The sequence below is a fragment of the Osmerus eperlanus genome, chromosome 13 (genome assembly GCF_963692335.1).
Source record: "Osmerus eperlanus chromosome 13, fOsmEpe2.1, whole genome shotgun sequence".
Taxonomy (NCBI): Eukaryota; Metazoa; Chordata; class Actinopteri; order Osmeriformes; family Osmeridae; genus Osmerus; species Osmerus eperlanus.
Window position 1 is genome coordinate 5788600 of NC_085030.1, and position 69742 is coordinate 5858341.

General features: G+C 47.9%; 5 protein-coding genes across 7 annotated transcripts in view; 1 reads left to right on the forward strand and 4 right to left on the reverse strand.

The window, feature by feature from the left end:
- Positions 1-1656: 1656 nt before the first annotated feature.
- LOC134032009 (progesterone receptor-like) lies at positions 1657-13038 on the reverse strand. Its single transcript, XM_062475769.1, has 10 exons — positions 12060-13038; positions 8972-9114; positions 8718-8834; positions 8187-8327; positions 7639-7842; positions 7051-7195; positions 5765-5895; positions 5302-5453; positions 2911-4823; positions 1657-2870 (listed from the first exon to the last, which is right to left on the reverse strand). The coding sequence occupies exons 1-9, from the start codon at positions 12908-12910 to the stop codon at positions 4659-4661; spliced, it is 2049 nt and encodes a 682-aa protein (XP_062331753.1). The 5' UTR covers positions 12911-13038; the 3' UTR covers positions 1657-2870; positions 2911-4658.
- A 7943-nt stretch (positions 13039-20981) lies between these two features.
- Positions 20982-23781, forward strand: LOC134032698 (T-cell leukemia homeobox protein 3-like). The gene is made up of 3 exons (XM_062476722.1): positions 20982-21626; positions 22588-22822; positions 23404-23781. Exons 1-3 carry the CDS (start codon positions 21209-21211, stop codon positions 23585-23587), a joined length of 837 nt encoding a protein of 278 aa, XP_062332706.1. The 5' UTR covers positions 20982-21208; the 3' UTR covers positions 23588-23781.
- Positions 23782-25419: 1638 nt separating this feature from the next.
- LOC134032700 (Kv channel-interacting protein 1-like) lies at positions 25420-45574 on the reverse strand. Of its 3 annotated transcripts, none has more exons than XM_062476723.1 (8): positions 45339-45574; positions 27539-27663; positions 26669-26738; positions 26481-26551; positions 26169-26276; positions 25850-25954; positions 25700-25762; positions 25420-25515 (listed from the first exon to the last, which is right to left on the reverse strand). In XM_062476723.1, exons 1-8 carry the CDS (start codon positions 45424-45426, stop codon positions 25468-25470), a joined length of 678 nt encoding a protein of 225 aa, XP_062332707.1. In that variant the 5' UTR covers positions 45427-45574; the 3' UTR covers positions 25420-25467. The 3 variants fall into 3 exon arrangements, with proteins under 3 accessions (XP_062332707.1, XP_062332709.1, XP_062332708.1); XM_062476725.1 differs by lacking the exon at positions 45339-45574 and adding an exon at positions 39889-40229; XM_062476724.1 differs by lacking the exon at positions 45339-45574 and adding an exon at positions 32892-33110.
- Positions 45575-53033: 7459 nt separating this feature from the next.
- Positions 53034-60991, reverse strand: LOC134032850 (rootletin-like). The gene is made up of 13 exons (XM_062476906.1): positions 60834-60991; positions 60211-60355; positions 59671-59945; positions 59010-59478; positions 56466-58541; positions 56117-56287; positions 55840-55998; positions 55509-55625; positions 55267-55389; positions 55113-55169; positions 54342-54884; positions 53942-54220; positions 53034-53804 (listed from the first exon to the last, which is right to left on the reverse strand). The coding sequence occupies exons 1-13, from the start codon at positions 60989-60991 to the stop codon at positions 53496-53498; spliced, it is 4881 nt and encodes a 1626-aa protein (XP_062332890.1). The 3' UTR covers positions 53034-53495.
- Positions 60992-62917: 1926 nt separating this feature from the next.
- The window catches only part of jakmip1 (janus kinase and microtubule interacting protein 1), a 23263-nt gene continuing 16438 nt past the window's right edge, over positions 62918-69742 (reverse strand). Inside the window, 7 exon segments of the mRNA XM_062476464.1 lie at positions 62918-63338; positions 63831-63907; positions 64053-64118; positions 66101-66304; positions 67412-67489; positions 67649-67717; positions 67999-68064. Of these exon segments, the coding sequence (XP_062332448.1) occupies positions 63857-63907; positions 64053-64118; positions 66101-66304; positions 67412-67489; positions 67649-67717; positions 67999-68064 (534 nt within the window). The 3' untranslated portion in view covers positions 62918-63338; positions 63831-63856.

The window sequence follows — 69742 nt, forward strand, 5'->3', positions numbered from 1 at the left end:
TAAAGAACCAGAGCAGTCCTGGCCTGGTTCCAAACCTAAACCTAACCATCCCAAACCCTTGAGTCTCACTAGTGTTTAGATATGCAGACATAAAAAACGACAACCAAAGATGTAAAAAGCAACCAGTAGCGTCAGCAGTTTTACAACAAGTCTGGAAGTCAGTATCAGTGTGCTTGTGTGTGTGTGGGTGTGTGAATGGAGGGGGACGCTCCAACTCCGTTTGGCTCTATCTACATTCAACACTGCAGTCTAGAGGCAGACAGGACTCAGGAGCACTAAGACACCTGACCTCTCATATTACTGAATCCCAAACGGTGAACTGAAATGTTGTTTTGTTTGACATTTTAGTTTAAATCACTTATCAAATCAATTGTTGTAAAGTGACATTTCTTTCCCAATATTTGGTACCTTTTGCTGCAACGGTTGAAGCTTGATTCAGAAAAAATGACAGTAACCTCAATTCCGTCAAGATACTCAGCTATTGACTTGCTCATTTCTTATGATGAAAATAGATTTGATTTTGCCGGAGTGGTTCTGTCCAAGGGGAAAACCCCATGCCTTGGTTACAGTTACAGTTGCATAGCACAAGAACATACAACAACAAGACAGAGAGCATGGGATATAAGTCCCTTGGTGGGCTATCAAGTCAAACTTAATGTAAAATCCCTTTGAACAAGCAAAGTCAAAAGGCTTCACAGAGACCCAGAGCTCAGCCCCCGATATCCAACCTAAACCCTGAGAGAAGACAAGGAGAAACTTCCTCCAACTGGGAAAATGCAGGAAAGTGAGGGAACCCCTGCCTCCAGAGACGGTTGGGCGTGAAGAAAACGCCAATGACTGAGAGACGTGGCTCTTCTCTCAGCCGTCTCTGTGACTCCGGCACCAGAGAGTAGACTGTGAAAAGGTCTTAAAAACCTGGAAAGTAACCTATTACTCTGGTTACCACGTGAACCTTCCCTGTTTTATTTGGTTGATGCAGAATGAGGACTCCCTCTCCCTCCATGCTCTGTGCCCAAGCCTTCGACTGACCATGTGGGTTGCTGCTGCATGTTTGCTGCTGTGGCACTCTTTGCACTGGACATCTGCTTTACTATCTTTTGCTTGGAGGCTGCTTGAAGAGCAGCATCTGAACCACAGTCCATCTTCTTTGAGAGAGGCTTGGCACTCTTTCCAGGTTTTTAAGCTCTGAAGCACCAGTTGAGAGGATGGGCCTTCTTGCGAACACTGACCGTCGACTTCCTGCCTGGTGTCCCTTCTGGGTGTCCATGACTCTTCACTGGGATGACAAAAAAATGACTAAATGTAAATGGATGACAGGCTTCACTGAGGCAACAGTGGGTGAGTAATGTATGCTATTTACGCTTTTACCCAAAGCGACGCACAAATTCAAGTGCATATAGAAATGACAGCAGATCCAAGAACCAGAAGTCATAGTTCTACAGTATTTGGGTGCTCAGAGTCAAGGAACAGTGTACAAATCTAGATAGGTAAATATGTAATAACATAGGTAGGTATTGTTGTGAAAATTGTCCATCTTCGCTAAAATGGTGGCACTATCAGTTCATATTCTGGTTTTACAAGTATTATACAGCCAGCTGATTAGAGAGTTAATAGACACCTCATCAAGAACAAATGACCAGTTCAGACACACAGATGTAGTAGCAAAGTCTCTCTGATGCATGAAGGACAGAGGACAGGATTTATGGTTAAAACAGAATAACAAAAATAACATAACATGTTTGTTATGCAATGGCAGACTACATCAAAGACAAAGATTATCATGATACAATGTGCTTATATAATATGTCATTGTAATTGTATTATCTAATATGTTACTCACAAGCAAAGCTTCTCCAGGACTCAATACGAGCAGATGGAGTGAGATGAATTGGGAAAAGTGCTCTCTATCTTAGTTTATATTATATGCTGTTTGGCTACTGCCAGATGTATATATTGAAGAAATATGTGGTATTTACCATTCATTGCAAACCTAAATATACCCTCCAGTAAGTGGCAGTAACGGTGTAAGGCAGAAGAATAGTGTTGGACTGCGAGTCTGTTGCATGTTGTTCGAGTTTACGGTTGTCAGAGAAGAGAAGTTACACTTTCCTTTTCTCATTCTTTACACTAACAACAACACACATGTTGTTCTTTGGAACATTAAGTTCCAAAGAACATAAAAAATATGTTTATAATACATTGTGTTTATATAAGAACTGTAATTGTATTATTTAATGTGTTACTCACAAGCAAAGCTTCAACACAACCAGATGAAGATAAACAAGAGAAAGACTAATATAGCCCTCTTTGAATGCGTGCTCAGACCATACTTAAAGGTAAGGTAGATAAGATTGTCAGTAAAAAAAAGTTTTGTCTCTTATAAACATATTGCGTAAGATAATGAGGCCCTCTGAGAGTTAGCTCAGTGAGGCTTATTTAAAACACTGTTAATCTAACTCCAAGTTAGGGGAGAGCACGGAAGCTCAGACAATGATTGGGGGCGCTGTCTCTCATTTTTTGAACGTATTTTCTAATATTACCTTCATAAAGTGCAGCTTTAACAAAATGGATGATCACTCTCTGACCTTGTCATGAGACCCGGACATCCAAATAAACGAGGAGGGTCCAGCTATAGCCCCAGCACAAATGTGAAGGAAGTTGCACTTCAAAATGGAGTTTGTGAGTTTGATAACTTGACGTTATCTAACCCTGACCCAGTTGCAAAAATTGCTACCTTTCACAACATTTTCAATTTTTGATTGAAAATGAAATTGTATTTTTGATCTGCTAGGGTCTGCTGCCTTCTGTGGTGTCATGTACATGTGGGCGTGTTTTGGAGGGGGCGGGCTTTGGACTCAGTAGCTGTTTACCTCCTTCACTCAGCAGCCTATGAGAACGGCCGTGCTTTACCTCCTTCACTCAGCAGCCTATGAGAACGGCCGTGGTGCGGAGAAGGAGTTGTTTGTAGGGCGACAGCTGGATGTACTTGAAAGAAACAAGTCATGCTCTGGTATATCAAGATTTATACATTGCAGCTACATGCAGTTGGTGCTAAATACTTACAAACTATAAACAATCGTTACTATGAAGGCTACAAGTCAATTGTATGTGGGATTGATAGAGATTCTTTTCTTTTTATGAAGTAGAAAAAAGAATAGCGATTTGCGCACAAGTGTTTACAGAAAAACCTTCAGTACTGTTGTACTATAGGAGCTCCTGTCGTCAGGGTGACACTTAAGACTGACCAATTGGCTGAAACTCATGGAAGACCGGGGAATTGGGATTGCTCGTCCACGACTGGAGGACTGCTTAAGATGATGCCGGGAAAAAACATGTTGATAATATCTCCAACTCTGAAAACGTGCATATACCATAATTCTAGAGTACAAAACAGTCAATGCCATATCTTGGACATAATTGAGAATAATTTCTTTGCTTGATCACCACACAAATCTCAATGCAAGCACTGAACAACTGTTCAATTAATAATAAGGCAGTGGAGTTAACCACAATCAAAGTGAACACAACTGACCCCAGAGGCTACTCTGACATGCCTGAGCATGTTCATCTCTACTGAAAGTCACTCACTTTTGTCCTAGTGCAAAAGCAACTACCATATCAATCCGACAAGCTCAGTGTAATCTTACCCGAGCATGTAAAAGACATGTACGAGGAAAACCAGTCATTTTAAATGCACACTCATACATTTATATCTAGTCAAATAACCCATTCATAATAAGAATGAAACAAACCAATACAAAATATATCGTTGGTGTAGCCAATTATAAAGGCAGTTGCCGTGACATAAACCTAAATACGTATGGCGCGCATGGGAGCTTGTAAAATAATTTAAACTCAAAAGTTACTGATTTCGCTTTTTGTTAGTTAACAAATTAATTTGTTAATTAATTTTTGTTAATGGACATCACAGGTTTAAATTCAGTGGTTGGAAGAGACCAAATGTGATGTATTTTGAACACAAGAGAGTATGCAAACAGATTTGGTCTCCTCCATGCACAACTGTGTGAAAGCTGTAAAACAGATATCATACAATACTAAAACACTCCCAAAACTTGGCCCCTAAAAGACGAAACAAAAGCATATCAAACGGGACATTAAAAGCAGTTCAAAACCATATTTACAGGAAGACAGCTTTGAATTCCAGAGTCTTCCTCAAGTCTTCCTCTCCAACTATTGTGACCCCCCCCCCCCCCTTAGAGGGTGTGGGTCTGATGGATCGAAGACGATGATCCAAGTTCAATGATTCCAACCGGGGGAAAGGAATCCTCCACTCGCATCGCCTCCTCCTGATCTGAACATTCTACCGTTGCAACTCGGGGGGCCTCTGACTAATGCGACAACCACCCCTAAATACACCGCTCTGGCCAGCTACAGCGTGGAAAAGCAAGCTTTTCAATAACGCAGAATTTCTGCTGAGGAGGGGTTTTAACCAAGTCAACTTGGTTACCTCATTCAGATGCAATGTCATGGAATCCATGTGCCAGTGAATCAGGTACCTCCTAATTCAGCCCTACACCTGCATCAGGTACCTATCTGGAATCAGATGCAAAAACCTAACTCACAAAGCCTTCTTATGTATTGTTAAACCAAGAGGACTCTCTCAGGGTCTAAGGTCTCTGACCAACTCCGGTACATAGTTATAGTGCTTTGTGGAAGAGGATGGGTTTCACCAGGCCTGTGAGGACCTTTGGCACATGCATGCTGACCAGCTCGGCGATCATCTCTGGGAAGCTGACCCGCATGGGCTGAGACTGGACCTGGATGTAAAGGTCATAGGTGAACTGGTGGAGCTTCCTCACAATCTGAGAGAGGAGGAGAGGGGAAGATAGAGAGAAAGAGCAAGGGGGAGAGAGAATGGAGAGCAAGAGGGAGAGAGAATGGAGAGCAAGAGGGAGAGCAAGGGGGGGAAAAGAGAGGGAGAAAAGGCTAGACAGACATTGGTAGTGCTGTTGCTAGTGCCGTGCATGAGTACACAGCATTTACTGAACAACTAGCCCTCTGTAATGGTTTTCCAACAATAACAAGTTGTCTGTTTAAAGTTCAAACAGGAAAATGAGTTTCCTGGAAATGGGTTCAAGTCAGTATAATGTCAGAGTTTAATATTGGAACAGGTATATAGTGTTACAGTGCTTAATATCGTTTTTTGGTGAGGAGTATAGTGTAGCATGAGGTTGTAGGGTGTAGTATAGCATTATAGTGTGTGTGGAGTATGGTGTTGTAGTGTGTAGTATAGTGTATCATGGTGTTATAGTTGGTAGTGTGTAGTGTGCGATGGCGTACCGGCTGCAGGTAGTCCAGTAACTGGGTGAGATGGAACAGTCTCTGGGTGCGTGTGGTCTCTCCTCTCTGGCTGGTCAGACGCTCCAGTTCCTGGATGTAGGAGGTCCGAAGCTGGTCAAAGCCATGCTGGTTCTTCAAACCCTCGACTGGGACTGACACACACCAGGAGGGATTCAGGGGACAAGAAAACAAAAGGCGTTTTAGAAACGACAGAGAAGCAGCATGTTTCCTTTGTACAGTGAGCGTTTGTGTGGCCGCAACCTAGCAGCCCTGGAATAACATTATCGTTTCCTGTTTGGGATTTACCCTGGGAGATTTCCACACTTAAAAGACAGCAACAAGAAAAATGTTTCAAATCAAACAATGACTTGCATGAGTTCATTCTGTTGAGAGTGTGAGTGAGCACGTGCGTCCAGTAGGCTGCAGTGAGAGTGTAAGTCCATGGACAGACCAGGGGACTTACGGACGCTGAAGAGGAGCAGGGCCTTCATGCACAGGAACTCCTCCTTGGTCACCCTCAACACGCCAAACATCTGGGACAGCAGGCACATCTGCACACAGTGGTCATACATGCTGGACGCACGCATCCTCTGGCTGGGGGAGGAGAGAGCAGATAGGAGGAGAGAGAGAAGGAGAGAGCGGGCCGAGAGAAGAGATGGAGGGGGGAGATGAGACGTGTGGAGCGGGAGAGGAGAGCCGGGGGGGGGAGAGATAAAGAAAGTAAGGAGGAGGAAGATACGAGGGGGAAGAGGAGGAGAGAGATTGAACGAGACAGTCGAGAGAGAGATGGGAGAAAGGACAAAGACAGATAGTGGGGAAAGAAAGAGGGGGGGGGGGGAGTGCAGGTTAGAAACAAGGACAGGTACCAATTGCTGATGCAGGACTGAGGACTACCTGAGCCAGTGGGGAGGAGACGGGTGATGATGGAGGTCTAACGCGGCCTGAACCCATAACTACAGCTGCACCAATCACCAGCCAGTGCGCTTAAGCATTCAGAACACGGCAGCCCTCCGCCACAGCACCGAGCAACTCTGGCTCTCCCGCTCCGCAGCAAACGTTTTAAACACCACATGACTCACAAACACACGCTTGGCTCTTTGTCTTTCAGCCATTTCGTTTTTCTGTGGGGTTTTTTCCTTCCAAGTTACAAACGCATTCTTGTGATGTGAGACCAACAACGTGAAAGAAAGGAGATAAAGGGAAAGTCTGAACAAAGTGTGAGAGATGAAGGAGAAAAGGAGAGGATGAAAATGTGTGTAGTTGTGAGGGTTCCGTTTTCACAGAGGCCATAAAGCAGAATAGATCAGGCCTGTGGCGTGAGGTTCCCTGAGCTCTGTGTTCACGGGGACTGAAGACTATCAGGTAAACAAACAGGTTTGTTTACTCCGCAGCCGGGAAAGTAGGAACTTCAGGGAGCCATTGTGAATACTCCCATTTTCAGTCTGTATGTTTTCGTCTGTTGTCACGTTCTACTGGGGATCCAGCCCTCAGCTGAAGCTGAGGATTTTTAGTGTAACCAGATCAGAAGAAGGCTAAAGCTCCTTGCGCAAAAAAGTTTGGGAAATAATTTGAAAAAAAACTTGAAGGACTCGACTCGAGCACAGAACTCTTTGGAGCTCCGACACCCATGAACAATAAAACCACCAGCTGTGCTAACCGAGACAGCTGCAAATGAAGAAATGGCACTTCAAAAGATGTACTGACAGGTGACAGCCTTGTTACATGCTTGGTTTGAGGACGCTCACTTACTCGTTGAAGACCAGATCGGGTGCAAAGTAGAGCATGGAGGCGTCAGTCTGTGTGTAGGAACGCCAGCTCAGGCCCAACACCATCACACTCATCCAGGAGGACTGGATGACACACATCTGGTCCTCCACATGCAGGTCACGGAAACCTGGGCTCACAGACACACAGTTAGCTCAGAGTGGTTTTTGTGAGGATCAAAAGCTAAACACACTGAAGGGGGGAGCTTGGGAGAAAGGCATAGGGAAAGGAAGGGGGAGAGGGAGGGAGGAAAGATGAAGGGAAGATATAATTGAGCTTAAGAAAGGAGATTTTGTCATTTCCTTCAATAAACTCGTGATTTTAAATGACTTTACCTCCCTCTAGTGTTTACAATTTTAGAGCTAATATTAAGACAAAAACATCGAGTTACCTGGTTAATCTCTGGTCCATACTAGTTATCTCTGGTCCAGACTAGTTACCTGGTAAATCTCTGGTCCAGACTAGTTACCTGGTAAATCAAGTTACCTGGTATAGCTCTGCTCCAGACTAGTTACCTGGTATATCTCTGATCCAGACTAGTTCCCTGGTATATCTCTGGTCCAGGCTAGTTACCTGGTATAGCTTTGGCCCAGCGTACCACTGAGACCAACTGTCTTTCTCCCAACTCGTTAAGGCTGCTCAGGAGGGAGGAGGGGCAATCCGGCTGGGCGGGGTCATGACCCGCGTGGATCATGTCTGGCTCGATGGTCAGGAGCACGCTCAGTAGAGGCAGGTGGTACTGCATGTTGGGCAAAGGGCCAAGGACGGAAATGGACGCTGGAACACGCACACTCAGTCAGTCAGTCAGCCCCACAGCTACCATTTAAAACCATTCAATGCATGTCATGCACTGATCATGCTTGGCAATTTTATAGTTCAATCGACACACACCAACCTGAGCCCTCATGTTGGTTGTTCTACTTTTGAACTTGAATTAAGGACATGAATCTGTGTTGTTCATCTAAACGACAGCATAAAGGCTGTGACCTCGGTTCAGTACAGCCTCTATAGAGGCCCATGTCTCGGGCACAACTGAGTGTGCTTACAGTCACACAGTGTTTAAATAACTTAGATCTGCTTCCATCAACAACGGTTATTAAGTATGAATAACATGAACGTACATTGAGCCTGGGTAACTGTAGCATTAGAGTCAGGGACTCCATCCTGCTCTCCGGCCTTTTTCCTTTTCCTTCTCTCTTCTCCAGCACTCTGCTCCCCCTCCAGTTTAATCCTCGGTTGGCTAAGGCCTTTTAGCCTCTGGCCTGAAACCAACCACAAAGATGCATGATGGAGAGACAACAGCGAGTATCAGACAAGGGGGGGAAGGGAGATGTCCTGGGCAGCCGAGAAATGAAGGTAAATGGATCCCTCTTACGGTGTTGGCCCACAGAATGCCTCCAATATGCTTGTTGCTTTCGGCCCCCTGCATTGCATTCTCCCCTTCACCCTTTTGACTCCCCCATCTCACTTACCATCTCCCTCCTTTTCTCCCACTGTTTCTCTCTCTCTATCACACATCATATCCTCCCTCCATCTCAAACTTTCTCCTTGCCTTCCCACCAACCCCCTTCCTTCTCCCTTTCTCCCCCCCCCCCCCCTCTCTCTCTCTTCTCTGCCCATCGATCTTTGTGATGACAAGGAAAGGTTGTGACCTTTGAGACTCATCCCAGCCAGGAAGCACCTCCTCAGCCGACAGGAAGCGCAATTCTTCCGCCTCAGCTTGTCGATGGTGCAGTCGTTGCGGCTGGCGCACAGGTGATTCTGCTTACCTAGGATCCCCACACAAAACACTTCAGGAATTCAACTGAACATCCGAAGTTACGATCAGGCACATCACGAGTTAAAAGAGGGCAGTGCCTTGTGTACGTGATGAGTGCATGTGCGTGGAATCCCACTTCAAGCTCACCTTCGGCGGCTCTCTTGAAGAACACCTTGCAGCTGCCACAGGTAACGGCGCCATAGTGACAGCCCGAGGCAACATCACCACACACCTGGCACACCCTCTTCTCTGAGAGGAACACCCTCATACCAGGAAACACACCCTCAAACCTGGGAATACGCATGCATGCGAACAGACACATTGTGTAAATGCACGCAAACAAATCCTGGATTTGCATTGGATATCTTTTTTATCCTCTGTATTTACAGTTAGTGTGTTTCATCACTCCTATGTCGACTTGTAGCATTCATTCTACAATACTGGTGTCTCTGACAATTAGACTGTGGTTCATTGGAATGCTAGAGTTTAGAAATTGAAATATGGTGACAGACGTAGAGATTTTGAATGAGATAGCGAATTATTACCCCAATAGAAGTGCATACTCTACCTACATTACAGAAAGGTCCCCATTCAGATGATCTGTAATGCATTCATTTTTTTTGTTTTTGCACTCTTGTAAAAACATCTGATCTGTTATGTAATCTGGAAAGATTCATTTGAATGTATTTGAAACATGTGTTTCCGTTTACAGAAATGTCATGGTTAAGAAAGTGTTTCTAATCATTTTTTTGGGACGACTTCCAATTCACGATTTGACAGTCAACTACAGTTAGAGGTCTCAAGTTCCAAGGTATTAGCTGGTGTCTGTCAGTTTGCCATCCACAGTTTGCAGATTATCATTACAAATAAGACATCATTACATCGACTAACTGTAAAACCCCTGATGGGGTTTATTGGTTCTGATTAATGCATTTTTATCTTATCAAATCTCCTAAAAAACATATTTATGTGCTGGTAAAAAAAGGTTTCCATGCATTTTTATAAAATAACAAAAATACATTCAAACCACTTTTCTTTTCTTTATATTGCAAAAGGTAAAGTGTTGAAGAAGTCACTCATTATAATAACACATGAATACTGATCATTTTCCTGCAAAGTAGGCTTGTTAAGTCATGTTTTTCTAATTGAGTTTTGGGGGAGTGATGGGGGTTGAGTTTGTTAAGCATATTTGGTTTCGTTTCATTGTTATTTTGTTTATGGGTGGTTGCCTGACCGAAACTAAGATGTGTGTTTGTTTATTGTAAAGTTACTATTATGGTGGTTGCTTATTATATTAAACTAATTATTAATAGCCACTGCTATTAACACATGTATCGCTGCTGCTAGACAATTAACAATGGAAATCTATTATCTTGGAATACATGCATGATAGAAATAAAACAATGTGTGATAGAAAGTAAACAATGTAGCCTAAATGATTCACAACACCGTTGTCTGCCGTGAAACGTTCTGTTTGGTCTTGGGGAAGTTTGATATTTATCCATCCAGCTAGACATAGGAAAATACATTTCAGACACGGTATGGGATGTTGGTATCTCACAAATGCACACTTCTCTTTGCATTTGGCATGGGCTAATACAGTTTCAAGTTGTGCATTGTTTGAATCATTCCATTGATAAATTGTCCAAAAGATATCCTAAACTTGAACCTAACAAGATACATTTTCGTTAGCAAGCTTAAGCCAACAACCGCAATCACGCATAGGTGTCACAACGGTGGTGACCGACTCCTATAGTCAACCCACAGACTTGTTATTAAGTAGACCAAGTATCAAAGTCGTTTAAAGATGGTGTCCCATTAATTTCTAAGGACTAAAACAGTACATGGCCATAATAGATTACATCAAACAAGTCCAGGACAACACAAGAACGTGGTTCGCTGTGCTCCTAGCTTGATTATTGGTCTATGGTTTGACTTGAAGTTGGTGTTACGATTCGGTTGATAAAACATAAATGCAATATCACCGAGGGGGTCTTTGTTTCAAGCTGAGGAGCTAGGGGTGGGGACTTGGGTTAACACATAATGTCCCAATTGAGCTATGAGTGTGTTCATGTGAAAAGGGCGGTGTTGACGACCGAATGAGTGAGTTGATAGGCTCATCAGTATAACTGTCCCATCATTAAGGCACGATTAGATCTGACTATAATTAAAATTGTGTATTCCATAAACTTAATGTGTACCTTAGATGTAATTTTATGGCATGTAAGACAATTGTAGCCTTACTCATTTATCTTCACAGCAGTGTTACATGGTCTTGGGAATAAATAAGCATAATTCAAATTGGTAAATAGATTTACTTGCAAGTACAAGGCTTTAGTGCTTTAATCACTCTATTTTAGGATCAAATCCAATTTAATTTGTATAGCTCTTTTTACAAGCTATGTCACAGAGGGCTTCACATACGGCCATAGAAGTGTACCTAGGATATCGATATACAAATACACTTTGTAGGTCTCTAAACTTTTGCCCTCCTAAGAGACCCTCTCACTATCAGTGCACCGAGATCATATGATGTAGGATTCTAGGTGATTACATTTTCAAGAGGATTGATTGGTTAGTAGGCGGTGCTGGAATACTTGTTGATCTGTTATTTAACATAACCTCTAAAGTAGGTCAGATGTGCAGAATAAGTTACCATGGCGATTGTACCCCAGAAAAACGTGAACCAGTCTTGACACTGAAAACCCAGGGTTGAACAAGTTCCCTTGATAATCTCCAAATCCAATTAAGTGGTATAGGCCTCTGGTTTACTACAAATCTGTGTACAGCTTTGTGATGCAAGTTATCAATTGTAAAGTTTGAGCAGATATCTAAAATGGAAGATAGTAGGTAGCTAAAATAGTGACACAGGTCAGGGTTGGTTGCACCAAATTGTGAAAAAATGTGACAATGACATTTAAATGGGAATATTTGAAGGGAATCTTCATAAGCCTTCATGACATCTTAGTGCATGAACATACTCATAAGGCTAAAAGCAATGGTTTTCTAACTACTACTAAGCACTGTAAAAATGCAAACTAAGACAGCCAAGAACAAGGATCAACAAAAGTGTCCGTCCTAATAAAAAAGCCAACGTTAAATGTTTTTTGGCATACCGCGTCACCTTTGATGTCACGGCAGCAAAAAGTTATTAGTGTTAGTATGGCATGATTTTGCACTTTCCAATTTTGTTACCCGTACTGCAGTTTATTTAGGCCAATTTATAAAACATTACCTTAGATTGGAATTTGTTACATCCACCCAAGCTTGCTGCTCGGTCTTGATAGAGCACGGTTTTGTATACATGCTCCGGGGATGCATCATTGCACTAGAACTTTCCATATGCTCATTATCAGCGTCCGCTGTCCCGCGCGCCTCAGTAATTCCGCTGCCGTCAGCGTCTGAGAGAGGCTTGCAGTGTCCTAGAGACGAACTCTGGATGTAATCACAAAATGCAGCGTACCAGGGTCCATTGGATCCTTCTGGCCCTGGTTCGGTGATCTGGCTGCTATTTCGTAGATCATTAAAGCACAATGTATTGTCGCAAAGTAAAGGGTTTGTGGAGTTTCTGTAGTTTGAAGGTTTGTAAGCCAAGTCCGGTTGAAAGGGGGCCGTTGATTTATCAACCAAGGCGTTCATTGGCACATACGACTCCTCGCAGACATTTCGGGATTGCTCTCGGCCGTACGTCATTTTACGGTTGCTATCCCTTGCATTGAATTTAAGGCGATCCACGCAACTTGATTGTTCCAAGTCCCGGCATTCCTCGATCAATGTCCCAAAATAATCGAACGACGGTTGGCTAGTTAGTTCTAATGTCATTTTTGCTTTGCCTCCGAACTCTGACAGTGACGTCCCGAAGAAACTGTTTCCGTGACTCAGTGAGCCTACTTCCGAGGGCGCAGTGGATCCGTATAGTTGATGATTTCTGTCTTGCTCCGAACCCAAACCTAAGGACAGGGACACCGCGTCACACATCTCCGAGGCTGTCTGGGCCACTCGACTGGCGTCGGCAAGATCTGAAATGACCGCCGAGCTGTTCAAAGTTGAGTCAAGTCCAAGGACGCTCTTTGGACATGAAAACATGTTTCACTGCCAGTCACGTGGATCACCGGAGGAAACTTAGACTATTATGTCATACGATTAACTTACTGTTTCGTTTTAACTGGATAGGTTGTCAACGACCCGTTCCCTCGCGTTAATAGATTTGAACAGGGAGGAGCTCAATTGCCTTCTCTTTTTTGCACCACATGTGGGATCAGCCTATAGGTTAGAACACCATGGGGATAGTCTGAATTTATTAACGTTAAAATGGAAGTGCTGATGCAGTTTAATGGCATAGCAAATTGCAGCCTGGCGCATAGAAACGCTCAATATTTTAAAATAGATTTATTGTCCACCTCACTTTCATCTGGCACACTTAAATTTCTCCCTTAAGTTATTCTGTGTGTCCACTAGATGGGGTTATGTCCTTAGAAAAATCTTGAAAGTCATTCTGCGCGACAATTTAGGAGCGGTAGAGCTTGGTCACAAACAGAGGGCAGTGTTTTACAACCAATTGGCATTATGACGACGCACAGTGTAAACACCCCGCTGTCCCTGCAACCCTCAGTTTAACAATGGCATAACAACAGTTGTTGCAACATGTTCATTATGTAAGTGAGAGAAGACAATGAAACACTCAGTTCCTTACGGGGGTCAGATGGCTGAGCGGTTAGGGAATCGGGCTGTTAATCATAAGGTTACCGGTTTGAATCCCGGAAGTGTCAAATGACGTTGTGTCCTTGGGCAAGGCTTTTCACCCTACTTGCCTTGGGGAGAATGTCCCTGTTTACTGTAAGTCGCTCTGGATAAGAGCGTCTGCTAAAGGTAAATGTTATCTGCCCTTTGATTCGCAGTTGCTGCAGTGTTCGGTCACCTGTGTTGCTTTTAACCTATGCTTCTAACACACACACATCATGCACACACGTTTCACTTGCTTGCATAGGTTATGCATCAGTTAAGTCTGTCACTGACAGGTAAAGACAGAATGTGTATGTGCATGAGTGTGTATATATGTGTGTGTGTGTGTGTTAGATGCATATATATAACCATCAATCATAAATGCTGTGAATGCTATCAACAGGCTATTCAGTGTCCAGACTAATGTGTATGATGGAGAGACGGTGGCGAAAGAGAGGGAGCTTGGACAGAGGAGTAGACTGGAGGTCAGGAGGACTGATGAGGGGATTGGAGGGGAAAAGGGAGAAAAGCTGGTGAAGAGAGGCTGGTGAACTCATTCTTATAAAAATCATTTAAAATGGTTAATGGTCCAGAAAGATCTGGAGAGAGAGAGAAAATAAAGAGGGTAGAGAAGAAAGAAAGAAAAGGTTGATCAACACTTCCCTTTACTATTTAATTGACTTTTAGTTTCATTAATATATAGAGGGCCCTGATTTAGAGGTGTGTGTGAGTGTGTGTGTGTGTGGGGGGGGGGGGGGGGGAGTTAATACACTTTTCTGGTAACCCATGTCCCTGAGCCAACCTTCTAATTGTAGGTAGTTAACAACCAATTAACAGTGATGAACAAAATGAGCAGAGTAATATCTGCCTGTGACCAAGGGTCTGAAATCACCACAGTTTTAGAACCAAGCTATAATCTGAACAATCCTCAATGGTCCCTGTTTTTGCACGCAGGCAAATGACGGATTAATTACTATTAAAACAGCCATGTCTTAATGAGCAAGAGAACGATTAGAGAGAGAGAGGTCGTTAACATGAAGGAAACAGCTGATAACAGACACACACACACACGGTCACATGGACAAAATCATTTAATCCAACAGCAAGCTTTATTACATTTACAAAGATGGGTCATTGTTATTTTCCTTTAATCTCTGTGGTGTGTGTCTTTCTTTCCCTCTTCCTCTCATTATTCTCCTGTCTATCTCCTTTCCCACTCTCAACCTCAACAGTTTCTTGCTCCCCCTTCACGTTAGCACTTCCGTACCTACCTTTTTTTCTCATCTTCCCACTGCTATCTCTCTCTTCTCTTTCTCTCTCTTCTCTCTCTCTCTCTTCTCTCTTTCCCTTTCTCTCAGAAACATGCTTGCAGGGCACAGTTCTGTGAAGGAATTTAATATGCAACTTTTATATGAGAAACCAATCAAGTGTCTGGGTCCATTCTGACTCCAATCTGTCGGTTAGGCCTGCTAATGTAATAGAGACAGCCTGGACTATCTATCACACTCCAGCCAGGCCTCGCTCCCTCTCTCTCTATATATATATCTCCCTCTCTCTGTCTCTCCATCCCACACCTCTTCCCCCTTTCTCCCTCTGTCTCTCTGTTTTCTCGCTCATTCTTTTTCTGTAGCCCCCCCCCCCCCCCCCCCCCCCATGCATTCCTCTGAGCCACTGAATCACCTGAAATATGAGGCCTGGCTGCCCCGAGGGAGGTCTGTGTCTCTATAGGGGAGGGTTTGTGTTATCAGTTTGGAGAGGCCTTCTCCACTATGTTAAAGACACGGATGCTGATGACAAAAGCCGTATACGTCCGGTTAAAGTAATGCTATCTAAAAAGCACTCTTCCCCTTAAATACAAAATCATTACGTTTCTCTCTCCTGTTTGTCCAATATATATTCACAAATGGAAACAGTAACAAGTACCAATATGCATGTTGAATTTGATTACTTTTCCCCACGTAAATATACACATATGCAATTTACACATTGTACAGCCCTCATGTACACCCTCATACATTCACACAAACACACACACACCCACACACACCATCCCATAAAAATGGAACATCTGCATGAAGACTGATGAGCAAATGGTGGGTCCCCACCCGCAGCAAGAAAAAAACCATCACAGCTAAATTCATTTAAACAAATCAGCTGCATCAATGCCATTGTGTTATAGCTGATGGCAATTAATAACAAATTAGTCATAATCAGCCCTGTGTTAATGTCTTCACCCTGAAGCCACTGCTGGAAATTAATAACTAGAGATTTATCCTCACGCACACACACTCACACAATTTATCACACTGACACACCTCCTGTACATTTTTTAATGAAATCTCTCTTACACACAAACTCTATCTCTCTCTCCCATCTTTTGCTCTTTCTCTCTCTCTTTCCTCTTTCCTCTCTCTCTCACACTCACACGCACACACACTGTTTGCAGTGTGCAATCTGCTGATGTTGGTCAGCCAACTTCCTTTTGGATGGGGGTGTGAAGAAAGCAATAGAGACACAGTGTGCGTGGTGTCTGAATGTGTATGTGTGTGTGTCGTCAGGAGTGTGTGGGGTGTTGGGGGGATGGGAAAGGGGCAGGTGTAGACTGCCCCCGCCCCTAGGGGTCCTCACACCAATCAGCAGAGCGTACTGAGAATCAATTAACACCAGTGGGATGGGGCATAGGGTAGGGGACACACTCAAACCCTCAGCACACATACATGTACACACACACAGACACACACATGCACGCTGCCCACACACATGGTCCTGTCTAAAGAGATATCCATCAGGATTTCCATCAGGTTCACACACAAAGTGGTATGCCCGCATACGCTGTGTGTGTAGATGTGTGTGTAGATGTGTGTGTGTGTGTGTTTGTGTGTCTGTCTCCAGGAGTGCCCCGGTCTCTGGCGGTGATAGGTTTGGGAACAGATTGGGGGTCAGCAGGGGGGTCAGGCCTGGGTCAACCCCATCCGAGGTATGTGTGTGTGTGTGTATGTGTGTGTTTGTCCCACCATGGGAAACCTAACATAATGATGACAATGTCTCCTGTAATCCTACACTACATCCCTAACAATGACTACATCATGGGAATCCAGAGAGTTAACATAATCCTCCTTCTGCCTCCCTCCCTAATTCCCTAATCAGGTGTGTATCAAAGAATAAAGGGCTGGGTCCAAATGAAATCAGTTGTGCCCGACACTACTACTCCCTATGACCCAGTCCCATCTGTTAACCCCTTCCACACCTCCATACTGCCTGCTGCCCTGGTGAAAAGGATGCTGACAGATCTGCGCTGGTGGTTTGTGTGCATGTGTGTGATTGTGTGGGTGTTTTTTGTGTGTGTGTGTGTCCCTAGTGAATCCCTGAGCTGGTGTAATTGACACTAGTATTAGTCTCTCTCCCTGTCTGATCCTCTCTAATCACCCCACTGGGAGATCCTCAAATAATGGAGAATCAATAGAGTAATGGAGCTTTGGAGTGTCACTTATGTCTCGCTCTTTCACGCCTCACCACAAAGCACATGTGTGTCTGTGTGACAGGGCCAAGCCTGGGGCAGGACAGGTGGGGCTGGTGGCAGGGCAGTCAGCTTCCACCCTGAGGGGCCAGAAGGCCCAGCGAAGCAGGGGGCTGGAGTAGCTCCTCTGCCAGGGGCGAGAGCTCTATGGCTGGTGGCAGCTGGTCCCCTCTTCCCCACCCCTCCTCCAGCACCCTGCAGGCAGGCAACAGGAGGGGTGAGGAGGTCAAAAGGCAGGAGAATGGGCGGAACGGCGACACGCAGGATAATCGGCTTTTATTAACTGGAGAGAATGGAGGTGGCTGGGTAACGCAGCTTTGACAGAATGATACTGATACAAGCACTAATGAATTAACACATTAGCGCTGACAATCAGGGGCGTGCAGGGAAGCTCAGCTGCTCCACACACACACACACACATAAATTATACATCAACATGCCCATAAATATGTAAAGCAATAAACAAATGCTAGAATAATTAACAAATAAATACTTAAAGGTAAAACAACAAACTGGCAGGCCGCAGGCACACAAGCAGACAGAATGGCAGGCAGGAAGACAGACAGACAAAATGTACTGTAATTTCCTCACACTAACCACATCCATATTCCCTAACATCCCTGTTAATGCTTAAGCACTGACTCCTCCATACCTCAGTGTCATTCAGCCTGTCTCTGTCTATCTCTAGAATTGTGTGGTCTCTTACAAACTCTATCAACTCTCTCTCTCTCTCCCCCTTTCTAACCAGCAGGAAGAGGCAACCATGCATTAAACCATCACACTGACTAATACAGTGTGTGTGTGTGTGTGTGTGTGTACATGCATATACACAAACAAACCCACATGCATGAGATCCATCCATTCATGTCTTCCCAAAAACAAATATTCACCATCTGTCAAAAGTTTTAAAAGAGAGCCTCCTTTTCTAACAATAGAAGAATCCCTCTCACTAAGGTTTCAGATATGACCATTAGGGTTCCAAACAGAACCTTGCATTGCTGAAACCTATTTTCAATTAGTATAAATAGTTCTACTTATAGAATACCATAGTCTTTCTTGGAATTAAGTCTATGTCCTACACAAGGTATTATACCAGTCTTGTAAACACTGCAGTACTGTTTACGCCACACCACCACAGTTGACTGCAGCCAGTGAGGATGCAGGCCGCAGATACAGCAGTGTCCCTAAAGGAAGATCTATTTCATCTCCTCTCCTCCAAACGACCCAGCGGGCATGTCTGGATGAAACGCAACACCCATTTAAGAGAGCGTTCTAACGTTTTTGCTCCTATAAAGGACCTGCTTTGCTCGACGCTCCTCCGGCTATGTCGAATAGCATCTTAAATACGCCACGATTAGCACAACACACTAAATAAATCGTAATTGAACCACGCCAAATATCAATAACCCTATTTTTTTGACGTGTACTAAAATGCTCCTGTAGCAATGTATTTTATCCTAATACCAACTATTAGATCGTCTAAATGTTTGATAAGGGCGGGCTGAGCGCATGGGAGGAAATAATCGTTATAAGCAGTAGGCCTATAGTTTCATTAAAGGCTGCACTTGGCCGAGAGGCGATCTCGCCGCTTCTGAAATAAAACACATCTCTCTCGTTTCTTTCCCCTTTTCCTAAATTGTCCTGCGCTGTCTCCCTCTCTTTAACAGCATATCAAACACTGCACATTCCTCTTTAAATGCACTATTACTTACGACTGCCTTATCATTTTGTAAGAGCACCGACACTTTGAAGACCATATACAACCATGTCTTTCATTATTCAAAAGCAACGGAGGCCCCCTTGTTTAAAGCCATGCAGGCTCACTCGTGAAATTGATAACTGTGGAGACACGCGCAATAAAAACGGAGCCCGCGGGTGCCACGAGCCAGGACCCCGATTATGCAGATCAAGTGGTAATTTCTCAAACAAATCGCGAGCTTCAGTCTTTTGTTGCTGCTTCTTTGTAAGCACGGGCAGCCTTTTGGAGTGCTGGTCCCGGTTTAATATAGCCTTGGACAAGAAAGGGATTGGCTCGCTTGTTTTATTGCCCAAGCAGTTGATCCGAGTGCCAGTGGTAGGAATACCACATTGAATGGTGTAAACTATCTTAGTTTGATTTTTACAATAGCAATAGGAAAGGTGAATAGTCCTTGGATTATCAATAGCCTATCATTATTGTTGTTATGGTTATTTTTCATTATAAGGCTATTTTTCATAATTAGGCTATTATTTTGCATTGCTAATTTAATAATAATACATAGCCTATTTCTGATGGGTTTTTGCATTATTGTCTCCAATAGGCTGACCTCAAGTAGGCCTGAACGCAGTGAATGTATTTGACAGTGCCCTCGGTCGGTGCAACCTACACAAGGTTAATGTGCCACAATCACTCACAATCACGGGATTAGGGGATCAGTTACAACCGCGACCCGGGGCGCCCAGAGTCAGTCCGTTCATTCAATAGCCTACTTAGACGGAGTGATGACGATTCCAAATACAAAACGTCAATATGACCAAATGTATCACAATTAAACCCAATATCGAACTGACAGAACATGGAAATAACTGGACTCACAAAGGCCGATGCAGTCGATATATTGCCTAAATGTAGCCTCTGATCTCAGATTAATAAAATATAACCTACTGTTTTATGTCATATACCTAATAATTATGATGGTTAATAGCAACACCAAAACGTCATACAGAGGGCTGACAGCTTTAACAGACCAATTCCCAGTCATATAGTCACCGGTGCGCTCGCATATGGTGCGGGACCATGCCAACCACGTCTCACGTCGCCAAATAACCAATGTCAATGTCCTCTTATCTCAACTCGCCAAATAACTGCCGTGCCACAGTAATGTTGACAGAACAGCAAATAAAATGTCAACAGAAATATCAATGTGACAGTGATTTATAGTTACAACGAAGTATTAGGCAATAGCCTATATTTAAACTCACAGCTGTTTACGTTGTCTATTAGAGTTGAGGTCTCTTTTTGGAGGTGATTCGATCAATTTAATGTGTATTTTTGTTGGGGAAAAGTTATTTCTCGTGTCATAAAAAGCAAACATCTATCCCTATTTTTAAAAAGAAAGAAGTAAAAAAAAAAAAAAGGTTTATTTTTAGATTATTAAAAGTCGATCTGATTCTAAATCTGTTGCATCTGTTTATATAAAGTTGATGGTGTGAAGATTATGCATAATGAGCGCAATGTGAGGCCTTGAGTATTGGCCCTGCTCATCTAGCCGTATGGCGCACAGGAACGGGTTTGTTACAATGTCAAAACTGTGATAAAATACATGATAAACTGTATTGTTTTTTTAGGCCTATTAGCCACGTGTCTTGTAGGTCTATACAGGTTTACGCAACAAAGTGTAGCCTACTAGTGAAATGAGAAGAGAGCATCACGCAGCAAACAAACCTTTCCCAAACCACAAATCAATGGCGTAGATCATGGAACGAACAAATGGTATCTTTCTTGAAGATAATCAATACGCTAACACACCAATGTATCTACACATAGCCTATAGGTCCTGGAAAAATATGCACGTCATACAATAATTGAAGAGAAAAACTATAGGCTGAAACTGTTTATAGCAGGCTAACCGTTTTTTTTAATGAATTTACGTACTTTCTAAAACAGGCTATACTTTAATTGCATAATAGTTGGCATAACAATTGTAGGCCTATGTGTTGTCGTCGCTTAAGGTTGGTGATATCCTAATTATTAGACGTAGGCCTATTATCTTAATAAGCGATCAAAATCTTATCAATTTAAACTGATAGACACAAGCATTTGGAAAAGTGGTTGGGTTACTAGGAAATGTCCATTTCAATGCGCGTTCAATCAATCATAAAAATGCTAGCCAATGAAAGACAGGATGTAGACAGTAGAAACCAATAGAAGCTTTGCCATGCGACTTTTGGGGAGACTGTATGTTTGGATGCATAAAGGGGAAGAACGTCACACATCTCCAAACGTAGTAGCCTACAAACTTCGAGTAGGGGTGGAGGAGGAACATTTGATTGCGGTATATTCTGAACTTCTTCATTGTTTCTGAACGGAGGGCAACAATGGAACCAGTAATTAGAGTAGTTTTATTTTAAATATATTGGTTCGGTTGACTGCGTGAACGGTGAGGATGGAGCAGGCATCTAGTGCGCCCAGCCCTCATCTTCCTAAAGCTTCCCCGCAAGAGCCCATCAGTTTTGGCATTGATCAAATCCTCGCCAGCGGTACCGACACACAGAAAGATCGGTCTGGTGGACATTACGGTTCGGATACAAGCAGCAGAGACGGTTACCATTTGGGGATCTCTACCGGAGAGACTTCCGCGTCATACACTGCGCTATCAATTTCCCTTTCTGGTATTGTGCCACCTTTTGAGGATTTAGGCTCATACGGAGTGAGTAGAACTCGTGGTCGAGGAGTGATCCGTGTCCCTGCGCACAGACCGGTGACAACCGCGGGTACTCCACCGGTGCCGGCCACCGTGTCGGGGTTCGGGGGACTGTGTTTTCCCTGGGTTGGTAATAGATTCACTAAGGACAGCATATCAGGTAGGTCTACAACTTAGGTCGGCCTTATCTACAACTTTTACTTTTCGGATTTGTTGTGAAAGATGAACAACACAGTGGCCAGATCACGTTTCTCAAGTTGAGATTTTCTTGAGAATTATTGCCTCATTGAAAATATACTTGGACCAACACTATTTTATTTATACATAGCAGTATATGTACCATCGGCCTAGCATAAAAATGATCTTAAATAATTCCCATCAAGGTATATTAAAGAAGAAATGCGAAAACTAAATTATTTGCAAAGTAGGCTATTATGAAAAAGAAAGTGCATTAAAATTGTATATAAGTTCATTGCAAAATGACAACACAATGATAGCCTGCAGTGCACTATAATAACTGCATTGCTAAACATTGTTAAGCACTGTTCACATTATAAATAGAGTAAAAAGTAATTCCACATGTAACTTTGATTTGCAAAATAATTAGTGTTATCAGTCGCATTAATAATTTACATAAACGGGGGTGTATGCATTGATTCTAGTTTGTTTTCAATTGTAAATGTATATTGTAAATGTATATTTAAACGGTAAAACATTTTCGAGTTAAAATTATATGGCTTGCCTAAATGGTATGTAAGAACGGTAACAGGGACCAGATAGGCCTATATTCTTAAAACCTGAGGTTGTATTAACCAGGAATCCCATTTGATAGCCTGACTTTCTGACATAAAAAATTTAAACAAAAAATAACTCCATAGACTTATTTGATATAAATCTTTCTGATATTCTCTAATATCCTATTATATTAATCCTATTACCCAATCTAATTCCATTAAGTCCAGTGTCCAAGAGTCATACCTTTCCACCTTTTGAAATGTGGCTGACAGACATGGTTATTTTTAATGATTGAACATCAAGGATGAACTTTGAATTAAAATAGAATGAAAATAGTAGTCACGCAATTGTCTACTCTGTTATAAACACTAATGCTCTTTCTATAGACCTCATGCCCTTCACTGTGACACGGAGGATAGGGCACCCGTACCAGAACCGTACGCCACCCAAACGGAAAAAGCCTCGGACGTCCTTCTCCCGTGTACAGATCTGTGAGCTGGAGAAGCGCTTTCACCGCCAAAAGTACCTGGCGAGCGCTGAGCGTGCGTCCATGGCGAAGCTTCTCAAGATGACAGACGCCCAGGTCAAAACGTGGTTCCAGAACCGCAGGACCAAGTGGCGGTGAGTTACTGAGGCCTTCTATCTGTCTGCTATCATGTTCCCAACACTAATGTTGTAGGTGCACATGCCAGTTGAAAAGGCATGAACATATAGGCAGAACATGTGCACATTAAAGCTCATTAGTACATTTGGGTTCCTATACCCGTTTTACCATTCCTGTTATTGAACTGTCTGGCAAATAATTATTAATCCGTTGAAAACTAGGGTTAATATTACTTACTGCATGGTGGTTCAAGGCTGAAGTGCAGAAATATCTGGGCTGTTTTCAAGCTAATTTAATAAAATGTCCTAATGGTCCTTGACAAAACATTAGGGAGAGCTTTAGGGAGGCAATGGGTGTAAAATGCCATGTCTCAAACGCTGGACATGATTCAATATCTTTTGCTCCGACTCACATTCTCTTATGTACACCAATTTACTCATCCTACGCCCTAAAAATACGAGTGGAGAGATGGAGAGATATTGGACTCTTCTTCTTTTTGTGACAGATAATTATGAGCTGCTGGTTCTCTCAATGGAAAACGGCCTCAAATGTGTCTGTCTTCACCCCGGCCCTCTCTGCCCTCTGTTGCTCCCACCAGGAGACAGACGGCGGAGGAGAGGGAAGCAGAGCGTCAGCAGGCCAATCGGCTGATCCTGCAGCTTCAACAAAACGCCCTCCACAAGTCCCTTGGCGAATCAGCCGCCTCCGACCCGTTGTGCGCCCACAACTCCTCCCTCTACGCCCTGCAGAACCTGCAGCCCTGGGCGGAAGACAGGGAATAGGTTGGAGAGGAGGAGGAGGGATGGAATAGGATGGAGAGAAGGAGGAGAGAAAACCTTTCAGACGTTGGAGCGAGCAGTTGTGCTTTGGGCTTGTTGTCTCCAATACCAAGCAACCCCCGAGTCTGGAATCGAATGCTCACACAAAACTTCCCTTAATCCATCCAGACTGAACCCTTAGAGAAAGAATATGGACAGGTGGAGGTGTGTGTGGGGGGAGGGGGGGTGGATGGAGAAAAAGAAGGATATGAAGGATGCATGCAGAGCAGGTCACTGTAACATACACACACATCCACACATTTTCATGTTTCTGAGCTGTCCTTATGGAAATAGTATGGGTGCCAATGTATCATGTTTTGTACTTTGAGTACTGTATAATTGTAAATAATCTGTATCTGCTGTCCTTGTTGAGATTGATGTAGAGAAAGAAGTTGGTGGACAAATGCAACGTTACAAGTGTCCAGGATGCAATGTGAGACTCATTGAAGGCTTCAACACTGATTGCAACATTCTTTGAAAAGTTTATTGTTAAATATAATTGTATACAACATTTCAATACACATGTATATGCTTGATTTCTTGTCTGTCTGTCCGTCCTTCACCTGCAGTCACCGCAGTCACAGTGAAGTTGAAAGTATAGTTTATTGAAAACACAAGGGTCATAAGGTTATAGCAGTAAGACTAAAATGAAAGATGTTGTTTGTGTCATTCCAGTCAGTTAGTATTCACAACAGGTATTATCCTTTAGACTCAGGGCTTCCATTCCTTTGAACTCAGTGAAGAGGTATCTCTCTGTGTCTATGTCAGTTTTTCTGTTTTCACTATGTCTCTTTCTCTATCGCCGTACCTTGCTTTATCTCATTTTTTACTCTCCATTTCTCTTCCTCCCTCACAGTCACAGTGAATAGTTGGTTCAGTAACAGTATTCTTACCTTGTGACTGTATTATGTCCTAACGAAACAATGTTACACAACCGACACAGCACACACATCCACCTTCCTACTAAACAGATAGTAGGTTGCGTGATGTCATTAAAAAGGGACATGGAAAATCTGTCTGGTGTAGCCACATGCAGAAAAGAAAGCCAGTAGGTGGACCGACAATGAGATCAAAGAGTAAACAGACAGACATACAGCATGGACAGACAGACAGCACACTGTTAGAAAGTGTCTACAAACACTAGAAACATAGCAGACTCATCACAACAGGAATTCCACAGACCAACATGGCTGGTAGGGCAACATAAATGGAGGGGGTGGGTGGGGTAAGAGGGGGGGGGGGCAACTGCTGAGCTAGAAGACCGAAGCAAGCAGACATGAGGAGACATTTTTCAATATATTTCGATGTTGTATGTAATGGCTACTACTATCTACTACTGTAAATAGCTAAGCGTATGAATTTCACAATAACGTCTGGTCATGGACGAAATGAGTGGCCTTGAGTCGTACAAAACGCTGTGGCACAGGATCGGTATGCACACCAAGATCTACCAGACATGCCCTCTGAGAGAACAGTTACCATGACAACATCGGCCCGACAGAGAGGTGGGGCCAGGGGTCAGATTTCACAGGGTCAGAAAGGTCAAAGCCAGGTGAGAAGTCAAGGGGTGCTATTCTGAGGGGCGAAGATCGCAACCCAAACCAACCCCCAGAAGGGTCACTGCCATGACAACGTCATGGTTACACACTGTTGACGATAGTTCCAGTGACCAGCGTCCCAAGAGCCTCTCGTTACCATGGGGATGTGTCCTTTTCTGCACTGGGACGGATCGCTCATCCCTCTCTCTTTCAGGACCGTGCCGTCTCCCTCATTCTCTCTTCTTTCTTGTTCACTCCTCTCTTCCTCTCGCTCCGATTGTCTGTTTTTCTCTTCCTCCCCATGGTCTAGATGACGTTCTCAAAGAGCTGAAGGGACTTCATGATGTTCTCATCCTGGGTGAAAGACAGAATCGTGAGACAACTAAGAGGGGCATTGAAACACAAAGTCTGACGTGTAGAATGTCCGACTTTGACCATTTCTTAAACCAACCACTAGAGGGCAGTGGAAAGCCAATGTTGAAACTTATATGATATTATATTTGTGGGCAGCAGAGAGGAGTAGAGTAAAACAGCATACCTCCTGGCAGGACAGAATGAACTCATCAAGAGTGACCACCCCATCTCTGTTTTTGTCCATTTTCTGTGGGAGAGAGACATGGAGATCATGCTTCACCTGATCCCTACTGAAATGTGTGGAATCTGTGCGTGTAAGTGTGTGTATATGCACCTGGAAGAAGGCTTCCACATGAAGTTTAGGAGCGTCCGTCTTCAGAGCAGGGTAGGTGTACTTCCCCATCATGTCGTAGATCGCTCTGACAATGTCTGTCATTTCCTGGAGCGTGCAAACACACACACACACACACACACACACGCACACACACACACACACACACACACACATAGAAACAAACACAATAAAACACAAGGGGTTTGAGAACATACAAGCATTCGAAAATCACACATTACACATATGTAAGCACATGTAGTTCACACAGACATGAACTTGGCAAACACACAGACACCAACGCACACACACACACACACACCTCCTTATTGATGTAGCCATCTTTGTTGATGTCGTACAGATTAAAGGTCCATTGCAGCTTCTCCCTCACAGACCCTCTCAGCAGGATGGACAGAGCCGTGACAAAGTCCTGACAGAGAGAGAGAGAGAGAGAGAGAGAGAGAGAGAGAGAGAGAGAGAGAGAGAGAGAGACCAACCACCCAGATAAAGACACAGTCAAACGGTGTGACAAAGACAAAGAGGAAATTCCGAGAGAGGAGCGAATGGGACTTGGAGGGAGAAAGAAAGAAAGAAAGAGAGGGAAATGGAAACCGGATGCAGTGACAGAGTTTACCTCGAACTTGATTGATCCACTGTGAGCCGAGTCAAAGGCGTTGAAGAGATAGTGAGCGTAGGTGCTAGCATCTGGAGGGGAGACAGGGGGATTACCCTGATGGTACTGCAGGTCTCAGACACGCACGCACGCACGCTCACACACACACACACACACACTCACACACACACACACACTCCACACCTTACCTCCATGTGGAAAGAACTGGGAGTATATTTGTTTGAAGGTATCCTCATTCACCACGCCACTAGGACACTCCTACCAAAGAGAGAGATAGAGAGAGAGAGAGAGAGAGAGAGAGAGAGAGAGAGAGAGAGAGAGAGAGAGAGAGAGAGAGAGAGAGAGAGAGAGAGAGATGAGGGGACAGGCATGGAAGGTCAGTCACGGGCGAGGCATGCAGAGCAAGACAGCAGGAGGTGGAGAGGTAGAGGGGGGTGTGTGGAGAGGTAGAGAGGTGGAGAGGTGGAGAGGTGGAGAGGTGGAGAGAGGGTGTGTGGAGAGGTAGAGAGGGAGAGAGGCCGTGTGTGGAGAGAGGGTGTGTGGAGAGGTAGAGAGGGAGAGAGGGAGAGAGGGAGAGAGGCCGTGTGTGGAGAGGGGGTGTGTGGAGAGGTGGAGAAGTTTAGAGGTGGAAAGGTGGAGAGAGGGTGTGTGGAGAGGTAGAGAGGGAGAGAGGGAGAGAGGGTGTGTGGAGAGAGGGTGTGTGGAGAGGTAGAGAGGGTGTGTGTGTAGAGGGGGTGTGTGGAGAGGTAGAGAGGGTGTGTATGTAGAGGGGGTGTGTGGAGAGGCGGAGAGGTAGAGAGGGTGTGTGTGGAGAGGGGGTGTGTGGAGAGGTAGAGAGGGTGTGTGTGGAGAGGGGGCGCGTGGAGAGGCGGAGAGGTAGAGAGGGTGTGTGTGGAGAGGGGGCGTGTGGAGAGGCGGAGAGGTAGAGAGGGTGTGTGTGGAGAGGGGGCGTGTGGAGAGGCGGAGAGGTAGAGAGGGTGTGTGTGGAGAGGGGGCGTGTGGAGAGGCGGAGAAGTAGAGAGGGTGTGTGTGGAGAGGGGGCGTGTGTGCGTACTTACATTTTTGAAGCCCCGATAGAGCACCTGCAGCTCCCTCTTGCTGAAGTTAGTCTGAGCCTCCAGCTTGTCCAGCCCCTCTGGACGATGGCACACCATGGTCATCTCCAGGTCATCGTCTACCTTGTCTACACACACACACACACCAAGTTATTGCCATCATGAGAATGAAATTCAAGACTTGTGAGCGAGTGCAAAAGAAGAGGAGAAAGAGTGCTGAGGGAGACAGACAGAGAGACAGAGAGAGAGAGACAGAAATATATAGAGAGATAGGCAGAGACAGACACAGAGGGGGACATAGATATATATAGAGACAGAGAGAGAGAGAGAGAGAGAGAGAGACAGAGACAGACATAGATAAAGAGAGAGGGGGACAGAGATAAAGAGAGAGGGGGACAGAGATAAAGAGAGAGGGGGACAGAGAGGTCAGAGCAGACTCCCCAGGTATCTCCACCTCCCACACCTGATCATTAACAACTCATTGCTTTTTCTGCCAGAGGGGAGGTAAAGAGAGGACACACACACGCACACACACACATGCACACACACACATGCACACGTACACACACGTACACACACACGTACACACACACACATTCAAACACACAGCGCCAGGCCATTCGTTTTATCACTCTGGCAGTTGTGCTTCTGTCAGTGTCGCATTAGATGCAGGAAGGGAGAACTGACTCTAGCCCAAGGTGAGGTAATTCAGCCGGAACTCTCTGGGGTCCCCCAGGGGCACGCAACCTCACACACACGCACACACATTTCACAGTGACCACTCAATTATGTAGGACATGCCTGTAATAACCCACCACACACACACGCTCACACCTACATGCACAGAAGCACACATACTCCTCTCACACACCACATAGACCGTTGATCAGCTAATAGTGCTGTGCCCACTGGCACAAGATCCCCTTTACACACATCAATACACCCAGAGGACATCCCATATCTCGCTACACACACAATACTACATCAACACTTGAAACGAAACCTAACTGCTTCCACAACCATATCATCCGTGTTTCACTCCACCGCACCCGTTTAAGTACGAAAATACTGATGAACAAAAACACTGACCAAAGTTCATTTTCAAGTTTTTATTGTAGATTTTGAGTAGTGTGTGTGTGTTAAAGTGTGTGTGCAGTAGAAGTGTTTGTGTAGTGGGTGTGTAGTAATGTTTGTAGGAGTTTGTGAAGCAGTGTGTAGTATAGTAGTAACTATGTATGTCTGGGGAAGTGTGTATAAAAGTAACAGTGTGTGTGTACTAATGTTTGTAGCAATGTGTGTGTAGTAGTAACAATGTACTTGCAATGTCTGTGTAGTAGCGTGTGTAGTGCAGTAGTAACAGTGTGTGTATTAGTGTGTGTAGTAGTAACAGTCTGTGCAGTACTCTGTAGAAATGTGTATAGCAGTGTGTGTTTAGTAGTAACAGTTTCTGTAGCAGTGTGTGTCGTAACTCACCCTCCACAGTGATCAGTGTAGTAACTCACCTAACACAGTGATCAGTGTAGTAAATCACCTAACACAGTGATCAGTGTAGTAACTCACCTAACACAGTGATCAGTGTAGTAAATCACCTAACACAGTGATCAGTGTAGTAAATCACCTAACACAGTAATTAGTCAGTGTAGTAACTCACCTAACGCAGTGATCAGTGTAGTAACTCACCTAACACAGTGATCAGTGTAGTAACTCACCCTCCACAGTGATCAGTGTAGTAACTCACCTAACACAGTGATCAGTGTAGTAAATCACCTAACACAGTAATTAGTCAGTGTAGTAACTCACCTAACACAGTGATCAGTGTAGTGACTCACCTATCACAGTGATCAGTATAGTAACTCACCTAACAAAGTGATCAGTGTAGTAACTCACCTAACAAAGTGATCAGTGTAGTAACTCACCTAACACAGTGATCAGTGTAGTAACTCACCTAACACAGTGATCAGTGTAGTAACTCACCGAACGCAGTGATCAGTGTAGTAACTCACCTAACACAGTGATCAGTGTAGTAACTCACCTAACACAGTGATCAGTGTAGTAACTCACCCTCCACAGTTATCAGTCCCAGTAGGTGCAGCAGCTTGACGGCTCCGCAGCACAACAGCACTATAATGATGGTTTGAAGCCCATCTCCCTCCTCCTCCTTCTCCATCCCTCCTTCCTCTCCTCTCCCCTCGCTTCTAGAGCCTGGCTCTGTTCTGTCGTTACTACTTTGTTTTCTAGTCTTGCCACTACAGACTCATGTGGGTATTTCTATTGATGAAAAAAAAAATCTTGCTTTTAACTGTAATTACATCAAACGAGTACAATTCATCTTGTGTCTTACATGTCTGGATTACTGGAACCTTCTATGGCTAGTGTTTCCCCAAGTCTCCTCTCCGTCATGTCTCTCTTCACTAACTATCACTGTCTCTCCCAACTCTCTCACAGTCTCTCTCCTTTTATACCCCTCTCTCTGCCTCTCCCATTTTCCCTCCCTCCCTCCTCTCTCACTCTCCCCTCACCCTCACCCCTTCTCTTCTCCTCCCCCTCTCTCCCTCGCTCCCTCACTCCCAGTATCCCTGGTTCCCTCTGCACCTCTCCCCAGTGCTCTCTTTCACCCTCCCTCCCTCCCTCTGAACTTTGATTCCCTCGCTCCCTCACTCTTCTGGTGTCCTTCACTCTTAGGATGGTGACCCCCCCCCCCCCCCACACACACACACACCCCAGGGTTCAAACTGGCCCTGGAACAATGATACACTCACCTTCTACATGCCCGGAGTGAGTGTGTGCGTGTGTGTGTGTGCGTGTAACAATGGGTGTGTGTGCTTGTGTGTACGTGCGTATGTGTGTGTATAATTAGGCTCATTAGGATGAGTATTGTTCATCTCAGTACGAGGCCTGGTCTCCTTCAAAGTAATGTTGTTACAGTAAAATAGCTACAATATCCAACTTTCCTCCTCACACAACACATGAAAACTCAAACTATAATCAGAGACTTAACATAATAACTGAAGCCAACCGTTCCTCATCAGTTTACTGTGAAGTCAATTAACGGCAGACTGTTAATCATGTATTGAACGGTGGGCACCAGTAGAGGGCAGCACAGAGCTGTGAGGAGTTTACAACTGTAGTCCACTTCATCCCACCTCTTAGGTCTAAAATCATCTCTTTCAGGGGAAATCATCAGTTCTACAATAAGCAGAGGGGTGCAGACTGCTACAGGACTGAGTTAACTCCCAGAGCAGACTAAGCTAATCATTTCTGTTTCAGTTAACTTCAAATGGAAATTGTTATCAATTATTATCATGTTTATGTTCTCTTTAATATCCCTTCTTACTCTGACTCTTTGTACCAATCTACCTATCTCCTTCTCTATCTTACCCTCTCTCTCTCCCTTTCTCCCTTTCTCCCTTTCTCCCTTTCTCCCTTTCTCCCTTTCTCCCCTCCCTCCCTCCCTCCCTCCCTCTGAATCATTCTAGTTGTGCTGATCCATGTAATCCTCACAGTGAGTGAGACGCTCATTTTCATAATCTGAAGTAGCCTAATCTCTGCTTCCCCTATTAGCTTCCTATGGGTGGAAAGTGCTCCACAAGAAGTAAAAGAATCAGGTGATAGAGAACACGTGCACGCGCGCACACACGCACAGACACACTCACACGCATGCGCTCACACACACACAAACAAGTATGCACACAAAACACACGCACACAGACACCTAGCGGATACCAATTTGAGTATGTCATGGCAAGATGACTTAATAAGTACTTTCACACCCATTATAGGAACACAAACTCCCGATTAGAGTGGGTGAAAGAGAGAGAAAAGAAGGAGGGATGCACCAGGGAGAAACAGAGGGGGTGAAAGAGAGAGAAAAGAAGGAGGGATGCACAAGGGAGAAACAGAGGGGAGGAAAGAGGTTGTGAAAAGATAAGGGTGGGGGGGTGGTTCCTGATAAGAAAGCCAGAGTGTGTGGGAGAGGGAGAAGAATGAGAGATGAAAAGGAGAGAGAGTGTGAAAAGGAGTGGGAGTGATGGAGGAGAGGAACAATGACAGGCATCCGGGAGAGGAAACGATGAGGGCAGGACCGAGAAGAACGGAGAGTGGAAAGAGACGACAAGAAGAGAGGGATGAACGAGGGGCTGACGGCGTGGAAAGACAGGATGTGTGAGTGGACGAGAGAATGAGAGAGGGGGGGGGGGTGAGATAGAGGATTAAGACAACATAGCTCCCGGGGAAGAGAGAATGAAAGAAATGAAAGGAAGGAAGGGGGTGTACAAGAAATGAAATATTCACCAGAATGAAAAAAGCCATCAGAAAGCTTTGATTTGATGTGATAGTACACAAACACACACACATACGCACATACACTGCTTGTCTGAATGATCATAGGATTCATTCCATCCATTAATATTATCACACATGCTTCACATATGACTTAAATGTCAATTCTCACTTCATCTCCACAATACACCTCTAAAATACATGTATATATGACATCTGAGATGATAAGCCCTCTATGACAGTCATGGTTTACATTTAGTCATTTAGCAGACGCTCTTATCCGGGTGCAGACTTTGCTATGGAAAATGTGTCTGTGGTCAGATATCAACATGCAGTGAAGTTGAGAAAAGCTTTCGTGAGTAATAGTAAACATTTGTAGTGGGTGAAACCCAAGCAACAGGTCTCCCTGTGTGTCTGTTTCTCTCTCTGCTTCTTCCCTTCTGTCTTTGTCTTTCCCGTTCTGTCCTTTTTCTTGTCAGTTTGCTGTGTGGCCTTGGTTAACTTTGGAGGCCGACACTCACAACATCACTGACCCCCCTCCCCCCCAAAACTGACATATTTTGTTGCCATAACAACCTTGCTTCCAAGGTAACAGCAAGACGGAAAAGAGTGTGTGAGCGGCGTGACAAATACCTTGTGCGAGTGTGTGTGTTTTCCTGGCAGCACTGCAGGCACACATTTATACACACAACATTTGCAGTAGTAACAAACAAACACACACACACACACACGCATATTGTGTTAATAAACAAATCTGTCTCAGACAGAACAAAGCCTTCCAGGCAAAAGCACAGAATACATAAGAGGGAATTACTCCAAAACAATGCAAACAGTACAATATGTGGGACACAGACACACACACACACACACACACCCACACTTGATAATTGAAAACGTCAACCCAGTGTTAAATGTGTGAACTGTTCCTGCACTCTCTCTGTGAACACCTGTTGTGTGACGTCCTCTGCTTCCTTTTACACAGCACCTCCACTATGACTAAGGACGTCCATGTGTTCATCCCATCCTAATGAATGACACAGACTGTAGATTGTGTGTGTGTGAGTGTGTGAGTTCTCACCTCTGGACGGCCTCCTCTCCTTAGTCTGCATGGTTAATGTTCCCACCACGGCACCCATGTTGTTGTCGTGGGAACAAGCGTGTCGACTCTAGGTCTACACGGGTCTGTCACGTGTCGGATGCTCAGGGCTCACGCTCCCTGTCTTTCTTTCTCTCTCTCTCTCTCTCTCTCTCTCTCTCTCTCTCTCTCTCTCTCTCTCTCTCTCTCCTCTCTCTCTCTCCTCTCTCTCTCTCTCTCTCTCTCTCTCTCTCTCTCTCTCCTCTCTCTCTCTCTCTCCTCTCTCTCTCTCTCTGTTCCCTCTCTGTTCCCTCTCTCTCTTTCTCTCTCTCTTTGTCTCTCTCTGTTCTCTCTCTCTCTTTCTCTCTGCTTCCCTCTGTCTTCCTTTGTCCTTTTAGCTCTCTCTCATCCTCATCTCACCGATTCCTTCCTTACTCTTCGCCAGCGATACTTCTGCTCTCCTCCTGTCTCTGTCTCACTCTCTCTCTCTCTCCCCCCCCCCACCCCTTCCCCTCCCTCACTCCCTCCCACTCAGCATTCATGCTTGTTACTAAGCACCCCCCACCCCTCACAACAGTCTGCATTCAGACCCATGAATCACTGAATTACAAACATGTTGATTCAGTGACTTATGTATATGATTTGAGATGACTTGTAAGTAAATATCCCATGCAAAGTCAGAATCAGAATCAGAATTCGGTTTATTCGCCATGTATGTTATAACAAACACGGAATTTACTGTGGCAGGAAGGTGCAAACACTAAACATATACGAATCGTGATGTGTTTGATGGTAAACCACACAGTCTCGCACACAAATGTCACACACACATACACAAACACACACACACACACACACATCCCCTTACAAACAAATACACACGTGAACCCCCTCCACCCCCCCCTCAACCCCACAACCCCATCCCCCCTCGGTCCTTGAGGCGTGTTTATAAAAGTCCAGAACAATCCAATCTATCAACACACACGCTTCACATCCCTCACAGCCATGATTGAACACGTACACGAGGTAGAGAGAGGGTGGGAGGGGGGGGGGAGGGAGGGAGGGAGGGAGGGAGGGAGGGAGGGAGGGAGAAGGGAAAGGAAGGGAAACTAGACAGGAGAGAGGAAGAGCATGTGAAGGGGGGAGAGAGGAGAGGGAAAGGGGGAATAAGGGCAGAGAAGAGAGATGGGGGTCGACAGAAAGGGAGAAAGAACAGGCGGAGAGTGGATGAAGGAATTCTCAGAGTGAGAGGGGCAGAGAACAGGACTGTTATGATTATGTCACTAAACACACACATACACACACACACACACACACACACAATCGGGTATGTTGGATAGAGAGAATGCCTCATGGACAACCACCTCTCTGTGGACAGCGCTTGCTTGCTTTTTGTAAACATATAGTGTGACTAGCAACACACACATTTACCACACTTTGGAAACACGCTTCATGACCAGAACACAGATAACACCAATGTATGGATCTATTATAGATCCACATCAACTATCCCACCACACTACTGTGGACTACTCTATTACGTATTTGAATTCCTCAGGACAGTATGCATTGTGAATTGCAACCTTCCAATATGCACTACACACTGTAAAAAGATAGACTATGTCTCCCACAGGGAAATTCACGGTAACACCAGCCCACTGTCTGTTCTACACCACAGCATATCAAGGATTGCACTCCTCCTCTCCACCCCTCTCCATGTTTCAAGTAATTCCATCCCTTCCTAATCCTCAGCTTTGGATCTTTCCAGGAAAGCCTGCAGCATCTGGAGGGGCTTCTTCCATCTCCGTAGCTCTCTTCAAAGCCATCCCCCCTTCCCCCGCTCTCACCTCACTCCCTCCCTCTTCCCTTTTTCCCCTCTCTCCTCCTCTCTCTCTCTCTCCTCTCTCTCTCTCTCTCTCTCCTCCTCTCTCTCTCTCTCTCTCTCTCTCTCTCTCTCTCTCTCTCTCTCTCTCTCCTCTCTCTCTCTCTCTCTCTCTCCCTCCCTCCTCCTCGCTCCAGGGTGTGAGGAGGGTGCTCCTCAAACCATGTCCTGTCTGTTTCCGGGGCCTGGATTTTCTCTCTTTCTAGTAGCCGTCAACGAGTGGAGGAAAGCCTTGGACGGAATACGTTAGTGTGTGTGTATTTGGATGTGTAAGCGTGTGTGGTTTGTGTGCGTGTGTGTGTGTGCATATGCGTTTGTGTGTGTGCGTGTATGTGTCATTGAGCAGCACCGTGTTTCCCTGCAGGCGTCCTGAGGAATTGCTCCAGACTGTTCTACAAGGTCCCTGTCAAGATGACAACGAAAGAGGCTGGGAGAGAAGGACGTGGGGGAGAAGGAGGTGGGGGAGGTGGGGGAGGGGGAGGTTGGGGGAGGGGGGGTTCGAGCTAGGAGACGAGGAAGAGAGCGAGGGGAAGGAGGGAACGCCGACGTGAATAGATTATGGAGATGGAGAAGGGAGAGCTAAAGAGAGATTCAAACGTGTTCTGTGAGAGGAGAGAGAGAGACAGAGAGAGAGAGAGAGAGAGAGAGAGAGAGAGAGAGAGAGAGAGAGAGAGAGAGAGAGAGAGAGAGAGAGAGAGAGAGAGGAGAGGAGAGAGAGAGAGAGAGAGAGAGAGAGAGACAGAGAGATAAGAGGGGGGCCCATATCCCTCATTAAGATTAACTGGGCAGTTGAGCCATGGAGTTTAGGCCTTATAATATACCTCCTTTGGGAGGCCCATCATCGCCACTAGACATATGGATTTTTAGCGGCAGAACCTATATGCTTTCCGACGCACACATCCTCTCTTTACTGTCGGTTACTCATCTCTGCTTGGTTGCGGCAGATAGCAGACGTCAGACATGCTTCTTGATTAGTGGCATGAGATTCTGACTCACTGCTCATTCAGGAAAACCGAATTATGAAACAGTCTGGGTGCTATTGCTCTGTCATACGCATCCCCAGGAAGAGAGGAAGGAGGAGAGGTAGAGAGACAAACAGCAGGAGGAAGAGAGGAAGGAGGGAGAGGTAGAGAGACAAACAGCAGGAGGAAGAGAGGAAGGAGAGGTATGAGAGACAAACAGCAGGAGGAAGAGAGGAAGGAGGAGAGTTAGAGAGACAAACAGCAGGAGGAAGAGAGGAAGGAGGAGAGGTAGAGAGACAAACAGCAGGAGGAAGAGAGGAAGGAGGAGAGGTAGAGAGACAAACAGCAGGAGGAAGAGAGGAAGGAGGAGAGGTAGAGAGACAAACAGCAGGAGGAAGAGAGGAAGGAGGAGAGGTAGAGAGACAAACAGCAGGAGGAAAGAGAGGAAGGAGGAGAGGTAGAGAGACAAACAGCAGGAGGAAGAGAGGAAGGAGGAGAGGTAGAGAGACAAACAGCAGGAGAAGAGAGGAAGGAGGAGAGGTAGAGAGACAAACAGCAGGAGGAAGAGAGGAAGGAGGAGAGGTAGAGAGACAACAGCAGGAGGAAGAGAGGAAGGAGGAGAGGTAGAGAGACAAACAGCAGGAGGAAGAGAGGAAGGAGGAGAGGTAGAGAGACAAACAGCAGGAGGAAGAGAGGAAGGAGGAGAGGTAGAGAGACAAACAGCAGGAGGAAGAGAGGAAGGAGGAGAGGTAGAGAGACAAACAGCAGGAGGAAGAGAGGAAGGAGGAGAGGTAGAGAGACAAACAGCAGGAGGAAGAGAGGAAGGAGGAGAGGTAGAGAGACAAACAGCAGGAGGAAGAGAGGAAGGAGGAGAGGTAGAGAGACAAACAGCAGGAGGAAGAGAGGAAGGAGGAGAGGTAGAGAGACAAACAGCAGGAGGAAGAGAGGAAGGAGGAGAGGTAGAGAGACAAAACAGCAGGAGGAAGAGAGGAAGGAGGAGAGGTAGAGAGACAAACAGCAGGAGGACTAGAGACGCCGTCCACTCTTTCCTCTTCAATCTTTCTCCTCTGTACAGAAAAACTGTATTTGTTTCTGCTTGGTCCATGCAGGGATGCCGGGGCCTTAGCCCGGGAAGCATCTCTGATTGACAGACGGTCTTTCTCTATCGGGGAGAGACGTGATTACCTCTGCACACGCGTGTGCAAACACACGAGCACGCACAGAGAAGCACACCGGTGCTAGACACACGCACGAATCGAACGCGGGTGGCGAGAGACCGTCGTGCTCTGTCGCTCACTTGCACCCGCCCGCACGCACACGCACGCACACACACACACACTCCCCCACGGACCCAAGATTGATATTCCTGTTATGTTTCCGACTTCCTAAGCTTACCCTCAGCCCACACATGAACATCATGTGGCCCCTCTGGTCATGGGACTCCAGACCCGCACCAACTCTGACCCGACCTGTGAGGCCTGCACTGTGGAGGGGGGGTTGGGGAGGGGGGGGGGGTGCTGACCGTTGTGCAGTGAGAAATCTGTTATGTGACCACAGAATCCTAACGAGCAGCAGGCCTGTGAGTCACAGCCCACTGATGGAGAACTGAGTCCATCCACTGACGCACTAAGTTACATAGCATGGGTGCATGTGTGCCTGTGTGTGTGTGTGTGTGTGTGTGTGTGTGTGTGTGTGTGTGTGTGTGTGTGTGTGTGGGTGGGTGTGTGGGTGTGTGTGTGGGTGTGGGTGTGGGTGTGAGAGAGAGAAAGAGAGAAACAGAGAGAGAAAGAAAGAGACGAAAAAAGACAGGAAAAGAAAGAGAGAAAATGGCACAAAGAGAGACACAAAAAGACAGAGAGAGAGAGAGGCATGGACAAAGGTAACGGCATTGTATAAAGACTTCATCATGTTCACATTCAGGAAATGGGGAGAAGAGAGAAACCATACCAGCTACAAGCACTCCCAAACACATCCACACAGCCATCCACACAGTTTGCTCTGGGCTGCAGATAAGAACGTTGCCACCCCTTTATAGAGCAACATGATTAATAAAGCTCTTTGGCTGTCCTCATTTGGGTATTTGGTGTGTGTGTGTGAGAGAGAGGGAGAGAGAGAGAGAGAGAGAGGGAGACAGAGAGAGAGAGAGAGAGAGAGAGAGAGAAAGAGGGTCAGAGAGGGGAGCTGATGAAGCTGTAAAAAGATAGGTTCCTCTTTAGCCTCATGCCAGACCTAAATACCATCCGAGATCATAGTCATTATCAGCCTGCACGCACACACACACACACAAACTGTCGCACACACACACTGCCACACACACTCACACAAGTTCAGACATCCCATCCCCTCGCTCTAAACTCAGTCATTTACTCAACATGAATAGGCCACTTCAAACGCTTCAAAGTGGAGATCAGCTTAGACTGCCGCACAGCACGGCAGAACCCCCCCCCCCCTCCTCAGACCTGATCATGAGAAATAGAGGCATGAGGGGAGGGAGGAGAGAAGGGGAGAGATGAGGGGAGGGAGGAGAGGTGGAGAGAAGGAGAGATGAGGGATGAGAGATGGCGAGATGTGACTGAGAGGTGAGGGATGGAAAGAGAGCAAAGGAAGGGGGGAGGGGATTATGCCGGGGGGGGGGGGGAAGAGAGAATAGAACCAAGGAGAAGGAGTAGATGTGTACAATATATGATGCACACATGGAGAAAAACCAAGAGAGAGAGAGAGAGAGAGACAGTGGATCAAGGGTTGTGTGGAATGACGGCGCAGGAGTAAAAACAGGACTGGAAGATGTCTTTGATGGAGAGAAAGAGGAAGTGAGAAGGCAAAGGAAGAGAAGAGGGGAGGAGACAAAGAGATGGATGGAGCAGGTCGGGGGGGGCTTGTAGTTTATGACTTCCCCAGGGCTGGTATTTCACAAGTGCTGCGTAGTTTCTGTAAGGTGTCAGGAGATAAGTGTGTCATCATCCCCCAGGGTGTGTGCGTGTGTGCGTGTGTGTACATTGTGTGTACGTGCTACTTGATGGTGAAAACATAACCCATCTGTTATCATGAACAGTGCAGTGACCTGTTGTTCCCCCTGTTGTTAATATATCTGTTCCACCTTTATCTCTCTTTGTACCTTTCTTCTTCTCTTCCACCCCCAACCACCATCACCCCTCCCCTGGATAAGAAAACGTCCATGCCTGAATGGCAAATTAAATGTCTGAATATTTGAAGTCTGCCTGAATGTTTTGCTGTCTAGATTCAGGTATGTGTGTGTGTGTGTTCTATGAGTTGGTTCTGTGTAACGTTGTGTGACAGTCTGGAGGTCAGCAGACAGTCAAGGCTGATGGGCTGACGGATTGCTGTGATTTATTGCACACACACACACACACACACTGAACTGCACACACCGTCATGCATATAGATCAATACATTCAGGGATGTGCCAGGAATACCATAGCAACCATATCAACATCAATCTTTGTACCTTTGGAGTAGCCTTAGGTCTGGAATAACGACCCAAACATTACACACACGCACACTTGTGGACGCATACAATAAATGCAGGCACACAAACACTTACTCGCACACGTTGACAACACACATTTAAATACACATGAACACACACACACATACATTGACAAAAGCAGCCACAGAAAAACACTGTTTCCTCTTGTCAAGCAGCAGATCTGCAGACAGAAGGCAGGTGCTAGTTTACTGAGGAGACATGGCCAGTGGACCAGTGAATAACATCCCCTTTTATAGACATCCTCCCTCTTTATTTACCTTACACACACACACCACATAAGAAACACTATACACAGAAGCAAGCATACACGTACTTGAGCGAATCACGCACACACACACACGCACGCACACTCTCCCCAATTCCACAATAAGAAACAACTGTATTAAAAATGTCATGAACTAATAGTTAATTATTGGTTGGCTAATATAATTCTCCAACTTTTCTCTGTAGAGATGTAGGTGACATCAACACATGCCTGAGACTTAGACATGAGACACACAAGGTCTTACAGCAAGACATACAAACATTCATCAGTCCCTTCTCCCACTCTCATTCACATGCTCTGAGCTTACGTCCCTATCTCTCTCTCACACACACACACACACACACACACACACACACACTCCAGACAACAAGTGCGGCTCTTACCTTTCCGATAGTTCACCTGCTTGGTTTGCATCGAAAACGTTCCTACCACGATCCCCATGTTTTCGGAACAAGTGTGTTGTGAGTCTGCTCTTGTGTGTGCGTGTGCGTTTGTACGTGCTCTGTGTGCTGTTTCCTGTGTCTGTAACTTACTACATCAGCATTCTGTCCGTGCGAGCCTGGAGATCGTTACTCTCTCTAACTGGGGAACCTACGCAGTTCTATTGGCTGGCTGTGTTTGGGAGTGTGTGGTGCGTATGTGTTAGAGAGAGAGAGAAAGAGAGAGCGTGTGTGTGTGAGAGAGAGAGAGAGAGAGAGAGAGAGAGAGAGAGAGAGAGAGAGAGAGAGAGAGAGAGAGAGAGAGAGAGAGAGAGAGAGAGAGAGAGCGAGCGAGAGCGTGTGTGTGTGTGTGTGTGGGTAAGTGAGAAAGAGCACATGCCATGCGAAGCATCCCTTGTCTGTGACACTGCTTTGAATCCTAATTTCACACCCCTATCTTCCCCTCCCTCTCTCTCACTCTCTGTCCCTCCCTCCTTCTTCTCCCCCTCCGCCCATCTCACTCTTTTCCAGACACTCTCAATCTCTGGCTGTCATCAATTGCTGGCTGTCATCAATTGCTTTCACGTTCTCTCTCTCTCTCTCTCTCTCTCTCTCTCTCTCTCTCTCTCTCTCTCTCTCTCTCTCTCTATCATGCACGCTTGTGTTTCCTCCCTCTCTTTATTCCTCTGCTCCTCTTCCTCCGCTCCGTCTCTTGGTCCCCGGGGGAGAGAGGGATCGCACACTGTTGCTTTCAGGGGAGGAAGCCGAGCGTCTCCCCTCGCAGCCAACAGAGAGCCTCGGGGAGGAGAAGAAGAGAGGGATGAGGAAAAGAGGAGGGAGGAGATGGATGTAGGGCGTCGGAGAGAAAATGTAGACCAAGTAGAGGGAGGAAGGTTGAGTGGAGAGAGACAGGGGCAGAGAGAGGAATTAGTGAGGGAAAAGAGAGGCTGTTTCAGCCATGTTCCAGACACGTCATCTGACAATGGTGAGTGGTTTTGAGTGCCTGCATTTGTCTCTGTCTACGTGTGTGTGGGCACTCGTGCATGTGTGTGTGCACATGTGTGTACGTGACCAGACATCCTCCAGGTCTGCTGCGACGGCTGTTGTTCGCGTCGACACTAGGAAGCTATCGCCCAGCGATCGCCTCTCGTCGCAAACATAAACACAGACATGTCAACACACGCTTTCTACACGCATGGGGCACACATGACCACATCCGCCAGAAACCACAGCCACGCCACGGCATCATGGGACTGGTCCTGGTGCGGGCCGTTCAGACCGACTCTGCTCCCCCGGCCCCCTCCGTGGACCCTGTCCAGCCTGGCCACTCCCACCCCCAGCCCCCCAGGTGGTGGGAGAGTGGCGGGGTCTGGCTCCCCGTATCGACAGGAGCCCCATTAGGATTCCCAACATGGCTTCTCCCAAGAAAAACAATTTAAGTTTGGACGTAAAGGCCAATCTAGCAGTCATTAGGCCAACACATTCATTACACTGCAGCTCTCCACTCTGGGAAAGGGATCCACTCTGGGGAGAGGGCGGGGCGTGGAGAGAGGGAAGGGAAGGGAGGTGTGAGAGAGGGAGGAAGGGAGGGAGGTGTATGTGGAGGGAGGGAGGTGAGGAACAGCATTAGAAGGGTGGGGGGTAGGATACAGATATGGGTATAAGTGAAAGTATCATTTTGGTTATGCAGTCAGCCATGCAGTCAGCCATGCAGTCAGCCATGCAGTCAGCCATGCAGTCATCCCTCTCCATTTCTTCCTGTGTTCCACCTCTCTCTGTTTCTCCCTCTCACCCTCTCTCCCCAGCACAGTGAATTGGTATGACAGCAATTTACTGGTGAGCTAACCTTTGAGGAATGACACATTCATGCTTGCACACACACACACACACACAGCTCACACACACATACACACGCACACACACACAACCTGGCAGAAATACACAAATCCCTTTCTCTCTGTGTGGACTGCACAGGAGGGGAAGGTGTTTGGGAAAACATTGTCTGATGAAACACACCAGGGGACCGAGTGAGTTCAAACAAGGTCTGGAAAAGCTTCTTACAAAACAGCCAGATCGACTGGAACAGCCCGTAAAACAGCTGAGCCAGAAGCAAGCTATAAAATACGTTCAAAAGACATTCAGTTGGCCGGCTCGTAAGATGTGATATCAGTCTGTAGATGTCTCCCTGTCTGACTGTGAAGGCGATGACAGAGAGGGTTGCTGCCTCAGTCGGATACATCTCCCATGTCCAGTCTGAGGAGATCTGCATTCCACCTCCATTCAGGCTCTTCGTCTTTTTTTGAGAGCTACTCAATAGTCGTTTGAATACGGTGGAGGGGTGGATGAGGGGGGGGGGTGGTGGTGTTGAAAGAGATAGTCAGAAAGAGAGGGGGAGAGAGAGTAATAAAAGGAGACAGACGGAGGAGGGAGATAGAGAGAAAGAGACAGAGTGTGTGTGTGGCTGTGTTTATGTCTCATGTCTTTAGACACAGGTATGTGTGTTTGTGCATTCCTGATCACACCCATATCTTCTCAACAGCTGATTGCACTGTGTAAGCTCAATAACCTAAAGCCTGGGTACAGTTCCTGCTGCCGACCTCTCCAGGATTCTAACCATCGCTACTTCCTTAAAAACATCTCCCTCAGATCCCAGCCCTCCTAAATCCACAATGAAAGACCTTGGTTGCCTGTTCTCATTCAGGGAGATGAATGAATGAATTTATAATCAAGAGGCCTGAAGATAATAGATGCTAATGGAATGCAGGCTACAGATTGATTACTGTGTTACAGTGAGTGACCTCTCTGCTGGGAAGGCTTTCCATATGAGTCACTATGCATTCGTTTTCATATCCAACATTCGGAAGCTCCCCTCTGGCACAGTGAGAGGGATATGGCAGCGTTTTGGAGCCGGCCTGCAGCCAATCGAGCGCAGGTTTGCTGTGTGCACACACACTCACACATATACTGTACATATACATATACACACACAGACACACACCCACAGACACAGATATAGACACGCAGACACGTGGACACACACACTCTCTCTCTCTATTTCCCCTTCCCCACTCTCTCTCTCTCTCTCTCTCTCTCTCTCTCTCTCTCTCTCTCTCTCTCTCTCTCTCTCTCTCTCCATCTCTCTCTCTCTATATATTTCCCCTTCCCCACTCTCTCTCTCTCTCTCTCTCTCTCTCTCTCTCTCTCTCTCTCTCCTTCTCCATAGAAACCAGCCTAAATACTAAAAATTGTCTCCAGGGAAGGCAGAAGGCAAAGGCACGACGGAACAACTAGTTCAATATTTCATCTGGCATTTATGAAGGACACCCATATTGATCAGATAAAGAGGGTGGACTTCCTAGTCAGGGTCTGTAAATCACTATGAGGATTCAAACCCAGTTTTGACCTTTATCTTCCCCTGCTGGGGGAAGACACACACACAAACAAACCACCATGGAGAGAAAGCCTGGATTTCATAAAGATCACATCCAGGTATGAGTTAACTGATGAGAGTTGGTATGACAACTGGCTATGTGTTGTTAGTACTGGAGAGCAGTAGGAGTGCTCTTGGGGATGGCAAGCCAAGTGGGACCCCTGGTGCTAGAACGTTATAATTACGTGTAGATACGGATGAGGTTACGATTATGATATTAACATTTGTATGCATGTTTGGATGCATAAAAATATCTGGATTGTCTGGATTGTTCGAGAGTTGGTATAGTTCATTTTCTTTCTATTGTACTGTTGATGTTACAACAAAAAAACATACTGAAAAATACTATTTCCAGCGGCTACAATGTTTCCATTCCACCACTAGAGGTCTGTAGTTCCATTAGCATTCACCGAAAACGAGAGCAGACTTCCTCAAAACTGGAACAGTATAATAAGTACTTTGCTCACTGCTCAAATCAATAACACGAAAAAACTGCTCACTAAAGAAACCATGAAGAAAAAACATTTGGGGGAAACTAGCTGTTTTTGATCGATGTACTTTGTATTTAAATTTGACACTGACTTTGCAATCAATGAACAAGTAGGAGGAGAGAGAGAGAGAGAGAGAGTGTATGTGTTTATGTCTGACTTTATGTTACCAATCCTTTCCTTTTTGTTGTGCTTGTATTTAGTATTACTGCGTTTGTGTATGGCTGTATTTGTTTTTTAATATGCAGAGGGTTTTCTGTGTTCCGGTGCAGTGTGTATTAGGTCATCATGCACGTGTCTGTGTTCAGCTTTTAGGGAGCCATTTAGGCCAACATAACCTCTGCAGCAGCACTATAATGACCTCATCTCTATGTGACCTGGAGGTCAGCTCTCTGAGTACCAAGACGGCTCTGTGTGTGTGTGTGTGTGTGTGTGTGTGTGTGTGTGTGCGCTTTTATGCATGCAAAATCCTCCAGCCACGAAGGCAATTGCTATGTGTATGCGTGTGTACTGTCTACGTACTGAATGTGAACGTGTACAGCTGTACCGCTGTGTGTGTGTGTGTGTGTGTGTACAGCAGCACATCCTGCAGGCTCTTACTGTACTGTATGTGAGCCTCCTGCTTCCTCTCTCCCAACAACAGAGGCACTGGAATGAGATAAGTAATCACATAACATAAACCCATAAACACACACACACACAAGCCCCCACTCACACATGACACACACACACACTCAAACACAAACACATGCACACACGCACTCTCTCACTCACTCACACAGCCGTATACTATAATGAATCACAACAATAAATGCCTCCTTATTGGGAATGGGCATGTCTGCATTTCTCCTCCTCCGCAGCGTTGCCACGGCGACACGTTATATTGCACACATTCATCACATGACACTCGGTTCTTTATCAACTTTATCGCTCCTCTCTGTTAGGGAGCGCTCCCTCTGTCTCTGTCTCCTTCCTCCCTCTGGAGGACCGGAGAGAAGCAGACACCACCCGGGAACAGAGAGCAGGGAACCAGAGAGCAGGGAACCAGAGAGCAGGGAACCAGAGAGCAGAGAGCAGGGAACAGAGAGCAGGGGAAGTCTGGGAGCGAGAGAGTGCAGAAAAGACAGGAGGGTGAAACGGAACGAGAGAGGACAGTAGAGTAGATTGCGTAGATTTTGTGTAGAATCTTACTGTCATGACTCCATGCTTGCCTACGTACCACAGCAAAAGTTAGCCACATGAACTGTCCATCCAGATACAAACCAGATGAGAAAAATGACCTGACTGACTGTCTCACACACCCTGTACACCAATGTACCTGGATGTTTACGAAGCACACACGCACACTAGCACAAAAATAACTCTCATGATGCTGAAGCACTCACAGGCATGTACACACACAGGCATGTACACACACAAACACATCTGCCTGTCAGTGACAGACTTGACATGATGGATAGCCTCTACACTCACACACCAAGCGGTCAGTGACTCACCTTTGTTAAGGGTCCCGGTGACAAATTTGTGCAGGGACCGAGCAAACTTTACCAGGCCCCGTTTGGATCGACGAGCACAGCCCGGCATCCTGACTCCAAACCCGGGCTGAAGGGGGCCAAGCAGGGTTGGAAAGTGTTCTGAAGAGTTCGGGAGAGTTCTGCAACTGGAGCGAAGATGGGAAGTGAACGTGGAGTCAGGAGAGACCCAACCTGCAGGGAGACAAGCCTGTCCTAAATCTCTCTCCCCTCTCTCATCTGAGAAGAAAAAAACGCCAAAAAAAACATGATCTCATTCTGCGTTTCACCTCCTCCTCCGCTCCTCTTTTCTCATCCTAAATCTGTCAGTCCTCTTGTGTGTTAGAGAGAGAGAGGAGAGAGAGAGAGGAGAGAGAGAGACAGTTAATCTAATCTTTGCTAAAATGTACTATTGTAAAGGAAATCCACTTCAAAAAAATTCAAATCTGTAAATGACTAGAGAAAAGGACCCTGTGCCTCAGACTACTCCTCCTTATCTCTTCCCTCTATCCTTTCTTGTCATTTTCATCCTCTTTTTTATTAAGTACCAGAGAAGTAGTCCTCTTTCAGCACCACAACCGGTGGACAGTTCCCAACGTTGCAGACCAGAGCATACCGCTCTCTCACACATGCTTGCTGCCTCCCTCTCTCTATTTTGCCCCCTCCCTCTCTCTCTCTCTCTCTCTCTCTCTTGCTGCCTCCCTTTCTCTATTTTGCCCTCTCCCTCTCTCTCTTTTGCTGCCTCCCTCTCTCTATTTTGCCCCCTCCCTCTTTCGCTACATCGCTGCCTACCTCTCTCTCTCTTTCTCAACTCCCTCCATCTAACTCTACGCCATAAACAAATTCAGAAGCAATCAATGTTTGCATGTGTGAACTAACAAATGTCACGCAACCGCTGAGCAAAATATGGAATCTCGACTGTCAGTCAAAGAAGAAATCAATTCTTCGATAACTGTTGGTGATACCAAGATTACTTTGATCTTTGCTACTTACTCAGAGTAAGTAGCAAAGCACACACACACACACACAGTGCTCCCCATCATCTCACTCCACTGGTGGACAGGCAGACAACACAGAGGGAGAGAAGACAACACAACAATGAGGATGAAACTGTCATCTTATAAGTTTCTACCAGCTATATTTAGTCCAAAATCAAATAGAGGAATTTGACCAAAGGCAAGAATGAGAAGTGGAGAGGATGGATAATAGTGAGGAAATGGAGAGAGGGAGGGAGGAGGAATGGAGAAGGGAGCGAACAATACTCAGGGAAAGACTAGAACGATGAGCAAAAACAGGAAGGAAAAAAAGCTAAGGATAAGGAGCAAGAAAGAGGCAGGAACAGAAATGGGTCGGCCGAGAGATAGAGGAATTAGGGAGGGAGGGGTAGGGGAGCACACTCATAAACACTATGGTTTATATGCAGTCAGACTTGGCAGGAGTTGGCAATGCTGCTGGATCAATACTAAAGGATCTACTGAGTCTCATATCTGAGACACATCATGGCTTATCCTACTAACTACCCAGGAGAGGAGAGGGAAGGGGAGGATGAGAGAAAAGAGGAGAGGATAAGAGAGAAGAGGACAGAAGAGGAGATGAGAGGGAAGGGGAGGATGAGAGAAAAGAGGAGAGGATAAGAGAGAAGAGGACAGAAGAGGAGAGGAGAGGGATGGGGTGGAGAGGAGAAGAGAAGAGAGGAGAGAACTTATATTTTATTGTATAGTTTATTTTAATTTAATTCCACTTAGTATTGCTAGTTATGTACCCTTAGTATAGTTAGTCCTCATATTTAAATTTTAGATTCCTATATGTTTAATGTTTGCACCTTCCTGCCAAAGCAAATTCCTTGTCTGTGCAAACTTTCATGGCGAATAAAAAATAAATTTAAAAAATAAAAAAAAAAGAGAAGAAAGAGGAGAGAAGAGAAAAGAAGAGGAGCCAATTATGTTAGTTTAGAAAAGTCGTAAAAGAGGAAATTAAATGGGGTGCCTTGAGAAGTAGGGCATATCTGGTGAAAAGGATAAGTGCAGAACTGTTTCCACGGGACCCCTCTGTTTGGTTATTAACCACAGAGAGATTGCCGACAGAGACTTTACATAAACATGGTTCTCTATCACCTCCTCTATTGTAGTTCATTAATAAGATTACAGCTTCGTTTACAGACCAAACTAAGGGTGTAATACTGGCTAATAGTCTCTTGTCTCTTCCCAAATTAGAAGGCTGTTTGATGTTTGTTTACGCATGGATTAACTGAAGACATTCTCTCTGGGGCCTTGCAGGAGGGGGAGGCTTACCTGATAGGCTCCACGGATGATTAAAATGGAGAGAACTGGAGGGGAGGTGGGGTAAACATTGGAGAGGAGAGGAGCGGAGCGGAGTGGAGAGCAAGAGATGGAGTTTCTTCAGTTCGCATCGTCAATAAAGCTTTTGAAATTGAATTAAATGAGGAAACAGAGACAAGATAGAGAGAAGGAGAGGCACAACTTACAAAGAGTGGTGGAGAGGAAGGGAAACGGTGATCTGGGCAGATGGAAGAGATCAAAGAAAGACTAAATGAGTGGGGCGAGAGAGAGAAAGAGAGGGAGGGAACGAGAGGCAAGCTGAGAGAGAGAGGAGTAGGGAAATGAACACATGGATCGTGTGGAAGAAGGTTAGTGAGATATCTGGACTCGCAGGCGGGTGTAGAGGTTGAGGAAAAGATACGGAGGGAGAGAAGAAGGGGAACGAGAAAAGAAAAGGAGTTCTCTGAACACATACAGATACTATTTTGCCTCCAAATATACCAGCTTTGAGATGGCCAGATAAGGCCAGAACACAAAGAGAGAGAGAGAAAAGGGAGAGGATGGAGGGAGGGGGAGGAAGAGAAAGAGGGAGGGGGAGATAGGGAGACAAAGACTGGCAAATCTGTCCGAACACAAAGAAATGCAAAAGACGATGATCACCTTTCCCCTTGTTGTTCACACATTCCACAACCCCCCCCCCCCCCGCCCCCGAACACACCCAAACACTGCATGCATGAATTATCAAGGAAAGGTAATCGTCCAAGAGCTGATGACAGTAATCACCCCACAAGGCTGCAGGGAGAAGCCCAGTTTGGAAGCTCCATTCTGGGTGTGAGCCTTCAACTCTGTCCCCTGAGTGGAGGAGGAGGTCTGGAAGTCAAAGACAGACTCTAACTCTGGCTCCCTCAGAAGCACAGGACTGTGAAGACGATGAAGGGATGATGTCCCCAAAAGAAGGAGTCCTTTATTTACTCTACTCTCATGTTTCCTTCCTCTTCATCCCCCTCTCCTTCCTCTTCATCCCCCTCTCCTTCCTCTTCATCCCCCTATCCTTCATCTTCATCCCTCTCCTTCCTCTTCATCCCCCTCTCCTTCCTCTTCATCCCCCTCTCCTTCCTCTTCATCCCCCTCTCCTTCTTCTTCATCCCCCTCTCCTTCCTCTTCATCCCTCTCCTTCCTCTTCATCCCCCTCTCCTTCCTCTTCATGCCCCTCTCCTTCCTCTACCAGCCCCCCCACCCCATCTCCTAGAGGCACCCAGGAGACAGCTGTGTGTCTGCAAACAATAGACATTGGACAGACACACAGACACACAACACAGCACATTGAGTGATATGCTTTCAGTATGAACATACGCACATGTTTGCAAGAAACACACACTTTGAGGAAAGTTCCAGAGGTGTCTGTTAGCGTCAAACCAAATGTCCCAGAACTCCATGTGGGGCCTGGGCCCAGCTGTCAGAGACACTGTACTGTGTCTGTTAAGCACACACACAAACACACCCCAATACACAAACAAACATACACACAGAAGGTGTTCTGAAAGACTAGTGAAGCGGCGTAGATGTAACAATTCATCTATACTTATTTGCTTCTCCCTTGTGTCTCAAATCAGCATGTCTCTCTCTCTCCTCCTCTCTCTCTCTCTCTCTCTCTCTCTCTCTCTCTCTCTCTCTCTCTCTCTCTCTCTCTCTCTCTCTCCTCCTCTCTCTCTCTCTCCCACTCTCTCTCTCTCTCTCTCCTCCTCTCTCTCTCTCTCTCTCTCTCTCTCTCTCTCTCTCTCTCTCTCTCTCTCTCCCACTCTCTCTCTCTCTCTCTCTCTATGTAAACTGTGCAATCAGCTGACCTACATGATGGCTGGGTGTCCTTACATCATCCTGATCTTCATTAGTGGGAGGTCATTAGCTTCAGCAATCAAGACCCTCAACAGCACACATCCACACACACAAGAGGAGTGAGTGTGTGTGAGTGTGTGTGAGTGCTGTGTGAGTGTGTGTGAACAGGTTGATGGAGATCTCCTATATCAGAAGGTAGCTGTGCAGGCAGCTGCAGCCTCAGTGTTTATGATCGCTTCATGACCTGATTCATCTTTCTGAGGCAAGAAGTGTGCTGCGTTCGTTTGCACAGCTCAGCAGTGTTTTTGAGCGTGTGTGTGTGTGTGTGTGATACGTGAGGAAAGGTGTGCGACAGTACGTTTGAGGAGGAAGTCAGTGCTTATCTCATCACCTGGCACTGCGTTTCTCTGCTTTATAACACACACACAGCATTTCTGCTGAGCAGGAGGGTTTCCAGTCCCGCAGAGGCTCCCACAGAAGCCGAGCACAGCAGGCGATTATTAAGATACTCTGGCATCCAATGCTGCGGCTGTGTGTGTGTGGTGGGGGTGTCTGAGAGAGAGAGAGAGAGAGAGAGAGAGAGAGAGAGAGAGAGAGAGAGAGAGAGAGAGAGAGAGAGAGAGAGAGAGAGAGAGAGAGAGAGAGAGAGAGAGAGAGAGAGAGAGAGGGAGAGAGGGGGGGAACAGAGGGAGCAAAAGAAGGCTGGCGCATTTGCGCTGTAGGAACGTGAAACCTGTGTAATACCCAGACTAATGCAACACAGTCGTGAACACAAGTAAGCCTGAGTCTCAGAGCAGTGAGGACTGCCCTCTGGGAGGAAGGCAACATGAGGTGACAGTGAAAGATGAACCAGACGAGGGAGTCATAGAAACATTTATTCTCTTCTATACAGGTCCAATGGATATCATTTGACAATTTAATCCATGGATCATATCGAACAATATAAAAATACATTTGCTGGCAACCACATCACAGTTTACCACAGTGGACCACACACCAGCTGTGTCACCCTCATCCTTCATTGTGAAAAGATATCCATCACACTCGGCACATTTCAGAATGGAGAAGGTTAATAGTACCAGAAACAGTGGAGTAAGACACAGGCAGATAGGCCTCAGACACACACCATTGGCATTTCTCTTTAATAATCTCTACAAATACATTGTGATCACATACAGTAGCTTTCTAGTGGGGGACAGGAAAGCATGTGCAATCTTCGAAAATGACATCTCAACTCGGGAGCTAACACTTGGATTGGCTTTCATCGTGAGCAGAATGTGAAACTGGATTGAGAAAGTCTTTGGAATGACCCCTCCCACCCCTTCTGCCTCACTGCCCTGCCCTGCCCTGCCCACCACCCCCCCACCCCTCAATTCTCACTCACTACTTTTCCTATTGGCTGCATATCTCTTCAATCGAGTCAAATTGTCCGCCCCGGAAAAAAACGTTCTCCGTTACCGTGGAAACCTCCCCTTTTGGGCGCTTCCCTCCACGACAGTGTCTCAGGGCTCGTGGCTGGCTTGTTGTAGCACATTTTGGAGAAAAAAAATGTATCCAAGAGGGACATTGCTTGGGCCTTGTGTTCCTTTGACACTTTCCACACATTGCTGGGACGGATGTTAGGATGCTTAGGATAATAGCACAGCATGTTAAACACCATGTTTGTCATCCCATACATCTGGGGTTTTGTGAATGTTTGGAGTATAATGATGTTGTATAATGATGTTGTTCATCTTGGCCGTCACTCTGGCCTGTTTGTGGCTCGTTTCTCTGATTGGTCGTCACAGTGATCAGCTGATCCCCTCCAGGAGTGGAGGGTGGAGGGGTGGGGTTTCCAGGTCTCACTGGAACAGAAACTTCCTCCAGGAAGGCAATAGGTGCCAGCCCTCTTCTGCCGTTGAGCTGGAACACACACTACACAATTACATACCTAAATGCCATTCCCGTAGAACACACACACACACAGAGCTTGGTCCTGATTGGTTCACCTCTGCTTCACAGAAGCCGTCGTGGGCGTGGGGTTGCCTAGCAGCGTGACGGTGTCTCCTTCATGCAGAGCCAGCTCTCGGCTGGGGTGGAGGTTGGGCTGTCCCCTCAGAGGGCTGTAGCTGTAGACAGACCACGAACTGAAGGACACACACACACACAGGATAGCAAAGGACATAAAGACACCTGGTCTCAGGAACTAGAGGCGCTGAGGGTGCTGCAGCACCCCCTGCTGACAGCACGGGAATATAAAATGACATGACTTGAAAATCCACCACCGCGGCGCCGCCCCGGAACATGAAGCCCCCCCCCCCCCCAGCACCCCCCCTGATAAAATATGTTCCTGCGTTATGTAAAGAGGAATTAAACATTTGAAACATTCGACCGCCAAGATACACTGTCAAGATGTGTTTCAGCTCTTCAGTGACTGACTGTCCTTTGAATTCTAAAAAAACACACACCAATACCATTTTAGCCTCCTGGCATGACGAGGGACTTTTCGACTGAGAGAACCGCTGAGGAGGCAGTGAGTCAGATCGATAGCCAGTTAACGGACTTGTTGACACGGGGTGTGATTTGGCGCTAGTGGCCCGTGTCTCTCTAAAAGCTCACCGGTCGGTTCGATCCACTCTCCTCATGTGTGATAGGAGTTCTCTGGCCAGAGGAGGCGGGGTCTGTGTGGAGCAGGCTGTGGTCAGTTCCTGTGTGGGTGGGGTCTATCCGGAAGGGGGTGTGGTTTCCCCTGTGGACGGTGGAGACCTTGGCAGCGTGAAGGCCGTTAGTACCAAGCGTCTGGACAGCGATGTGGACCGGACCACACAGGTCCACGTTCTCCAGAATACACTGGCAGGAGGGACACACACAGCCTTATCTCAGCTACACACACATCACACATCTTATTTATGTGGTGACGTCGACAAATTCGATACAGATTGGAATTCAATTGTCTTTATTTCTTAAGGCTGGTCGAAATATGTCTGTGTACTGTACATCTTTCTTCATTGATTTGTTACCTTGGTGCATGCTGAGCTCATGACAGACTTGTGGAACTCCCCGTTGACATGAATCTGAGGGAGAGAGCACACACACACACGCACACAAATGCACACACACACACACATGCACACAAAATGCACAGCCACGCACACACCCACACATCAGTCTCTACTGTACAGAGAGTGTAGGGTTACTGAGTGAACATGTATCCAGGTATTTTTGGTTCCTCTGTGGTGCCTACCCTGTATCCATACACAAAGGTGCCGTTGCTGCAGCCAAGCTCATCAAGTGGCGGCCTCTCCCAGCCAATCATAAGGCTGCTCTGTCCCACCGTCTTGATGACATCAACGGAACCCACCTCAGCAGGTGCTCTGGGGAGAGGGCGGGACAAAGATGGCAGAAATGCAGTTATCGGTTACTTAATAAACAGGACATTCTTGAATTTGTATTCATAGGTTTCTAGAAAATCTTTAATACAACAAGTAACATCGTAAATTGCCAACACACAAACACAGCCAACCAGTGTATGTATGTATGTAAGTATGGTGTATGACCTTCATCTGATGCATTGCCAACCTACCTTGTTTGGCTCTGTTTGATCTGGCGGAGGAAGGTGTGACTAACACCCCTCTGTCTCTCAGGATGTGCTGTTCTTCCCCACGGAGGGGGGAGTGGCGGGGGTGGAGTGGAGCCCTCTGGAGGGGGGGGCAGGGGTACGGCTGTCAGACAAGGTGGAATAAGGGGCCGGTGTGTCAGGGGCAGATTGGCAGCGTGCGACAGGCTTGGGTACTTGGGAGTTAGGAGTGGGGTTGCTTGTCGGGGGCAGTTCTTCTCGGGGCAGTTTTGAACAAAGCTGTGGCAGTCCGTTTCCTAACAGTCTGGGCCATGAGAGTGGGGGCCAAAAGCCCAAGAGGGGTAAAACTCAGAGGGGCAGTTGACCTGGTTGGGGTAGAACTGAGGGGGGTAACTGAGGTAGTGGTGGCAGTAGCTGCCTTTTCAGTGCTGGGTGCTGGTCTGGACAGGGACCCAAGGTCGGAGGGGGTTATCGTCATGGTGACAACGGAGGGGGTATTTCTTGTGGGCTGCTTTCTTCAGCACTGCTGGTGGCAGTTGGGGTACTGGAGAAGACATGTTTGGGTCTGCTAGTGACAGAAGCCTTGTTAAGAGTAGGTATTGAGGAGATGTGTTTGGGTCGGTTAGGTGCTACAGTGCTGATTTGGACATTCACTGTGGTCCTGGGGGCCAGAGTCATCTCTCTTGTAGCTGGCACAGAGAGGCCTATCCTGGGCTGCTGGCCTGAGGCTCTGCCCCTGGTGTGGTTCTCCACCTCCCCTGCCTCCACTCTCCTCACTGAGGCCTTAGGGGAGAACAAACCAGGGTTATGTCCTGTGTTTGGTGTTCTCAGGCTCACTTCAGGCTAACATTGTGGCGTTGCTACACTGAATGTTCTACTGTCCAGCTGCAGAGGAGAATAGAATAGAATGTGGTGTTTACCTGGTAGCTCTGGAACAGGGTGTTCTGCAGCTGCAGCTGGAGGTTCATGATCTTCTCAGGGCTGCTCAGCCTCCTGCCCACACCTAGCCATCTCTCAGGGGCCTCCCCTTTCTCCCCCTCTTGGTACAGTCCGTGTCTGTCTGCGGATGCTGTGACCTGGACTGGACCAACTTTGGAAGTTTGCGTCAGAGGGGTGTTGAGTGGACTTTGATCTGCTGAGGTCAGACACAGGCTCGTGTCGTCACCGCTGTCATTCTGGGGCGCAGGTGAACTCAAGCTCTACAGACAGAACAAAATAGTGGGGTAAGCCCCTTGGAGATAGACATGGAAAGCCCTTACATCTGGACTGAGAACCCCCATCCCCACATCCCCTTACAGTTTCAGATGGTACAGTCCATACCTGTGTTGAGCTGAACACATGTGAGGTGTTGGGTGTCTCAGACAAAGCGGGAACAGCAGTTAACTGAGGCTGGAGGAGTTGGTCTTGCAGCGCTGTGCTGGAGACTGGAGCGTATTCTCCGATTGGGTCTTTAAGTGCTTTACCAGTTGCAGGAATGTGTGCTGTGGTGTACTCTGGTAGGGTTGTCTTGTGTCCTGGTGAGAAGGTTGTGGTGTACTCTGGTAGGGTTGTCTTGTGTCCTGGTGAGAAGGTTGTGGTGTACTCTGGTAGGGTTGTCTTGTGTCCTGGTGAGAAGGTTGTGGTGTACTCTGGTAGGGTTGTCTTGTGTCCTGGTGAGAAGGTTGTGGTGTACTCTGGTAGGGTTGTCTTGTGTCCTGGTGAGAAGGTTGTGGTGTAGTCCTGCAGTGCTGTGTCATTGAGAAGGTCCTCAGCCTCCAGAATGAGGGGGAGGTCCAGACAGCCAGACCGACGCAGGGCCCGCATCATCTGGGCCAACACACGGTTCCTCTGCTGACACTTCACCACCAGGCATGACAGCTTGGCCTGCCGTTGGACAGAACAGGTGTCAGTCAAGGCTAAAACATGACAGAGTGACACGCCATTGGACAAAGCAAATGTCAGTCATGACTGTGGGGAATCCCATTCTTTCACTCAAAATTAAAATCAGGCAGCCAGGCCTGCCATTGGACAGAACAGAGGTCACTCAAGGTAAAAACAAGACAGTCTTGCCAGCCATTGGACAGATAAGGACCGTGCTTCTGCCATTCTGACCTTGAGAGGAGCCATATCCAGATCAGTCTGGCTCTTCTTCCTGAGGAGAACGTCGTACTGGAAACACACACAAACACATATCATAAAAAAGAAATACCAGTGGATGTAATGTAGGGTGCTTCAGTGCTTGTGGTGCTCACACATAATCGTTTACCTTAGCTCTGATGTCATCATACCTCGCCCTGAGCGAGGTGAATGTGTCTTTCTGTTCCTCCCTGCTCTCTTTCTCTCTCCTCAGGGCTGTGTACTCTAAGTTCAACTCCTGCAGAGCCACCGTCTGTGAGATTAAACACACACACAGTCACACATTGCACAGTGCGTTCTCAGTGAAAACCCATTAGGGTAGATGTAGGGAAGTCCACAACAGCATCACAAGATGACAAGTAACATACACACCTTGGCATTGAGTTGAGCCTGTAGCATGGTGAGATGTTCCTCTGCCTGTGCCTTCAGGGAGAGAGCATCGCTCTTCTCCCTCTGCAGTCTAGTCACCCTGTCATGCATCTCTCTCACCTACACCCAACACACAGTTAGTTCACAAACATCCATTGATGAGCCTGAGTTAGCCTATTTTGGTATAATTTAGTTTAGATTAGTGTAGATTAGATTTAGTTTATCTTAGCCCAGCCTATTACTGTTACTTCACATCCATAATCAGATTATTGGTTAGCAAAACACAGATAGCATTGGCCTGATAGGGGAAGAGGTTTGCTCTCTCCATCCGTACCTCTGTCCTTAGCTTGTCGTGTTCCCGATTGGTCTCCTCCTCCTCCTCCTTCGCTCCCTCTCTCATCCTCCTCACGTCATTGGCTGCCTGCTGTGCTCTTTTCTCTGCCTCCACGCTTCTGGCCTCAGACACACCCAGCTCATGGTAGCACCTCTGGACCTGTACACACACACACACACACACATGCAGATTTACCAAAACCCAACCCAGATTCGGATCCGAGACGAAAGGCTCTGACCTATGGGACTGATCAAACCAAGAGGAAACATTTCCATACCTCTGATTGGCTCCTCTGCAGCTCCTCTTGCGACCTCCTGAGTTCTGCACCCGTCGCTTCAACCTCCCTCATCAGCTGACTGTGTCCCTCCTTCCTCCTCCCTGACTCCCCCTCTTCCTCCCTCACCATTCGCTCCCCTGGGAGCTCCTCCCTTCCTCCACTCCCCCCATCCTAGACACAAGAACAAACAACAGCTTAATTCAATGACTTGCAGACATACAGCAGAAGTTTATATGAAAACATGAAAATATGAAATATGGCATCAGAGAAAGACAGAGACACAGACCTAGATATAACGGTACTTCTTAGACAGAGTAGTGAGGGCGAAGAGCAGAGAGTCCTCTCATACCTGACCAGACTGGAGGGAGGAGACCGTAACATGACATCTCTGAGTGGCATCGCCATCTATCCTCGTTGGCATGCCGACCTGGCTCTGATTGGCCACCCGGCTCTGACTCGGCCCCTCTGAGTGAAGCAGCTTCTGAAGGCTGGTGACGTCTGTCTGCAGCCGGTCTCTCTCTTCTCTGAGTCCACGTAGTGAGTTTGTTAGTTGGTCTTTCTTTTCTTTTTCACCGCAGAGAGACGTTGCCAGCTTGTCTCTCTCCTCCTCTAGGTCACAGAGTGACTGGACCAAAGCGTCTCGCTCTTCGGTCAAAGTGCACATGGATCGAGTCAGCTGGTCTCTCTCTTCTTTCAGACCGCAGAGAGACCGTTCTACCTGGTCTCGCTCCTTCTCTAACCCATGGAGGGATTGCGTCACGTGCTCTCTCTCTTTCTCAGAAACAAAGTGGTCTCGCTCCTCCTTGAGAGAGCCCACAGACTGACTTAAGCGGTCCCTCTCCTCTTTCAGACCGCTCATGGAGCGCATCATCTTGTCTCTCTCCTCTCTCACGCCACAGAGAGACCTGGTCAGCAGGTCTCTCTCCTGCTTAAGAGCCTGTAGAGACAGGGTGACCTGGTCTCTCTCCTCCTTCAGGACCCAGAGGGAGCGCGTCAGCTGGTGCTTGTCATCCGTCTGACCCTGGAGAGAGCGTCCCAGCTCCCTCTGCTCCTCCCTCAGGGCGCTGACGGACCGCAGCAGCTCCTCCGCGGCCGAGCGCTCGCCCCGTGAACCGCTGGCTGTGCCGCTCCCATCCTCACCCTTCGGAGGGTTTCCTGACGTGACCACGCGGTCGTCTAAGTTTGGACCACTCGGTAGCTCTGTCGTCGGATGCTTGTTTTGTTGACCGCAAACCGGGCTTGGGTCTACCCGTAGTCCGTTCTCTAACTCGGCTGCAGGTTCAGGCGGCTGAACGTGAACTGATACGACCGCACGGTTGACCTGAGAGGGAACGCTAACTGGCTTGACTGGTCCTTCACTCTGAGGTGGATCATTCACTGACCCACCGCCACGGTCACCCTGACCGCTCTCTGACCCTGTTGCATGGTCGCTCGGAAGCTCCATCAGACCGCACCCTGACTCGAGCGCGTCGTGGACCTGCGGTCCCCGTATCTGACCACTGTTGTTTAGCCTCTGCTGCAGGTCCATGATGGTGTTGAGGTCGTCCTCGGTCTTCCTGGTCAGCTCAGCGATGAGGCAGACCTGCTCCTCGTTGTCCTGCTCCAGCCTGGCCCCGTCCCTTTCCAGCCCCAACACCTGCAGCCTGAGCTGGGCAAGCTCACGCTCCGCCTCCCCCTCTTGGAGCTCCAGGTGGGCCAGTAACTCCTGGATTCGCCCGGCCAGGGCACGGTTCTCTTGGTTCAGGGCCAGGGCCAGGTCGTCTTGGGCCAGGGCAAAGAGATCACCTTCGGGGGGTGTGGAAGGGGAGGAGGATGGGAGAACTTCCTGGGTTGGGGCATGGGACAGGGGATGTCCGTGTATTTGGCTGTTTCCTGACACACGTACTTCTCCCACTGAACACCTCAGCTCTGCCTTGGAGGCCCCCTCTCCCGCCTGCTCCCTGAGTTGGAGTTTCAGTCGGGCGTTCTCCAGGGACAGCCTCTGCAGCTGCTGTTGGGTGTGGAGCAGCGCGTTATCCAGCTGGTCCCGCTGGTCCCGCTGGTCCCTCAAGCCATCCAGGTCTCCTCCCAGGCTCCTGTAGGCCTCCCTCAGGGCCTCCGTCTCCTCACTGCCCTCCGCCTCGCCCAGGCCCAGAGACGGGAACCCTGGGCCCCAGTCCCCCAGACTGTCCCCTTGACTGAGGCTGAACGCCCCCACCTCCGATGTGGAGGTCACTAGGGAGAGCAGGCTGGGTTTGGGGCTGGGTTTGGGTTTGGGGCTACGGTGGCCTGAGAGGTTCAGGAGGTCTGGTTTGGGCAGAGGTAAGGTGGAACTGTCAGGTTTGGCTGTGGTATGCTGTTTCGCTGTGTCATCCTCCTGTGAGCACTTGGCTGTCCCCCGGTGGTTAAGAGAGGGAGGTGCACTCAGCAGTGACAGGCCCTCCTGCTGGTTCAGGGACAGTAAAACAACATGTACTTGTTAGATCAGTAGATAGAGAGACACAGACATTCAAAATGTATCCAATTCAGTATTATTTTCTCTCTCTCTCTCTCTCTTTCTCTCTCTCTCTCACACACACACACACACACACAAATACACTATACTACCAAACACATGGCCTGTGTCAGCTGTGTACAGGATCTGTACTTTACTAGCACGATAATCTAATAAATCTCATCCATTCCATTATCCGAATGCATAAGATTTGCACATTATTAAAAAATCCATAATCCTTACTCATAACTCATAACACCTTCCCATTCAACCGTTTTAAATGGTGGGAACCATGTACAATGCATTGCTGAATACACAAAAACACTTGCACACCTGATTTTTATCTAAGGATGCATATTCATCAAAAGTAACAGAATTCTCAACAACACAGGAATGGATTCCAGCGTCATCTTGCTTTACCTGGTCTGAGCAGTTCAGTGGGCCTGGTTGTCCCATGGGAGGGGGGCTGGACTGTGGGACAACAGGGGCAGAAGACAGGCTGGAGTTGTGGTTGGGGCTGGGGCTGGGGCTAGGGCTGGGGCCTTCAGGGACAGGAGTCTGTGAGGCCTTCCTGGGGTTCTGGCCGAGGCTCCTGTGGAGGCGCAGGTTCTCCTCCTGCAGCTCCTCCACCTCCTCCGTCAGGGAGCTCTCTGCCAGCTTTAGCCTGTGCACCCCCGCCCGCATCTCCTCCATCTTACAGGACAAGAAGTGGCTGTTCTCCTGTGCTTCCTGCAGCTGTTCCGCCAACCCCCTCCGCTCGGCCTCCCCCTGCTCATCTCTCTCCAGCAGCGCCCTGAGGTCCTCCTGGAGGCTGAGGATGAACCCCCGCAGTCGGGCCTCGCAGCCGCTCTCCTCCTTGTCGTACCTCGCCCGGCCCTCCTCTCCTCCTCTCAGTCCCTTCATCCCCCTGTCCTCCGTATCCTCTCCCCCTTTCACAATGTCCGCCCTCCCTCCTTCTCTCTCTCCCTCTAGCGGGGGCCCGGGCTTCGGTTGCGAGCGCCGTCCGACGCCCCTCCTCCTCTCCGTCGCCTCTTCCTCTTCTTCTCCGCCCTCCTCTCCCTCTCCCTCTCCCCTCAGGTGCGCGAGTCTCTCGGTGGCCGTCTTCTTGAGGGCGGGTACTGCGGCGGAGGCCGCAGACATGGTGAGCTCCAGCAGACGTCGCTCCAGGAGGTGGATGCGGGCCTGCAGGCCCTGCTCCCGGTCCCTGGACAGGCTGAGCTTGTGCTGCAGCTGGGTCTTGAAGTGCTCGAAGTAGTGCGACTGGCGAGCCATCTCCTCCTCTTTGGCCTTCAGCTGGGCCTGGCAGCGCTGCAGTCGGACTCGCCACACACGCTCCCCTCGCTCCTTCTCCTGAGACTGATGGAGGGGGGGAGGGAGAGACAGAGAGACAAAAAGACACATAAAAAGAGAGAGAGAGAAAGAAAAGAAACAGAGGGTGAGGGAGAGAGAGATACAAAGCAAGAAAGAGAGATGGGGGTTACACAAACATTACACAGAAACACAAATACAGACCGAAACAAAAGTTTATCAGACCAGTATGAAAGCTTTAGTCTAGCAGGTGTTTCATAGTTTATAGCCTCCTCTTATGTAACTGCTAATAAAGTTTGCTCTTTCAGCTCACCATGGTCCTGACTTCATCTTTGAGCGCATATAGCCGCTCATCCAGCCTCTGGCGTTGCATTCTGGGACAGTGGAGGGCTGACGTGGCGGTGAGGTCATCCACCTTGTGCTGCAGACTACTCTCTGACACCTCCAGCTCTCTGATCCTGGATGACAAACACAGCAGACGCAGGCTCACATAACAGTAGCGATTAGCATCCTAGCATTGGCATCCTAGCATAAGTAGCCTAGTACTGGCTTCCTACAGTAGCATTAGCATCCTAACATTAGCATCCTAAAATGTTGACATTGTCAAATTAGTACTTGACATTACTATTAGCTTGAGCATTAGCTTAACTACTTTTCATTCTTTAGAAAATAGCACTAGGTTAGCACAGTGGCATGACATGAATAGATTATATAATATTGTTTTCACCTTTCAGGAAACTCAGCCATGTAACAAACTCCAACCCATTGAAAGAACACAGCTAGCAGTGTGCCGGTGAAACAGCATGCATTGGGGTTGAGTGTGTGTGATACATGATCCGATGGTGGCCATATGTGAGTGTAGTAGTACCTAAGTGTGTGTCATGACATGAGACACCACCCACCCCTTCCCCCCTCCTCCGCCCCCCTTTCTCTCACCTGTTCCTCAGAGCACCTTCGGACTCTGTGATGGAGTTGACCTTGTCTCTCAGGCTGTGTTCTAGAACTTTCACTCTCTCAGACAGGACACTGAGGGCCTGGCCAGGGGGACCCGTCGCCACGGTTACTGACCCGCTTCCACTTTCAGGGTCGGACATGGTCACCTGACCCTCCGTATGTGTGCTCACTGGTGGGTGGTATTTTCCTGAATCTGCAGAACATTTGCTATAGTTTTGATATCATTGGTGTCACAAAAAATGCACACTTTTTATTGGTTACCAACCCTCCTTCACACACACACACATACACACATTCTCGCTGCTTCTCTCATTATCTGTTATTTTCACCTTTTCCCTCATTTTTAAAATGTATTTTAGTAGTTCACACACACCACACACACTACACACTGTATTATTCAGGACATCAGCAGCTTGGTGGCAGCTAGACTGTCCAAAGGTGTCTCTCAGGTTACCCCTCCTACTCTCCCCTCCTCTCTCCCCTCCTCTCTCCCCTCCTCTCTCCCCTCCTCTCTCCCCTCCTCTCTCCCCTCCTCTCTCCCTTCCTCTCTCTCCTCCTCTCTCCCCTCCTCTCTCCCCTCCTTTCTCCCCTCCTCTCTCCCCTCCTCTCTCCCTTCCTCTCTCCCTTCCTCTCTCCCTTCCTCTCTCCCCTCTCTCCTCCTCTCTCCCCTCCTCTCTCCCCTCCTCTCTCCCCTCCTTTCTCCCTTCCTCTCTCCCCTCCTTTCTCCGTTCCTCTCTCCCTTCCTCTCTCCCCTCTCTCCTCCTCTCTCCCCTCCTCTCTCCCCTCCTCTCTCCCCTCCTTTCTCCCTTCCTCTCTCCCCTCCTTTCTCCGTTCCACTCTCCCTTCCTCTCTCCCCTCTCTCCTCCTCTCTCCCCTCCTCTCTCCTCCTCTCTCTCCTCCTCTCTCCCCTCCTCTCTCCCCTCCTCTCTCCCCTCCTCTCTCCCTTCCTCTCTCCCTTCCTCTCTCCCTTCCTCTCTCCCCTCTCTCCTCCTCTCTCCCCTCCTCTCTCCCCTCCTCTCTCCCCTCCTCTCTCCCTTCCTCTCTCCCCTCCTTTCTCCCTTCCTCTCTCCCCTCCTTTCTCCCTTCCTCTCTCCCCTCCTCTCTCCCTTCCTCTCTCCCTTCCTCTCTCCCCTCTCTCCTCCTCTCTCCCCTCCTCTCTCCCTTCCTCTCTCCCCTCCTTTCTCCCTTCCTCTCTCCCCTCCTCTCTCCCTTCCTCTCTCCCTTCCTCTCTCCCCTCCTCTCTTCTCTCTCCCCTCCTCTCTCCCCAAACTTTGTAGCACAATGGCGTGTGATGTTTTTGTCTCCTTGTGGGCCGGGCGCAAGCAATAAAGCTTTCTTAAATTGTTCACCGACTGTGCAATGCTTGATAGATTAATATTTCTGACAGTTCCCTCCTCTCCTCCCTTCTATACTCCTCTCCTCTTTCCTCCTCTCTTCCTCTTTCCTCTCCTCCACTCTCTTCTGTCCTCTGCCCTGGCACCTCTCCCCACCCCTCCTCTCCTCAACCAAAATAAGCCCCGCCCCATGACAGGACCAGCCCCTCCCACGCAGTTCGTCTACCAGTTACAGCATGGTTACAGCTTAACTGGGATTAGACCAAGAATGCCACCAATGAGTAACACATACACAGGACAGGTCAGCTCTGAAGGTTGTTGTTGGTTAATATAGTATGATCTTCAGATCAAACACTTCAGATTACATTACTGTTAGGTGTATTGGGGTATATTAAACGAGATTCTTTAGAGTGACTTACCTCCAGAAAACGCCAGCGCTCTCTCTCCCAAGTGTCCCTCCGCTGTTGTCCTCGTCCTTCAGACTCTTTCAGTTCGGCTCTGGCTACGCACTCCGGTTTCCATGGAAACGCTCCGGGGGCACTGATCTTTTCGGAGGAACTTTCTGCGTCCGGTGGTTGGCTCGCTGGGCCGAGAGAGAAGTGCCCCCTAGCCCACTGCCCCCCCTCCCTCTCTCCCCCCCTCCCCTTCTCCCCTCACACTTCCTCTCTGCCCTTTCTCTCTCTCCTCGGTCTCTTAACCCGTTCCCTTCCTCCTCGGTCCTCCCTTCATCTCCCTCTCCCTCCATGATTGCACTGGTTCCTTGCCCGGCTCTGTGTTCTCCTGAGTTTGAGGCCCCTCTGGTTGTGTTCCACTGGGTTCTGCTCCTTACGACACAACAAAGTTCGAGGTTGTCTCAACACATTCCCCGTTCGGAGGTCGTTAGGCTCAAGGCTCCACGAACAAATAACCCACAAGGTAGATCTCCTCCATAAAAAAACCCACACACAATTTACTGCATCTGTCACTCACAAAGTCTGTGAAATGTTTCCCCTTCTCATGAAAAGTCCTGTGTTTTATTTTGCATTCCAAGATGGCGGTTTGGTTTATCAAAGTGCACATTTATCAAAAAGGCCATAAGGTTTAGTGAGCAGTCTATAAAAAAAATGAATATGTTGTGATTCATCCTCGTTTCTCCACCTGAGCACCTTGGCACCTAGAGGGTCAGGGAAGTGCACCATCGTCATCTCCATTACTGTCATCCCCATCACTGTCATCCCCATCACTGTCATCCCCATCACTGTCATCCCCATCATCATCCCCATCACTGTCATCCCCATCACTGTCATCCCCATCACTGTCATCCCCATCATCATCCCCATCACTGTCATCCCCATCACTGTCATCCCCATCACTGTCATCCCCATCGTCATCTCCATCACTGTCATCCCCATCGTCATCCCCACCTCTGTCATCCCCATTGTCATCTCCATCACTGTCATCCCCATTGTCATCTCCATCACTGTCATCCCCATCGTCATCCCCATCACTGTCATCCCCATCGTCATCTCCATCATCATCCCCATCACTGTCATCCCCATAGTCATCTCCATCACTGTCATCCCCATCGTCATCCCCACCTCTGTCACTCTTGTCTGGCTGTCCTGTAGATGTGAGGGCCACATCACACCTCTCTGTGCATTCTTACCTGATGTTGTTCCGTATGCTGCTTCATTAAGGCCAGAGAATAAAAGCTAGAGAGAAAAACAGAAACAGGAACAAAAACTAAAAGAATAGAAGGATTTAAAACAACGACCACAAACAGAAACAAACAAATAGAGAAAGGAGGGAAAGTGTTATTCTGAAAGTTGAACCGGGACAGGACAGTGCATGTTCAATCATCAGAAGATCTGCAGGAGAGCGCTTCTACCTTCTCCTCTATGTCCTTGATTTGTTTCTTCTGCGTCTCAATCCTGTCTTCCAGCTCTCTGATCCTCTGGAAGAGAAAGAGAAACCACACCAGACCCTGAGCTTCATCTGCCCAGGGAGAGCACGAGCAGCAACACTCCACATGGACCCAGGTGACCATCAGAGCCACAACACCAGAAGATACACAGTATAACATACCAGGAGTACCTAGTTCTAGGACTTGCTTGGTTGGACCTTGCCCATCCATTATATTTCTTTTGATTCATGAAATAAGATTATAATCTAACAATTCATTCGCTTTTTCTAAAGCTAAACGTGATCTGTCTGCCAAACCCAATGACATACCATCCTAGAACTGGCTCTAGGCAGGACACAGGACAATCAGTATGAGAAGGATTTCTACATCCGATCAACTTTTCAGCCATTGTATTCTGTAACTCCATCACCATCATTATTGAGAGCATCCGCAGAATTATTTATGGAGTCCTATATTCTTATAGTATCGTATATCATATAAGGGACATGGCTACTAAAAGGGTTTTAGGAATGTGGCCCAAAAAACGTTGGCCTATCCCAAAACTTGCTTTCCACAACGCTCCTGGTTACCGTAGACACCGTTGTGCAGCTTTATGCATGGTGGGAACTGCCATGACAACCAGCAAATAGCAACAATGGACAATGAGGGACTCCATCTTTGAGCTAAGAGACTGTAAGCTGATTTGGGGTCTAGGAAAAAGAAGATTAGAGCCTAAACCGTAGCCCTTGGTAACCCTGGTCCTGGCTGAAATGTGTCTCCCTCTCTCCCTCCGTCAGTCACTCCATCGTTCAAGACTAACACACTCGGACAGGCGTGAAATCTGTACAAATCCACGTAGGCTCAGTGAATCAGTGCAGTGATTAGGCAATCCTAAAAGTTGTGCAACACCCCTCATTGTCAACCACCGGGAACTCAGGGCTGCGTTCAAAACGAGTTCAACATCTCATTCTGTCCGCAGCACATTCGTAAGCACCCGAGGCTTAGGCCCTAACCACGGGACCATAGACCCAGCCAGGGGAGCGAGACACTGGTAGACAGCCAGTTTGGGGAGCAGAGATCAGTTTGGGGCTGCAGATACTGGTCCATAGAGATGGAGGAGAGACTGCCGAGGGAAGACCACTTTAGAAGACACTGGATCTCTCTGAAGAACACGGAATGATTTACTATAAACTCTACATCGTCACTACAGGTTAGTAGACATTTTAGCAGGTAGAATCTTATTTATACTTGTGTTGTTGTGAGAATAGGTGAGAGTAGCTGATGTAGTTTATAAAACAGTTCAAAGTTGTGGTTTCGGTTGAGGTTAGGTGTGGAGGAATGCAGAGTTGAAATGAGTGGTGTTTTAAAATCCTGGAGTGGTATTAAGGTATACACTGGTGAACACAGTGAGGGTTGGAGGGAAGTACAGGACACAATGTGCACACACACACACACACACACACACACACACTGTACACTGCATCCCTTTTATCTCTCTCTCACTCTCACACTATCTAGATCTCTCTCTCTCGCTTTCTCTCTCTCCACCCCTCTGTCTATATCCACCTACCATGGACTCTCTAAACACACAGGTATGGGCAGAGTAGGGATACTGCATCTTCTCTACGGGGCAGAGAACAGGGGGCGGGGGCAGAGAACAGGGGGCGGGGGCAGAGAACAGGGGGCGGGGGCAGAGAACAGGGGGCGGGGGCAGAGAACAGGGGGCGGGGGCAGAGAACAGGGGGCAGGGGTAGAGAACAGGGGGCGGGGGCAGAGAACAGGGGGCGGGGGCAGAGAACAGGGGGCAGGGGTAGAGAACAGGGGGCGGGGGCAGAGAACAAGGGGCGGGGGTAGAGAACAGGGGGCGGGGGCAGAGAACAGGGGGCGGGGGCAGAGAACAGGGGGCGGGGGCAGAGAACAGGGGGCAGAGAACAGGGGGCAGGGGGCAGAGAACAGGGGGCAGAGAACAGGGGGCAGGGGGCAGAGAACAGGGGGCAGAGAACAGGGGGCAGAGAACAGGGGGCGGGGCTTACCTGGTACGCCTGCTGTAGGAGCTCCATGCGCTCCTGCAGGATCTGACTGTCAAACTGGCGGCTCTGCCTGAGTATCTGTCTCCGCAGCTTTTCCACGGCTAGCCTCAGCTCCTCCCTCTGCCTGTCTGACAGGGACTCCGCCACCGCCGCCCCCGGCTCCTGCTGCAGAGCTCTATACAGGGTGGCCTCCAGCTCCTCGATCCTCTGTCAGGCCCGCGTGCACACACACACACACACACATACAGACACACGCACATGCGCCCGGGTGCGCAAGCATGCCCGCACACAAGAACACACACATGCACATCCATACAAACACACACACACACACACATACCACTGTGACCATGGCAGAAATGGAGAACACTGTTCCACTGTATATTGATTGTCCAAAACATGTTGTGCGTTGTGTGGTAACCAGAAAGTCATGACTACAGTCCCAAAGTCATTACTTTGTAAGCATGCGTTGGAGAAAGCTTGACGTGCCTATGAGAGGTTTACTTTGGCAGCGCATTTGGTTGTCACGCAAACAAAACACGGTAGCTTTGGTCGACCTCAACATAGAGTGGAACTGATGCACCGACAACAACAGAGACATACACACCAAATAAAACATGATAAAGAGAGAGTGATGCTGTGTTCCACACAGTGGCTGCTTCCTGCTTTCATCAGAAGTGACAGTGAGGGGAAAACAAAACAAATGGACTTGTCATGCCCTCATTCCTTACTAACCTATCTATACTGGGGTGTATCTGTAACTAAGGCCTCAACACATTTATTGTCAGGCTGAAGTCTAAAATTCGAATTCATGGCAATTCCATCATTATGTTGTTTAGATATGATTAGCATGAGGTTATTACAGGTGTAGTTGACCGAAACATCTTTGTTAATATCTTGTTTATGTCAGATTAGGACTGCATTCGACAGCTAAGATGCCCCAGCGCGAGAGAGTGCTCTCTCTGGTCTGCAGTGTTCAGCCCGTCTGGGCAGGTCAAAGATGCAGTATCCCAACAGCATGAAGGCAAACACATCACATCAAAGCACTGCTCACCTGCGTCTGGGATGTGGGACGGGAGGAGAGCTTGTATGGGTGCTTGTAACCTGTCTTTATAAGCAGCTAAAGGTCATGCCATAGAAAGCAATGTCTCTAATAGTCTATACAATGTCTGTGATATTATGATGTATGTAGTTTGTGTTAAATGCTGAGTGTGTGTGAGACTGTAGACTGTTGTGTTTGTGCGTTGGACTGAAGTCCTCTTGGGAGAAGGAGGGTACAGGGCAGAGCTATCCCATCATGCCCTGGGCTCGTACCATGTAGGCCTGATCCAGAGCCTGCTTCCTGTAGTCTAGTTCCTCCTCCAGGAAGCCCTTCTGCTTACTGAACAGGTCCTGGAAGTGACATCGCACACGGCAGGATATGGCATCACAACAAACAAACATGTTAACGTTTCTGATCCGAACTCAGCTGATTGAAAGGTGTGTTTCTCGTTGTGTTTATACAGGCCATGTGGATGTCTGATCAGAGACCAGTTCCTGAGTCCCTCTCACCTTGTCATTCTCCAGGTCAATCATCTTCTGGGTCAGGGCTGCTTCAGTGGTGTCAATCTGCTTCAGCCACTGAAAGTGATGAAAGTGAAAATTGACAACATCATGTATACTGGATAACGAGAACAATCGAAAAGCAAGAAAATGACTCTCTGTACTGTAGGTCGTGCTCAGTGGCACAGCTAGTCCACAGAAACTGCCTTGTTGTTCCCCATTCCGCTAATCTACACGGCAAACTAAAGACACACCAAACTCTCTGAGCCAGGTGACGGGGTTTAGAAGTGTGGCAGTTGCCTTGGGCCTTAGCTGTGCTCTAGACAGACGCGTGAGGAGGGGCAGGATCTGAGGCTGACCTTCTCACACAGAGACAGCACCGTGCCCGCCTGGATCACCACCACCTGCTCCTCGTTACGAAGATTCTGGGGGGGGAGGGGGGGAGGAAGAGGAGAAGGCAGAGCCATGTCAGAATGGATGTACGCTCAGTGTCTTTGCAGAGGGAGGAGAGGTGAGGGGGGTCCCAGAGGGAGGAGAGGTGAGGGGGGTCCCAGAGGGAGGAGAGGTGAGGGGGGTCCCAGAGGGAGGAGAGGTGAGTCCCAGAGGGAGGAGAGGTGAGGGGGGTCCAGAGGGAGGAGAGGTGAGGGGGGGTCCCAGAGGGAGGAGAGGTGAGTCCCAGAGGGAGGAGAGGTGAGGGGGGTCCCAGAGGGAGGAGAGGTGAGGGGGGGTCCCAGAGGGAGGAGAGGTGAGGGGGGTCCCAGAGGGAGGATAGGTGAGGGGGGTCCCAGAGGAAGGAGAGGTGAGGGGGGTCCCAGAGGGAGGAGAGGTGAGGGGGGTCCCAGAGGGAGGATAGGTGAGGGGGGTCCCAGAGGAAGGAGAGGTGAGGGGGGTCCCAGAGGAGGAGAGGTGAGGGGGGGTCCCAGAGGGAGGAGAGGTGAGGGGGGTCCCAGAGGGAGGAGAGGTGAGGGGGGTCCCAGAGGAAGGAGAGGTGAGTCCCAGAGGAGGAGAGGTGAGTCCCAGAGGGAGGAGAGGTGAGGGGGGTCCCAGAGGGAGGAGAGGTGAGTCCCAGAGGGAGGAGAGGTGAGGGGGGTCCCAGAGGGAGGAGAGGTGAGGGGGGTCCCAGAGGGAGGAGAGGTGAGTCCCAGAGGGAGAGAGGTGAGGGGGGTCCCAGAGGGAGGAGAGGTGAGGGGGGTCCCAGAGGGAGGAGAGGTGAGGGGGGTCCCAGAGGGAGGATAGGTGAGGGGGGTCCCAGAGGAAGGAGAGGTGAGGGGGGTCCCAGAGGGAGGAGAGGTGAGGGGGGTCCCAGAGGGAGGATAGGTGAGGGGGGTCCCAGAGGAAGGAGAGGTGAGGGGGGTCCCAGAGGGAGGAGAGGTGAGGGGGGGTCCCAGAGGGAGGAGAGGTGAGGGGGGTCCCAGAGGGAGGAGAGGTGAGGGGGGTCCCAGAGGAAGGAGAGGTGAGTCCCAGAGGGAGGAGAGGTGAGGGGGGGTCCCAGAGGGAGGAGAGGTGAGGGGGGGTCCCAGAGGGAAGAGAGGTGAGTCCCAGAGGGAGGAGAGGTGAGGGGGGTCCCAGAGGGAGAGAGGTGAGGGGGGTCCCAGAGGGAGGAGAGGTGAGGGGGGTCCCAGAGGGAGGAGAGGTGAGGGGGGTCCCAGAGGAAGGAGAGGTGAGGGGGGGTCCCAGAGGGAGGAGAGGTGAGGGGGGTCCCAGAGGGAGGAGAGGTGAGGGGGGTCCCAGAGGGAGGAGAGGTGAGGGGGGGTCCCAGAGGAAGGAGAGGTGAGGGGGGTCCCAGAGGGAGGAGAGGTGAGGGGGGTCCCAGAGGGAGGAGAGGTGAGGGGGGTCCCAGAGGAAGGAGAGGTGAGGGGGGTCCCAGAGGGAGGAGAGGTGGAGGGGGGTCCCAGAGGGAGGAGAGGTGAGGGGGGTCCCAGAGGGAGGAGAGGTGAGGGGGGTCCCAGAGGGAGGAGAGGTGAGGGGGGGTCCCAGAGGGAGGAGAGGTGAGGGGGGGTCCCAGAGGGAGGAGAGGTGAGGGGGGTCCCAGAGGGAGGAGAGGTGTGAGGGGGGTCCCAGAGGGAGGAGAGGTGAGGGGGGGTCCCAGAGGGAGGAGAGGTG

Excerpts from the sequence above, each read along its gene's own strand:
- LOC134032698 (XM_062476722.1), top strand. The coding sequence starts at position 21,209 with ATGGAGCAGGCATCTAGTGCGCCCAGCCCTCATCTTCCTAAAGCTTCC. Across the intron at positions 21,627-22,587 it reads CACTAAGGACAGCATATCAG|ACCTCATGCCCTTCACTGTG; the intron begins GTAGGTCTACAA and ends CTCTTTCTATAG. Across the intron at positions 22,823-23,403 it reads AACCGCAGGACCAAGTGGCG|GAGACAGACGGCGGAGGAGA; the intron begins GTGAGTTACTGA and ends TGCTCCCACCAG.
- LOC134032009 (XM_062475769.1), bottom strand. The coding sequence starts at position 12,910 with ATGTTTTCATGTCCAAAGAGCGTCCTTGGACTTGACTCAACTTTGAAC. Across the intron at positions 7,843-8,186 it reads TACAGTTACCCAGGCTCAAT|CGTCCATTTCCGTCCTTGGC; the intron begins GTACGTTCATGT and ends TGCGTGTTCCAG. Across the intron at positions 7,196-7,638 it reads CTGGGCCAAAGCTATACCAG|GTTTCCGTGACCTGCATGTG; the intron begins GTAACTAGCCTG and ends CTGTGAGCCCAG.
- LOC134032700 (XM_062476723.1), bottom strand. The coding sequence starts at position 45,426 with ATGCCGGGCTGTGCTCGTCGATCCAAACGGGGCCTGGTAAAGTTTGCT. Across the intron at positions 27,664-45,338 it reads CACCGGGACCCTTAACAAAG|ACAAGGTAGACGATGACCTG; the intron begins GTGAGTCACTGA and ends GTGTGTGTGTAG. Across the intron at positions 25,516-25,699 it reads TCATTCTGTCCTGCCAGGAG|GATGAGAACATCATGAAGTC; the intron begins GTATGCTGTTTT and ends TCTTTCACCCAG.
- LOC134032850 (XM_062476906.1), bottom strand. The coding sequence starts at position 60,991 with ATGTCCGACCCTGAAAGTGGAAGCGGGTCAGTAACCGTGGCGACGGGT. Across the intron at positions 60,356-60,833 it reads GAAGGTGCTCTGAGGAACAG|GATCAGAGAGCTGGAGGTGT; the intron begins GTGAGAGAAAGG and ends TTTGTCATCCAG. Across the intron at positions 55,626-55,839 it reads ACGACAAGCTAAGGACAGAG|GTGAGAGAGATGCATGACAG; the intron begins GTACGGATGGAG and ends TGTTGGGTGTAG.